Below are 72,089 nucleotides of genomic sequence, written 5' to 3' on the forward strand. Positions count from 1 at the left end.
TTTACGAACTTACGGTTTTCTCACTTTTCTTAAGGATATGCATTTTTAGTTCCACTCAAGTTTTCATCCCAAATCCCAAAACCTTGGTATTTATAGGGAAATGAACCTTGAATTCCCACTCTTGATCAATGTGGGATATTTGCAATTTTCCCATTTTATTTTAATTAAAACAAAATTAAAATTGCAAAGCAATCAATAAGTTACAAGTGGCACAAGGAAGAAGAGAGAATAGCTGAGGACCATTTCCGGGGGAGGGGGGGACCATAGCCTTGGTGCCCAGGGTAATGCCCACAACCCTTTGGTCCCCACTTGGCCAAAACCGACATCCTCCATGTAGCTGGCTGGCAGCCTGCCTTGGCTGCCAAGGCTGCCAGTTGGCGCCTAGCACCATATTATTGATCGGAAGTGGCCTCCACCTAGGCATTACGATCACTTGACCTTATTGAAGAATTAGCTATCCGATAATTCTGAACCCTCTATCGGAATAATACACTTGTTGGAAGGACACCATTCCTTATATATATATATATATATATATATATATATATATATATATATATATATATATATATGTGTGTGTGTGTGTGTGTGTGTGTGTGTGTGTGTGTGTGTGTGTGTGTGTGGAACCAAGTTATAATATGAACCAAGCCTAAAATGAGAGCTAGGAACTAATCTAGGCCCTTAGATCATGTTTATCGGACGGTCCACATGCTTCCCGTGTCACTAATGGCATTTTCGTAATATTTCAACTTTACAAAGTAGTTTCCAGTTTCATTTCTATAAAGTAAATGAAAACTTAGTAAAAGTAAATGAAATCAGTGAATGAATGAAATTTCAGTAAAAGTTTAAAAAGCAGGAAAAAAAAAATTAATAAACTGCAAAATTACAAAAATGTCATTAATGAGGGCGGGTGAAACGTGAGCCATCTGATGGAGTGCGATTAAAAGTTATATATATATATATATGTATATATATATGTATATATATATATATGTATATATATGTATATATAGGAATTATATTTTATGGTATATATAATTTAAGATTGTTTGACTTTAGAGTACTAAAATCATGGACTAATATATCGATCATTGTATTGTCCCTATAATGTTAACTCCATTCAAACACTCTTATTGCTTTGCCGCACCACTCTTTACTTCTGTAGTATCTCAATCTATCTTTCTTATAAATTAAATTTTTCTTATACCATTTTTATTACTTATTACCATTCCATTTTTTCACCCTTCTTTGTTCTCTCTACAATTCACAACTTGGATCATGAGTTATTATTGGTCTGCCCTATTACCAATTACCTTAGTCATGTCGGGTTAGGGTCATGGTAAATTTTAGTTAGGTTAATAATAGGTAGGGTTTAATTGGATCATGAGTAATTTTGGGACGGTTATTTTAATTGGGTAATGGGAAGTTTCAAATCGGGTAATTAAAGGTCGGGTAAATTAAAAAGAGGTGTTTTTTCGAGTCTAAATGGTTTCGGATAGATTTTGTTTCGGGCTGGATTGAATTCGGATTTTATATTATCGGTTTTTATTGGTTTCGAATTACATATGAGTCGATTCGAAGTTGGGTTTGGATCATAAATTACCGGATGGAGTCGGTTTTGATTAACGTCAGGTCGACTCCAGATCGAATTTGGATAAAAAAATACCTATATCCAACTAGTTTAAAAACAGTTCGATTTCAAATAAAGCTTTCGGATCGGATTAGTTTTTGACACCTCTATAACCATGTGGTCATGTGCGTTGTTATTGGTACTTCACCAATTGGCATAAAATTATTCCTGTATTATCAATTTGGTACTGGTGTGTGCCCAAATTTCTTGTAATCTTAAACCTTCCGACCCGCACTCCACATTCCTAATTAGTATTAACTTCCCATTATATTGGTCCCAAAAAAATATCCACTTATCCCTTTCTATATAAACACACCACCTTTCTTGCCCATTTTCTTCCTTCTAAAATCACCTCTCCTTTACACATACACAACTAAAAGTTCTCTTCATTCCAACTCCCCCTTTTCTATTACTCTACATTACACATAAAAAAAAAATTTAAAAAAAAAAAAAACCAACAATGTGTCCTCATGAGACCAAGATGATCTCCTCCACCTCAGATGGGCGGGCGGCCCTTCAACGTCGAAACACTCTTAAAAAAATCGCCCTAAAGACACCACCTCCTGCTCCTCCATCACCGCCCCCACGAAGTGCTAAATCGAGGCCATTATCCTCAGCCTCGCCGACCTCCCCTAAGCTGAGGTCGCCAAGGCCTCCCGCCGTGAAACGTGGGAATGAGAATAACAGCCTTAGCTCTAGCTCAGATAAGATCATACTCCCCAGAGCTCCACTCATGCGTTCCGTTAGTAGTTTGGAAAGAAAGAAGTCTAAGAAATGGGGTGTTAATAACAACAACGGTGTCACCCGTTACGGCATTGATCATATTGTCAGCGATATTGATCCATCTTTGATGCTACGATATTCGTCGTCTTTGATCACAGAGGCTCCTGGAAGTATAGCTGCTGTAAGAAGAGATCAGATTGCGCTACAACATGCTGAAAGAAAGATGAAAACTGCTCATTATGGAAGGTCTAAATCTGCTAAGTATGAGGCTAAAGTTTCACCATTAGTTGAATCTTTGAGGAAAATCAAGACTTCCGAAACACCTGTTCATGAGAGAAGATGCACTTCTGTTACTCCTAATTCTGGTAACAATTCCTCTCTTGTTTTCATATTTTTGTTTTTGAAAAATAGCTTGATGAAAATTATATTTAAGGAAAATGATCGCTACTATTTTCTACAGTTTGGTATTTATAAATGGTGTAAAACAGTAAAACAATTATTTCTCCATAAGTGGACAAGACTTTTCTAAACAATTAATTAATGTGCTACATTTTACTCCAAACCCCCGTGTTTGAGAAACTAGATATAATTATTTTCCATATTGATATTTTGTAAATATTATCATTATAATTAATTATAATAGAATATGATATTGATTATATCTCATTTCCCTAACACCTGACACCTTGATTTTCCTCTACTTTCATCCGATCCATCTTCTTCCAATTCCCTTCTTTTATCATCTTCCTCTAATTCTACGAATATAGAATTTGCGTGTAAGGTAAAATTATATTTACAACTGTGTTGTGCCTTAACAATTTTAATAATGATATATATTTTCCATTAAAATAAATGGTGTTTAATATATTGGTGGGTTTCATTTGGATTTTCCTCTTTCTTTTTTTTTGTTTTGAAACTAACAAATGAAAGTTGAAGACAACAAATGTTCTGCTTTTATTAGAAAAATTGGTTTTGGTTTGTATGGAAAACATATGATAAAACTTGTAGTAATGTTTACGTCAAAGGAACCAAACAAACTATCCTTATTTTACATCAATTTTAACAAGCAAGTAGTAATCTTCCTTGAGGAAATTGTCACGTTGTCCCAAAATACTATGTTATAATTTTCATACTACCTTTGTTAATTTTTAGGAAAAATGTAAACCCCCATCTTCCATTATAACATAGTATTAATTTCAAAAGGTGGGATTGTTTATGGAAGACCGACTAAAGGTGGGATTATTAGATTACAATTTTCTTAATTTTTAATTGCAACAAATAAATTTTTTATGTCTCACAAATAATACTCCTTTATTGGAATTAAAAATTAACGAAAGTAGTATTACATTTCTGGAAATAAATAAGTCATAATTTTTTATATAAAATGTCAAAACTATACAAGTATTTGGTAAGTTTAATTAAGCTACACACCAAAATAGTCCTTTAAGGGAGTCAAGAGTGGGGTAATAATTGCAAGAGGATAGATTGGTAAAGATGATTATGTAAAACAATTTGTGAATATTGACATATTGTACAAAATGAACAGAGGACAAGGTAATGAAGTACGAAGTAAACCTTTTCCTTTAATCCTTTTCAGTATTAGCCAATTTTCAAAGTTGTAATTAAATTGAAGGACACCAAGGCGTTTGTTATGATAAGTTCAAACCTAGAAATCTAATTTTTAAGCAATCCCTCCGAAGTATTAAGTTTTTTTTTTTTGTTTAGTTTTCATATATGGAAATTAAAAAATTTAGAACATTGCATAATTTGCCTTTAATATGATGCATGTGTAGTTGTAGTTTTATTTGCAAAGTGCACAACTTAATTTCTATGGATATAAATTAATAAGTGCTATTTTATACTCCGGTATAATAATGCGTGTATTATACTCCCTCTATTTCCCAATAATTGTAATATTAAGTGTTGTAAACAAATTTAGAAAACTTATAAGGTGGGGACCAAATGAAGAATTTTATAATATAAAGTATAGTAAGTAGAGATATATTTAATTGTCAATAGGAGAGAAAAATAATAAAAAAAAGTAGTGTAAGTGGGGTTGGTAGGAGTAATAAATAATATAAGTAAGTCCTTACCGAAAAAGGAAGTGTTGCAATTATTATGAAATGGATGTAAAAAAAAAAGTGTAGTGATTATTACAAAAAGGGTGGAGTAATAATTAAAACAAAACAAAACAAAACAAAAACAACAACAACAACACAAAATAAAAAAATAAAAAAATAAAAAAAAATAAACTCCTTTATAGACCAACATTGTGGGACATTCGAAAAGATTAAAGAAAAAAATATAATGAGAAGAATAAGTATGAATATGTCAATATCTAAGGTCGAAGTATTAATGAGGTTTGTTATGCATTTGTAGATGTATGATAAATACTAAAATATTGAAAAACACATGAAAGAGAGAGAAAGGAGGAGAGAAATGGGTAATTAGGACCACTTTTAAATGTATCACTGAAACCTTATATAATACTACTTTTGTTTTTTTAGTTGACACGTTTTGACTTTAACATTATTCACACTCCCCTTTGACCGTGTTTTGTGCTTTATACGTAATGAAAAATATAGCCATGTGGGATCTTATTTTCAAAAATATCAAATCTTCATAATTTTTTCTGATCGGTAATTAAAGATATGAATGGTTGAAGTTGTGCATTGGCAAACGTGACTAAAAAAACGTGTTAACTAAAAAGAAACGGAGGAAGTACCATTGACTATGTAGTGATACTATTTCTACACGTAATTATTATCAATGAATGAATATATAGTACCACTATATACATACATAGTACCACCGAATGCTCAATGGTACTATTTGATCATCTAATCGTACTATTGATCACCCAATGGTACTACTCTAAATTCAGAATATGCATTTACGTGTAATTACAGTATTGACCCTCGTTATGCATTTACTCATACCTCACTAACCTCTCTTTGGAAGGCCTCAAATATCTAGATTATTGGTTCCCTAAAAAAATAATAAAAAAAATCTAGATTATTTGTTTGTTTGTTTTTTTTTTAGCTTGAGCTTAACTAACAATTTTTTTTTCCATTTTTCTCTAAAACAGATGCTCTTTTTGTTGCTTATCATGACAAGGAATGGGGAGTACCAGTTCATGATGACAAGTAAGTGTCTGCCTCAATATTAATTATCTCTGTTTTTGTGTTTCTTCTAAAATTGTACATTAATTAATGATGATTGTAACAAAATTTATTGTGTCCTAATTTTTGGGTGACTTGCATTTAGGATGTTGTTTGAATTGTTAGTACTGAGCGGTGCACAAGTTGGCTCCGATTGGACATCCATCTTAAGGAGACGTCAAGATTTTAGGTGAGAGTTTCTTTCCTATCCCCTCCTTTTGTAAGTGTTATAATTTGCTTGATATATATGAACAAGTATATAGTTTTAGAAAGTTTACTTTATTACTCGTATAGTCGTATTATACAAAATAATAAAATGTAAATATACGAAATAATAAAATGTAAGTGCGAAAGTTGAGGTATTAAAAATATTATAAAATTAATAAAGAGTTGATTCGCTTAGTAAAATTTTTACCTTAGATCCCATAAGTTTGGGGTTCAAATCCTACCAAGTGAGGGTAGTTGGGGTAGGGATTCCCTTACCTTCCCTCTACTCCGAAATGTCTAGCCTATAAATGCTTGACCAAAATAACCGTGAAAATTGAGGTCTGGTCAGTCATCCTTACCTTAAAAAAATATTGTAAAATGATATATTGAGTTATATATATTTTATTGAAAAATAATTATGAGTTGATAAATCAACTATTCAAAAGTCGATACATATCTCATATTTGTAGTAGAATACTGGATAAAAGCCCGTGCGATGCACGTATTTTTAATACAAAAAAAAAAAAAAAAAAAAAAAAACTCCATATATTTCTTTGTTAGAATGTCATTAAGATTTTTTTTTATTATTATTATTTGATTTGTCTCGGGGTTTTCTATGTCCCTCGGGAGAGTTACAACACCAAGACTGGATTCCGGGCGCCTGTACCTGCAAAACAACGGAGACTCAGGTTGGGTGGAGTTTCGACTCCGATGATCAAGTTAGAACGTGTTCGGAATATGTAAAAAGTGCGGAAAGTAAAGTAGTATCTTCTCGGATTCCGAAATCGGGAAAATTCTCTAAGGTGAGAATTAATTACCTGCAATCACTGACTACTCTGATTTTTTCGTGTTCAATGAATCTGTGTTCCCTAGGTGGGAGCATCTCCCTTTTATAGGGTCTTGGGATTCGTGCCACTATCCTAGGTTACGGAAACCTAGGAATGATGGGCTGTCATGGGAATTGGACCTTGAAGGTTGTTGTTTTCCCTTGCTGACTTCGAGTGCCACTGTCAACTGGTGAGTGGCCCTTATTGGACCTGTCATGAGGTGACACGTGTCCCATTCTGATTGGGCCACGTGACATGGGTATTTTTACCCAAATCATTTGTCCGTCACAAGAGTGACGTGGCGTGCCACGTGACTCCTGTGACAAGTATCACATGTAGACGAGTGAACGGTGTTGAACGGTTCACCTTCTAGGGAAGTTAGGGTGATGCCCCTATTTCCAACCCCTTTATAAGTAAGGTTCCCCCTCCTTCCCTTCTCATTTTGGAACCTGTCTGAAAAAATCTCAGAGAGAGAAAGAGAAGATTTTTAGTGATGGAAACTCTAAATCCGCCTACATTTGACTTCACAAACTTTCCTATTATTTCGCTTGACACAGCCGGTCTACCGTCTGTGTAGCTCACAAACAAGAAAACATCTGAACCACTTGGTATTTTCCAGAACTGCCTCCCTTTTTCAAATAGATACAGCCGTTCTACCGTCTGTGCATCTCACAAACGGGAGAACATCTGAACCGCCAGGGTACCTTCCAGACAATTCTCTTGATTTCCAAGTTGTTACAACAGGTCATCCGTCTGTGCACCTAAGCTAGCAAACAGAACTTCCCAGAACCGTCTGGGTACTTTTCCAAACAATTCTCTTCTTCTCCAAGTGGGTACATCCGGTCAGCGCTTGACTCTTTCAGAAGCATCTTAGAGGTACCGTCTCTCCCCTTCACAACTCTTTCAAGCTTTTTCCATTTTTATCTATATTGCATTAAATAATGGATTCACCCACCACACACACGACACAGTGTAGGATAGTGGTCAGCCGGTCTCCTGGTACAACTGAGTCTAGGATTGGGGGTGTCGCCTGGGGTTGTTTGGACCACCCTTGCTCTTCCTCGAATTCGACCGTCTCTGTGCATGTGCAGGATAATATGGTTCGGATGAAGCGAACGACAATTGACCCATATTATAGATCAGACTGCTCAGCTGAGGCACCGGTTGACATAGAATATGACTATCCTTCGGGTGCACCTACACTCCGAGGGACGATATTTCAAAGGACTCTGATCAAGGAGACGGCGCTGAGGTCGTCCAATGATCCGACTCAGAAGAGTCGACCTCACAGCAGGCAGATGTCGAAACTGAGGAGGATGAGGCGTATAAGTGGCCGTCTATAACCAACCCCACTGAGGCGCATATGACTGCAAGGGATATAGTCACCCTAAGAGCAAGCTTCCCCGCCTTTGTAGAGAAATGCCCAGTGGGGGATAGGTGGGAAATAATTGTGCCGCCTGCAGAGGCGACAGTCGTCTGGGATGACGATATTAAACATGCCGACAATTATTTCGGCTGTTATGGGACAGCATTCAAAGCCGGCCTCCGGTTCCCCCTTCGTGATGCAATCAAAGCAATCTTAAAGGGTTATGATCTTGGCGTATGGCAACTCACCCCCAACTCCCGGGTGAACATCATTAGTTATATCGCCGCCTGCGAGATGCAGGACATAACACCCAGCTGGGAGGCATTTGCACATATGCACTACTTAAGTCGTGCCCTAGGTGGCTTGAAGGCGTGGTAAACTTTAACCACGCATCCGAAGTACATGATGACACTAAATAAACCGTCTAAGTGGAGCAACTGGAAAAGCAAGTTCTACATGGTTTCCTCTCCATCTAGACGTCTAAACCGTCTGCTCCGCCAGTACTATAAGGAGCCGGCTCTCTTGGGAAAAAAGTGTACCCTTCCGCGTGTCCCTGAGGAAGCTTAGGCAGAAATAATAGAGCCGGGATTTTTCAAGAGGACCACCATGCCTCTGGATGATGGCACTGAAATAATTGTACCCAAGAACTAGGTACACCATCCGGATTGGCTCAAGGATGAGGCTTTCCTGTCCGCCTATAGTCTTAGTACCTTTTTTTATAGACGTACGTTGACCACTTAATTGACACTTTAGTGCCGCCTCTATGGTTCTGTGATTTGTTTGGTATTTAACCAACCGGTTTTCCTTTTGCAAAAAAAGTTCTAGAAATGGTTAACTCTGCAAAGACGCCTGCCAGGTCAGCAACCCTGATCCGGAAGGATCAACTTGAAAAGAAAAGGGCCCAACTGGCGTCCAAGGATGATGGGGTAAGCTCTGGTTGTGTGCTTTAACTTGCAAACTTTTATTGTCATCAGACGACTTTTATCCGGCTGTGACCCTTGTGTTTGACTTTCAGGGTGGAAGTAAGAACGTTCCATGTTCTATCTCCAAGATGCTGCTCAAACGGAAGGCTGATGAACCTTCCAAAACTCCTTCCAAGGCAAGGAAAGCCCCGCCTGCCCAGACAGCTTCATCAAGGCCGCCTTTACAAGGCAGACTAACCTCTGCTTGCTGAATTTTGCAGGTAATCCTGAGAGTAGACGGGCTCAAAGCCCCATTTCAAAAGAAGCAAGAGGAGGTAAGAAATGCCAATAAACGGGCGGTTGATGCCCTTGACCTTGCTCAATACTGATGTACTATGAATGATGTTAAGACTAAAGCTCAAGAGATGAAACAGGAGGAGCTGGTTAAGGAGCTCACGGCTGCTGTGGAGACGGCCAACAAGGTGGTGTCTGACCTTGAGCTTGAGCTAAAAAATGCCTAATTAGATCTCAAGGCATTGGAAGCGGATGACCAAGAGAATACCAAGCTTAGGGCAGACGTTTCCCGGCTGAAGGATGAGTTGGCCCAGGTGTAGACTAATCGTAAGGCTAAGCTGGCGGCTGAGCAAGACTTGCTGGTGGATGAGAATGAGCGAGATTGTGAAGCTCCCATGAAAATAGCATGGAATCTCATCCATCCGGACTACGACTGGGAGTTCTTCAACTTAAGGTACAAGTATGCCACTGAGGTATACGATGCCCAGTCCCTCGGTCTTGAGGCGCTGGCTCCGTTTGAGAAATGGGCCGATATTCAGCCGTCTAATGAGGAGCATGAGGATGAGGAGCTCAATGAGCAAGAGGAAGAACAAGTGTCGGTTGACCTTGACCAAGCTCAACTAAGGCAACCTGAAGACGAGCTCCCATCCGGCCGGGACCAGCCGGTGCCTTCACCTCAGCAACAACAAACTAAAGCTTCTCTGTCTTTGTTTTCGGCCTGCGTGCCGAGTATTACAATGTAATTCCAACAACAATCTTTTTATTTTTCCAGACGTCGATCTGGTATGACAGTCTTCTTCTCCCGGTCTTTTTATGCCGGGTGCATTTGATGAAATTGCCGACTAGGTCGGTTTTTAGCAAAAAAAATTATTCTTGCTTTATGTATATGCTTGCAATCTTAGCAAACTTGTTGATGGCACTCGACACTTAACGAAACGGCTGCCTTTTGCCCCTGGACAGATGTGTGGTTGGGTTTAAGGTAGATTGATTGACCGGGGGAGCCTAGATACTTTAGAGAGTATGAAGGGTTCCTTGGTCAATCAATCACTTTCGTGATTGCCCCAAATCAAGCACACAGCCGTTCATCATACAGGCGGATTTTAATTGAACACCAAGACATTTCTCTTTTGTTGTTTGAGACTTTTCATAAATATACTCGAGCGTCTTTTTGCCCCTTTGGGAGGACTTCTTGAGTTTCGAGTTTAGTGTGGGGGTAATAATCTATGTGGGATTGACGGTCGGTTACTAGCTGGTGTCAATGAGACATGCGTTTTTGTTTATGCCGTTTTAAGTTCCCTTTTAGATTACTCAGGTCAAACGTTTATGAATTCACCCGGATGGGCTTCGCCGAATGACTAATCATGTTGGAACAGATAGATAATCATTCAATATTATCTGGCCATTTGCCTCATCATCCGGCCATTGGCCTCATCAGTTTATTTTAAACAAATCATGCTTAGCTGCTAAGTTTTCGGACTTAGCTTTTATTTATTTGTATTTTTCCGCCTGTATTGCCCCAGAGCAATATCAGGCGTTTAACAGTGTACCATTATAAGGTTCTATCCAACTTAGATAGTAACTGGATACCAGTTGTCTTATAACAAGCGGTGGTTTTTGGTTATCTAGGTTTCACCGGATCAAATCAAATGGTTGTGAGCGTATCTTAATTTAGACAGTCAGTAGGGCAGTTTGTTTCATAGTTTATAAAGCAATATACCACCCGGATGGGAGATGCTCTCTGCGACGAATTCACCCGCATGGGCGTCGTCGGATGTCTACTCATGTTGAAGCAGACGGGTAGATGTTTAATAGTATCCGGCCATTGGCCTCATTAGATCTTTCTCAACGAATGATGCTCAGCCGCTATGTTTTTGTACTTAGCTTATTTTTTTATTTTTTTTCAAAAAAAAAAATTAGCCATCTAAATTTCCCCTACCGGATCTTTCTCAACGAATGATGCTCGGCCGCTAAGTTTTTGTACTTCTCAGCTAGCCAGAAGTTAGAATGCGTCTTACTGGTAAGAAAATAAATGAGTTATTTTATCTAAATGAGATAATAGCCGGCTACCGGTTGTTATAGAACAGCTGGTAGTCGCTAACTATTTAGTTCTCATTAGATTAATTCAAACGACAGCGAGCTTATCTTAATCCAGACAGTCGGTAGGGTCGTTTGTCTACTCATGTTGGAGTAGATGTTACGTTTCAATAAGGTCGTCTGCACATTGCATAGACAATATATATACAGAACAATGAATATCGTTGGAAATAAAGAACAACTTTTCATTGATAAGACTTTATTTACAAAAATTTTGAAGTCTTAGAAGTAGTAATTTTTTAAGTTGTCTACATTCTAACTTCTGGCTAGCTGCCTACCGTCTGGTGTTTCCTGGCAGTAGGGGTCGCCTCTCACTTCTTTATAGATCCGGTAGGGGCCTTCCCAATTAGGAGTCAACTTTCCTTTCTCATTGGCTCTACTTGTTGCCTCCATTTTCCGTAACACAAAGTCCCCTACTTTCAAGGGCCGCTTGTGTACTCTTTGGTTGTAGGCTCTTGTCATTCTTAGACTATAAATCTCATGACGCAAGGCGGCATTGCCCCTGCGTTCCGGGAGTGAGTCTAATGCTAGCCGCATGGCCTCCCAGTTAGCCTCTTCGTCATACAACATGACTCGAAGAGTCGGCTCATAGTGTTCAATGGGCAAGACAGCTTCAGCACCATAAACCATGAGAAATGGGGTTTCACCGGTTGCCCCTTTTTTAGTTACTGTGATGGCCCATTGGACATGAGGCAATTCATCTGCCTAAAGACCGCCAGCTCTTTCAATTTTCTTCTTAATGTCGTCTGAGATAAGCTTGTTGAAGGCTTCAACCTGGCCGTTTGCTTGGGGACGGCTAACTGATGCAAAGCAATGAGAGATTCCTTGGTCTTCCAACAAATTCTTGAGAGCAGGCGTCTCAAATTGAGGGCCATTGTCAAAGACCATAGACATAGGTACCCCAAACCGGGTGATAATAAATTTCCAGATGAAGGAGATGACATCCTTTGTCTTAATGCTTTTGACCGCCTCTGCTTCTACCCATTTGGTGAAGTAGTCAACAGCAACTAGAACATATCGTCGTCTGCCTGTAGCAGGCGTATACAGACCTAGAATGTCCATGCCCCATTTGGTGAATGGTGCTGGGTTGTGAATGGCCGTCATATCAGTAGCTGAATGATGTATGAGTTTGCCGAATCTTTGACACTTATCACATTTTTTCACCAGTTCCATGGCGTCTGCCTCAAGAGTGGGCCAAAAGAAGCCTTGTCGCCTGACCCTTTTTGCTAGAGACCTGCTGCCTATTTGTGATGCACAAAAACCCGAGTGCAGGTCCTCTAGAACCTCTTGCCCCCTTTCTGGGGTGATGCATTTCAAAAGAGGTTGAAGATAACCCTACTTGAAGAGTTCTCCATTATGAATCTCGAAATTGGCAGCACGTTTTTTCATTGCAGCCGCTTCTAGGTATGCATCCGGTAAAGTGTCGTCTAGCAGATTGGCCAGGATGCCATCCATCCAAGTTGAACTCCGGTCTAGTATTCTAATGGTATCTTCTTCAGTACTTCGATTTTCCATTACTTACCAAGAGCGACCGAGGTATATCATAGGAGGCAGATGAAGCCAATTTGGAGAGAGCTTCCGGCTAGTTGTTCTTAGATCTGGGCACCTGACTTAAATGAAGATCATTAAGTGTCCCAGCCTCTTCTTTGACGGCCTACAAATACTTGATCATGGCCGGATCGGTGGCTTCATAGTCAGCATGGTACTGGCTAATGATCAATTGTGAATCAGAGCAAGCGTCAATCTTTCTTGCCCCTGCCGCCTTGCACATGCTGATGCCGGCTAGCAGGGCTTTATATTCCGCCTCATTATTTGAGGTTTGGAAGTTGAACCGTAGTGCATATTCATACTTGTCCCCTTCAGGAGACTGACATATAACGCCTGCACTACGGCCGTTCATTGGAGAGCTCCCGTCTACATATACTTTCCAAACTTGGTAATGATTCTCCGGCTCAGCCGGCCTTGTCATTTCGACAATGAAGTCGGCACGCCAGTCCCTTCACTACCTTCCTTGGTTCGAAAGAGATTTCAAGGCTTTGAATTTCAATAGCCTATTTGATCATTCGACTGGATGACTCCATAGTTGTCATTGGCCGTTTGAGGGGTTGGTCTATGTAGACCACAACCGGATGTGCCCGGAAGTAAGGTTTCAACTTCTTGACTTCCATGAAAAAAGCAAGGCCAAAATTTTCATTGATGAAATATACCGGAAGCTGGATGTCGTCCCTCTCAGCAAGGAGAACAACACTAAGAGCATGATCTAAGACGGCTAGGTACATATAGAACTCCTCCTTTGTTAGAGGGCTAACAAGCCTTTGCAAAGTGTGCAAGTGTTCTTTCAATTTCTAAAAGGCCGCCTCAGCATCATCCTCCCATTCAAACATAGTCTTCATTTTTATGGCATGAAAAAAAAGAGGCACTTGTCACCTGACCGGCTGAGCAATCTTCCCAATGCCACCAGATAACCGGTTAGTTATTGAACTTCTTTGACAGTGCGGGGTGACTTCATGTCAATGACCGCCTGTATCTTCTCTAGGTTGGCCTCTATTCCCCTTTGATCAATCAAAAATCCGAGAAACTTCCCAGACTCAACACTAAAGACACACTTCTTGGGATTGAGCATGACCTTGTGCCGCCTGAGTGTTGTGAAGGTTTCTCGGAGGTCAGGTGACACATTTCTTAGAAGGTAGCAGGCGCATTTTTCAAGCCAAACGGCATCACGGTATAGCAGAATAACCCCTAATCAGTAATGAATGTCACCTTCTCTTGATATATTTTCCACAAAGTAATGAAAGCCTGAATAGGCGTCCATAAAGCTCAACAAAGCATGGCCGTCTGTAGAGTCGACCAAACTTTTGATCTTGGGAAGTGGATAATCCTTCGAGCATGCCTTGTTCAAGTCTGTGTAATCAAATCTGGGAACAACATTTGCAACCAAATCTGGGAAGTAACATTGTCGAATGAACCCAACATCTAACAGTTTTTTTCACTTAAGCGGATGCCACCTGACTTCTCTCCTCGCCATGGTTTCTTTTCTTTTGCCTAACCGGCTTCTTTTTGGGATCCACGGCAAGTTTGTGAACAGCTAGATCCGGGCTGATGCCTGACATCTCTTCTACTTCAAAGGCAAAGATGCCTTTGAATTCATTCAATGATTGTGCAAGTTTGTACCCAAGTTTGCAAAGGAAGCCGTCCCAACCTTAATAGTATGCTCCGAACGTGTGTCGTCCAGAGCAATATCAATGTGTTCACCAGCCGACTGGGTACGGAGCTCATCTGATCGTTCCCCTGTCAGTGATTGCTATTGCTTCTCTTTTTTCACGGCCTCTAATTGGTCGGCCTTTCTCTTTTTGCCGGCTACTGTTGGAGCACGCGCGGCTTCCTTGACTTCATCAAGGTCTATTGGCTTCTCACTTTGGCCGGATGCGGCCACTGTGGGTTTGACGTCTGAGAGGTAGCACTCTCTAGCTGTCTTCTGGTCCCCATTCAGGGAGCCGACAGACTCGTCATCTTTCTCAAATTTCAGAAGCATAAGGGATTGAATGATGACAGCCTTGGATTCGTTCAAAGTAGGATGGCCTAATATCAGATTATAGGCAGTCAACTCTTCAACGACCAGGAACCGGACTACCATGTGGCGTCCTTCTCCCTTCTCCCCAAGTCGGATGGGTAGGTCGATTTGTCCTACCGGGTGCACAACTCCACCCCTAAAACCAACTAAGGGTTGAGATAACTTTTGTATATCTAGGCTTGTACTTCAGCTTTGCCAAGAACTTATGGCTGATGAGGTCAGACGAGCTTCCGGTGTCAATGAGGATCCGGCCTACCTTTTAGTTGGCCACCTTGCATTCAATGATAGTGGGGTCATCATGTGGTTTCCTGACGTTTCCCTTGTCTTTTTCAGTGATGCTAACATTAAGGAAGGTGTCCATAGACGCCTGGCCTTCATCCATTGAACTGACGTCCAGCCGCTTGACATGGTCCTTAGTGCCCCGGATGGTTGAGCCCCCTCCTGCAAAGCCGCCTGTTATTATATAGATTGGCTCTTCATCAGTGTCCGAACTATTAGCAGGTTGGGCATTCTTTTTGGACGGATGCCTATGGTTATTCCTTAGGGTTACCTTGGACTTCAATTTCAAATGTAGGATTTCAGCACCCCTTTATCAGCCAGACGGTCTAACTACCGCTTGAGACTATAGCAGTCGTCGGTGTCGTGGCCAATATCCTCATGGAAATTGCAATACTTGTTTTTGTTCCGATTTTTTACGGAACCTTTCATAGCAGCCGGTTTCTCAATGGTTACCCGGTCATTGATCTCCATGAAGATGGAGTAACAGTCCTTGTTAAACTCGTACTTTGGGACGTACGGTTTAAACTTTGTTTTCTTTTTCTAGGACGGTTGTTCAGAGTCGTCTGCCGCCCATATTCTCTTTTCACTCTCTTCTTTTTTAGCCGGCTGTGATTGCCGAATCTCTTTTTTGTCAGACTTTTTGAAGTCCGACTGTTTGTTGATGGAGTAGAGTTCGGTCGCCTGTATATAGGCTTCCGCCTCTATCAGAGCTTCTTGGAGGGTAGCAACCCTCTTTCTGACGAGGTCGAACTTAAAGGTCGACCTGTCTTTTAGACCCTTGAAGAAGTCTGTATAGGCCACTTCATCAAAAAGCCCTTGAATCTGGATTCTCACCAGATTGAACCACCTGGCATATGACCTTAGCCCTTCGTTATCCCCCTGTTGTACAACACCCAAGTCAAAACTTGTTTTCTTAGAAGGTATATTCATAGAGAAGTTAGAAGAAAACAAGTACGCAAGCGTCTGGAAGCTATTGATGCATCCGGCCGGCAAGTTGCCAAACCATCGTTGAGCGATGCCCTTCAATTTAGCCGGGAAGCATCGGCACCATGTGGCATCATCCAACCCTATTAAGTACGTACATGAGGTTGGTGTAGGCCATGAGGTGATCTTCTGAGTTGGTGGTACCATCATAAGTACCCACCATAACATTGTTAACCTTGGCCGGCTATGCCGCCTCGGTTATTTCCCTAGAGAACGCACAAGGTTGTTCCCTAAATTTTAGCAGACGGAGCTGCTAGTCCAAAGGTTGGACGTTTTGTGCCGCCTGACCCCCAATGAGGGCCGGTTGCATGTAAGGTTGTTCATACGGCATGTATGGCTGCTGAGGCACATACGGGACCGAATGGATCATTTGAGGGCCTATGTGGACGGACAGGCCGCCTGAATAAATCTCTCTTTGAGGTATTCTGGAAGCTTTCTAGGGAGGTCGATGATGAAGCCGACTCAGACTGTTGTTGGTTTCTCTAATGATCGATTAGGAACCGAGCATAAGAGTGTGACTTCTTTGAGCCATCCGGATAGGCATGCCGGATGGCCTTTCTCTTTTCACAGGGAGAAGGTTTCTTGGCCGACTGACCCTTGTTGGAGCCATCCTTCCTTTTGTTGATGAGGTCCTTTATTTCCCCTTCGAAACTTATCATGAATTTCATGAGTTCGTCCCATGTAACCGGGGTTGTGTATTCTGCCGACTTGGGTTGTCTAGACGGCTGTCCGGATGACTTACTAGGGCCAGCCTGATCATTGCCCCGTTCCATTTTTTCCTTGGGATGGGTAAGCCTGGTTCTGAGTGACCTATCAGCAGCCACATACGTTTTGACTTCAAAGTCGTCATCAGTGTCATGGTCCGAATAGACCTCAAATTCGGCCGTAGACCGTTTCTCATTAGGGGGCGGTACAAGTACTTGTGAAGCCATCTTAGAGGTACTCTCCCAACAGACAGCGCCAAATGTTTCCGGGTTTTATGTGTTCCTCGGGAGAGTTACAACACCAAGACTTGATTTTGGGCGCTTGTACCTGCAAAACAACGGATATTCCGGTTGGGTGGAGTTCCGCCTCTGACGATGAAGTTAGAACGTGTTCGAAAGACTTAAAAAGTGCGGAAAGTAAAGTAGTATCTTCTCGGATTCCGAGATCGAGAATATTCTCTGTAGTGAGAATTAATTATCTGCAATTACTGACTACTCTGGTTTTTTCGTGTTCAATGAATCTGTGTTCCCTAGGTGGGAGCATCTCCCTTTTATAGGGTGTTGGGATTCGTGCCACTATCTTAGGTTACGGAAACCTAGGAATGATGGGTTGTCACGGAAAATGGGCCTTAAAGGCCGTTGCTTTCCCTTGCTGACTTCTAGTGCCACGTGTCAACTGGTGAGTGACCCTTATTGGACCTGTCATGAGGTGACACGTGTCCAATTCTGATTGGGCCATGTGACATGGGTATTTTTACCCAAATCACGATTCATTTTACTATTAAATAGTTTCAGACAAAAAAAAAATAAAAGAAACTAAATTGCTATTGCATTCAAAATGTCTAAGTTTTAAGTTTATTTTAATGTAATTTATGATTCCTTATTGTTAGTTATGTGTTATTTTTTATTAAAAATAAATTTTTTTAATATGTTACGTCATTTGCAGGATTATCTTTTAAAAAGATAATATTTTTGTTTATAAATAATTTAAATCTTTAATCACTACTTATTGTCTTTTACATTTAAAATTAAATTTTCTATACTCATTGGTTAATTTTACTTATGTTGCGGTTATATTTTTTTATTCTAAAATAAAATACAAATATGTTTTTTAAATTGTTTAAAATAAGCCCTTGCTTATAGTGTTTAGTGTTTAAGAAAATATAATAATGATATCAATTATTAAGGATAAGGATTAGTTTTTTAAATATGATTTTTTTTTAGGATTATTTTTATTCATGCTCTAAATTATTTTTTTATATAAAAATAAAAATCCTACATAGTGCTCTAAAATATTAGGAAAAAAAACTCTCCTTTATGTATCTACTAGTTTTATGCTCGGGCGATGTCCAGATGATTGATTAAATTTTAGTATAAAATTTTTGCCTTGAATGTTAAATATGGTCATATAGATCTTTTTTACAATGCAAAATATTTAGACATACGATATCATATTGCTTACTTATATATAATAGTGTACTTTTAAAAAAATATATTAAATTTATCAAAAAGGATTATTCTAATAGTATAAAATATATAAGATTATGTTACTATTGACTTGAAATTATTTTTGTTGAACTTAAATTATATTACTGAACTGAAAGTATTTTTACCAAACTAAAATTATTTTTATTGATTAAAACTTACTTTTACTAATTCTCTATTAAATTTTTAAATAAATTAATTATATTATTAAGGAATCTTATTTTACAGAACATTTTTAAATGAATTTTAGATTGAAATATAAGTGAGTTATAGGATATTTATTAAAAGTTCTGATTAATTTTATCTTGAAAAGTTATCCAAAAAATGCTTACTTAGCATCATATGTGTCGCAATAATACCTGTTTGTCGCCTTCGTGGCGCGACACTTAGCGAAAAATTGGAATGTCAAGTGTCGTTGTCTCATGTCCTGATTGCGAAACCGGCTTTATTAATTAGTGATATAATACCACTTAGTTATAGGATATTTATTAGCGAAAAATTTCTTATCTATATGCCAAATCTTCAAACATATCATTAATACAAACAATATTATGTAAGAGGTGCATATCCTTTTGATTTAAGATATATTAACGTAGGATACTGTTGATTTTTGTAAGAGCGCAATATGTATTTTACAAATATAGAGAATTGCTAAAATGAGAATGAGAAAATGAGAAAACCACTTAAAAGTTGACACATGTCCCACTTCCTAATTTTTTTTAAAAACAAATATTCTTTTCTTATGCACTTTGTAATTTATATGGGACACGTGGTAGTTTTTAACTGGCTTTCTCATATTTTCATTTCTCATTCTAGCAAATCGCTATATATGTATGCACCATAAATGAAAGTGACTCAAGTAGCATGGTTAGAGTTTTTGGAAGAAATCAATTTAGAGCTAAACCTATTTTCATGTTATTGGATGATATATGTAGGATAAGTTGTAATTTTAATGCCTTTAATTGTGCTCATGTTTAACAGACAGGTAATACAGCTGCCTATGTGCCACTACGAATTTGCCCCGAAATCTTCAAACTTTGGCGGATCTTGACTTAATTTAATAATATCTACAACGTCATTAAAAAAACTTATAAAAATATAACAACTATAGTTGTGTATTTTATTATGCGACACTTTTGCTAAAACTGTGAGAGATTTTTGGGAAAAGTATTGCAATAATTTAAAAAATAAGAAAGTATTTTTTATAAATACTTTAGTAAAACTAATAAATTTATAAGATATTAAGTTATAATTAATTTTATACATATTAAATATATATTGAAACTTAATCGAAAATGAAATTTTAAATAATTTATTATCAATTTGAATTTCATTGATTTAGCATTATACGTGTCAATGTCTCATATTAATGCTTATTTGTCGTGTGTGACACTTGGTGAAAAGTTAACGAATTTATAAGATATTTATTGAAATTTATAATTTAATCTATAAATATTGGAATATTATTGAAAATAAAACCCTAAACTAAATATTTTATTCTAAAAATGTATCCAAATTTTATTGAAAATAAAACTCTTTACTAATTTTGTATGCTACAAAATCTATCCTATTTTTTATCCTCATAAAAAAATATATTCAAATAAATCCTATGTGTCATATTAATAATTAAATCTCGCCTACGTGGCGCTATACTTAATGATCTATGAAAAGTTAAAATACCAAGTGTCAGCTATCTCATAGCCTGCCTAAATGTTTAGCTTAATATATTAGTTATATATAATTAGATTGTTTAAAAAAAACAATTACCTTTACTTTCCAGGGATGCGTTTTCAGGATTTGATGCAAAAATAGTGGCCAACTTTACAGAAAAGCACATCATATCAATAACTACGCAATATAGCTTTGAGATAAGCAGAGTTCGAGCAGTTGTTGACAATGCCCAAGGAATCATCGAGGTAAATATATATTCCATCCATTCTATATACTGAGAAGTATTGTGACAATTATATTGAGATGGAGTAATTTACAAGGTATGGAATATGTATGAAATTAAGAATGAATCAATATGCATATAATAATCACATATACTAGGGTGTCAATTCGGGTAAACAGTTTGGGTTTGGGTTGGGTTAAATAGTTTTGGGTTATTACGGGTCGGTTTATAACGGGTTAAAATGATTAGCGGGTCGGTTTGAGTCGGTTTTGAAAATCATCGGGTCAGTTCGGTTTTTTATTCGTGTCGGGTTGTAGTTGGTTTGGGTCGTAATTTGTTTGGGTTGAACTGGGTCAGTTAGAAAACGAGTTTAGCCGGTTTAAAGTGGGTTTCGGTTCAAAACAGTTCGGGCTCTAATCGGGTCGAGTTGTAATTGGTTCAGATCATAATTAATTTGGGTTAAATCGGGTCAGTTTGAAAATGGGTCTCGGTTCAAAACAAATCTGGTGAAATCGGGGGTCTGGTCATTATCGGTTTAGGTCATAATCAGTTTGGATTGAACTTGGTAGGTTTGAAAACGGGTTTACTCAATTTGAACCGGGTTTCAGTCCAAATCTTATTGGGTTAAAATCGAAACTGATCATTATCGAGTCAAGTTAGTCGGATAATGGGTAGGAACGGGTTATGTTTTAATCAAGTTAAGTCATAAATAAGTTGGGTTTATCGAGTAGTGGGTTGAAACAGATCAGATCATAAATATATTGGGTTACGGTTTATGAACGACTCAGTCATAACGGGTTACCGGTCGTAAATGGTTCGGTCTGAATGGGTTACGGGTCGTAAACTGTTTGGTCTCAACGGGTTACAGTTTGAAACCGTTCGGTCATAACGGGTTACGAGTTATAAATGGTTCGGTCACAACGGGTTACGGGTTGGACCAGTTCAGGTTTATCGGATTTTTGTTTGGTTTAAACGGTTTTGGGTTTAAAATTGTGTCAGGTTACTATCGGGTTTAGACGTAATAGGTTCGGGTTGTTTTCAGTTTCGAGTTGTAACGATTTGGCTTGATAACGGGTCGGGTTAGTAACGGTTCACACAAATTCGGTTCAGTTCAGTTTCGGGTTAGAAAAAAATTGGGTCGGGTCGGTTTTCAAAAAACGAGTTTTTACGGTTCAATTCCTTCTCGGATCGATTCGAAATAATAGGGTTTAACGGTTCGGATGTACAGCTCTACATGTACAATGTGTCTAACAATACAGTCAACTGCGGGAGACCAGATTCAAAGGGATTTTTTTCCAAACTAATCTTTCTTAACAAAATATTTTGCAAAGTAGCACTGCAACCACCATGAGCCACCACATTAACCACCACGGGCCATCGCTTCTACCCCGTTTCTCATTATGGAGCCCAAATGTCTTGTACTTGATATATATCGGCCTAGAACGATCTATTTTGACTAACATAAGTCCGATTTGGACAAATAAGGAAATCAAACTTCAAACCACACACAGATTCATTCAAAAAACATTTATTATATTAATAATGTAAGTGTTATATACATCATTCTAGCAAATCCGGCTACAGCAAATAAATCAGATAATACTATCCCGACACATTTAATCGAGGTAATGGTTCTCTATTCTGTCTGTCGGCCCTCCGTCTGACATGACGCCGCCTGTAATGAGTAATGGTGGTGAATGGGTGTCAGGGTGGTGGGGGAGTCTGCTGGCTGGACGAAGGGTCGTCCTGGGTAGGCAGAACTGTGGATGATGTTATCCTCTGCGCCTCTGGGTGATGTAGGATCACCTCAAACGCTACTCTAGCCGAGCTCAAACTGTGAATGTACGGAGTGGCCATCATGACCGTCCCGCTGGTGAACGAGATAGCCGTGACCATTTCTCTGTAAGTTAGCCACGCCCTATCTCGCACCCGCTCGACCTAGGCTCTGGTGGGTCTGTCTGCAAGGGCGACTGATAGTGTATCAACCATCGCCACCATATCCGCTGCCTGCAGTAATCATCGATCAGTCAGTTGTATGATATAGAAATTTACAAATTGATGAAAATAAATAGAATAAAAGAAACTCACATATCCACTAATGATGTCATATGCTGGATGGTAATGTGTGGATGGTGGTGTGTAGCTGGGGTTGATGAAACGCCGTGTAATACGCCTGTACCAAACCATGTACGAATCGTGAGGATCCATAATGCCCTGCATCAGATCACCTCCAATTACGAACTCCAACCGTCGCTGCCATAGGTCAATGTAAAGTCTATGCTCCACTGACCAGTTTGTCTCCCCCTTTCCCCGACGGTCAACGACATGCAGGCGGATACTAGTGTCACACTGCTGGGGACAGGCTGGCGTAGTCCAAACTGTCGCATGACTCGGTCGGGTAGGTGACTCTCCACAACTTCGAAACATATCATGGGGGTCTTGGCACGCCACTCTGCCTGATGATCAAACAGATGAGCAAGCATGGAATCAACCAAGTCAGCTACATACGGATCCCATGTCACCTGCAACAACACATCAAAAGTAATACCATAAATAGGTTAGTGCACTGACAAGAATCATATTAAATAAATGTTTACAAATTCCTTTTAAGTTACCACCTGATCCTCGGTGAGTCAGTCAAGGGCGTCTCGGTAGTACGGAAGACCCCTCGCCGCATGCGCATGTGTCAATCTGGGGACCACCCACCTAATACCAAAAAATGTTTTAGTTCGTCAACTAGCATAATAAAACCTTCTAAAGTCTAAAGTAATAACAACTGAAATAAACCAGCAACCGTACGTCTCGCCAGGTGTAGGGAGCGGTGGAGCATCGTACGCCTGGTACTGCTTGTCCCAGTCCTGCTGCCCCTGACGATGTACAACAGGCCTACCTAGTCTGCCTACATGGATATGCTCCCAAGCCCATAACTGTAACACAAAAATACAAAATTAGGTTAAGTATAAACTAGGTAAGTAATAGACAAAATAGATTGTTGATAATTACGTGAGTTACTTGAAGCACAATCAAGGGACCTCCGATCTCGCCAGAACCACAGAGGGATGCTCTACACAGGTGGCGATACAACGTCGCCAAACAGGCACTACCTGTCAGGAATTTAAAGTGTGGTAGAAGAGAACCCTCTCCTTTGAAGGAGAGGCCGCGGCTTGAAAGCCACGGAAAGCCGCGCCAGCGGCATGGTGGCCGCGCCCGCGGCATGGGTGCGGCCAGGCATCTCCAGAAAGTTGGGTGAAATTTGTGATTTCCCTGTCCGCGCCCGCAAGCCATGAGGAGTTCCCGCTCCTAAAAGAGGAGCGCCCGCTCTTACTGGATGCCGCGTCGGCGACCCTGTATGCCGCGCCCGCGGGCCTAGCAGTTGTTGTTTCGTTTGTTCTTTTAATTGCGAAATTAAAAGAATAGACTCTGGTTTTTGCTTTCTCTGTTTTTTTTCCTCTCCAAGAATTCTTCTTCTTCACACTTTTCTCTAAGAAACTTGCAATCTCTTATAGAAAACTCTATCAATTAAGTTAAATCTTTGAGAATTTGATCATCTTGCTACAAATCTTAGTGCAAAGATTGTAGTGTTGTCTATTGTATCTCAAAGTGAATTTCCAGTTTCAACCCAAGCACCGTGGTGGGGGAAATAATCACTTTAGGAAAGTGTTTACACGCCTTAGGAAAGTATCCGGTATTGAACTCACGTGGTCCTTGGTATTCTCATGTTCTTGGTGGTTTCATAGGCTTGGAGTAGAGGCAAGTTTTTAATATCTTTCATATTAGTGTTTTCTTTGTAATTTCTGAATTACTTTGACATTGGTGTTTGGTTTGCAATACTTTGATTAGTATTGATTGTTGTATAATTAAACATTATTTATACAATGCTTAGGTTTTGTTCCACCATCTTTAAGTAATTCTTGTTGTGTAGAATTGCTGAAAACCTAACACTACCCCAGCTGTAGCCACGGATATGATCCCAGTCGTGGTCTAGCAGTTGTAGGTTAATAAGCTGCAGATGGCTCCTGCTCTTGTTGCCGAACAACACGCCCGAGAAAAGCAGGAACAAGTATGCCCGAGCATGTCTCTGAACCGTGGCGTCAGCAGCGTCCGCAGGCAGCACACAGAAAGTCACACGTATCCAGCTGGTCCTCAACCTGGACTCCTTGATCTCGTTCGGGACCTGGCTGGACCCCGAGAACCCGAGCTACCAAACCAACGGGATCGACTAACACATGTCCTGTCACCGCAGTCCCATGTATAGGAAGGCGCGTGAGTATCGCGACGTCCCGCAACATAACGGTCGCCTCCCCAACAGGTAGGTGGAAGAACTGCGTCTCCTGTCTCCACCTCTCCGCGAGCGCAGTGACAAGCGCTCGATCGATCTCCCTGAACGCCATCTAATGATTACCACCCAAGCCAGCCAACTCGACGTACGCAATAACGCGTTGATCGATAACCCAGTCCGCCATAACCCTGGTAGTGTAGTGCCTGCAAACCAGCAGCCTCGCTGGATCAACCTTATAAAAAATCGTACGAACGTAATTAATATCTAATAGTATATCATTTTAACATACATAAGTACATGAACTAACGGATGAAATATTACCGACTGGTCCCATATCTCAACGCTCCGATGTTTGTCCTGTCGTGTCAGGACAGAAGGGTCAACAGGTCCGGGTGTCCTATCTTGTTTGTCCATGAAATATGTTCATTAACAACGTTATACACCAATTATCAACACAATTACTAGATCATCAATTAAACATGAGCTGGACGAGTTAAAGGCATCGACGAAAAATTTCAAATGACAACATTCAAAATAGAAATGATCCAAATGTTACAAATGTTACAAACGTTACAAAATCAGATACAAAATAAATCTACTATTCTACTACATCAAATTACAGATACAAACTTAGGTCTTGGTCGGTGTAGATTGACACGTTGTTCGGTTGTGACCTTGCTGGTGACAGCGGCTGCATTTACTCGGGGGCCGGTGAGTCTTATCCATTTCATTGCGTATACGCTTTGACTTTGGCTGACCTTTTCCTCGTACCATGCTGCCGTTCGGAATGAGTTTAGGGCCGATGTACTGTGTCCAGGTCATCTCACAGGGGATAGGCCAGAGCTGTGGCGCATAGGTGTTCGTATAGGCCTCTGATTGCAGCACAGGTTCCACCCATGGCCGCTCTGATAGTGAATACGTCGCACAGACTGCTAGAACATGAGAACATGGGAGATAGAATATCCGGGGTTTGTTGCATGTACAAGTTCTCAACTCAAAGTTAACAGTATGTTTATGGCCTCCTATTCTACCAAGTCGCTCTCCCTTTTCTGTTGTTACTTGGTAAATATGCAATCGGCGGTTATACGCATCCACTCTGTGATATCTGGCTTTTGCGGTGTTCTTCTCCAGAATGGCGGTGACCTTGGGGGGTATGCAAGTCCCTGTTCAGACCTAGCCTTAGAAGACTCCCTTCTTAAAGTGAAATACCTATTAACTCTGTGGAAAGTTAACTCGACAAGGGACATGATCGGTAGAAACCGAGCTCCCTTCAACACATTGTTAAATGTTTTAGAGAAGTTTGTAGTACATATCCCATATCTGCGACCAGCGTCGTGAAACAGAGACCACATAGGAAACGTGACTTGAACAATATACTCCATGGCCTTGGTACATGCCTCAACAATGAAACACAGATCAGCTTGAAGTTTTCTTTTTTGCCTTTGGTACGCAGCAGCCTTGAACATATCTCTCATGTCATTGCTTCGCACGTGAGTCTTCAAGTTAGAAGCTATGTGGCGAACATAAAACCTGTGATAGGCTCGCGGCAAGATCCCAGGATGTCGATCAGATATAACACAGAGGTCATCTCGTTGCGTGACATGAACCCGAATGCAACCTAGAAACCAATACCAGCTGGAAGTGTTTTCCCCTTCTACCAACGTAAATGCTAGCGGAAATACTTGGAAGCTTGCATCCCCACTTGTAGCAACCGATAGTGTTCCTTTATTCTTCCCGTACAAGTGCTTCCCATCGATACAGATAACAAGCATATAATGTTTAAAACCGTCGATACAAGGACCGAAGGCTTAAAACACTCGTTCAAACACTTCCATGTTGCTAGAGTAAATACCATCCACCAGAGCTTTGTGTTTCCATACAACAACGGTTCCCGGGTTTGACTGTTGGAGTGCTTGCATGAAGTGCGGAAGTCTGCCGTAAGAACTCTCCCAATCCCCAAATATATCAGCTATAGCTTTGTCCTTGACATACCATGATCTTCGATACGGAACTTGGAAATGAAATTGCTTGGAGATGAGTTCCTGGATGAATTCAACTTCAAAGGACGGATCTTTCTGCACAAAGGACTTCACATACTCTGATATTATGGACAAATTCAAGTGTGGGTGATCAGTAGATAGTACTTTAGTGACATAGTTCTCCCGGTGCGGGCCTTTGTATTTGACTAGGGAAAAGCCACGCGAGTGCTCACTTGATTTGGTACCCCGTAGCGACCAACCACATTTCTTCTTGCACCGCAGATGAAGGACACTATCATTCGAGGTCACTGTGGTGTAGAATTGGTTCCTCTGTATAGAATACATCTTCACCATTTCTTGATGCATTTTCTTACTTTCAAAATACATGCCCTTCTAAAATTCTCCTCCGGGAACAAACGGTGTATGGCTACTTGATTCGGCCCAATACTGATCAAGTTCATAATTCTCGTTTATCTGACTAAACCAAGGTACGGGAGTTCTAACCATGGGCTCGCTAACTTCCATGTGTGCAGGTTCAACATCCATGTTCTGAAGTCCATCTTCCTCCTCTCCGCTCTCGGCCTCATCATTTGTTTCCGCATACACATCATACACAGACAATTCGTTATTCAAAATAGTTTCAAGATGATTTGGCATAGGTTGAGACGCTGATGCTTGAACATCATCTTGCATAGGCGAATAACTACGCAATTGCATTGGTGAAGGTGTGACGGTGTTTGATGTTGAAGGACAAGGTTGGCCGTACATTGTCACATATGCCCCCCCATGTACAGGTGAAGCTATATGAGAACTAAACGGCATGTTAAATTGATCGTCGTGCAGCATTCTACTGAAAGATCCCATCCCATATTCATTCGATGGAATGTCGTTTGAGGGCACTTGGAAGGACTCTGTATTGTAACTGGAAATATATGTAGATTGTTGTTTTGGCCGAGTACTTTGTTGGGTACATATAGGCACCATTTCTACATATATTTCAGTGGGAACACCCTTCATTGCAACAACGCTCCTCAAAGCTTTCAAATGTTTATTCGTAGAAACAGATAACACTTGAACCCCATTGCCAGTCTCAAACCTCATTTTAATGTTTAGTTCAACATTCCTTGGGTTTGAACCAATACTACTATGAACCTCGTTCATCAAATCATTGAAAGTCATATTCGGTTCAAGTGTTAGTGGTTCCATATTTCCTCCACTATACTCGACACGGGGTTCACCAAACAGAATTTCACCTCCTCACCGGCATAACAACACAGCATTTTGTGTAGCCATATTCTACATTACAACCAAAACACATTATACTTAAACGCACTAACTCATCCCTAAATCGCTATATATAAACAACAATGTACATACTTTTCAAATTACAACAACTTAGAAGCCCTAAATCACCATTATTAAACAACAATGTAGGTTATCACAATTACTCAAAAATTAACAATTATCAGCCATTAACAACAATTATCAACATTATCAACAATTATCTAAATTAACAATTCAACATTTTCAACAATTATCTACACTAACAATTCAACATTACCAACAATTATCAACACTAACAATTTAAAATTATCAACACTAATAATTCAATATTATCAATTCAATATTATCAACACTAACATTCACAAAAAAAAGCAACAATTATAAAAAAACCTAGATTATAAAAACCTAAGAGAAAGGGGGCAAGTACCTAATTCGACAAGGAAGTGAAGAAAGAGGGCGTCGGAGCAGTCGGCGGCCGGTGGTCGAAGGGAGACGCCGGTGGGAGGGGGATTTGGGTTGCGTGAGAGAGAGATTGAGTGAGGGAGAGATTGGGTGAGAGGAATGAAATGGGGGAGTTTGAGTTAGAGAGGAAGCTGCCTCTGTTTTACAGCAGCGATAGAAACGCTGACTAAGACAGCGTTTCATAAAACGCATAAAACGCTGCCTCAGTCAGCGTTTTACTACATATGAATTCTTTATTTTAAAACATTTTAAATATAACAAATTACGAAATTTTCTTAAAAAAAAGGGTCAACAGGGTAAAACGCTGTCCCAGACAGCGTTTTATGTTTTAATTTTTTTTTTAAAAAAAAACCAGGGTATAAAACGCTGTTTGAGACAGCGTTTTACCCTATAAGCTTAATTTGGTAAATAGTTTTGCCACGCATCCATTTTACAAATTTGTTTTTGTATAAAGCTTACTTTGGAAAAATATCGAATTTAAAGACTAGTTCGTCTATATGTGTTAAATATGTGTTCACTTTTTGCATTATTATCTAATTTTCTGATTCTATGATTCTATCTTTAATGTCTTGGATAACTCCTGACTTCCTGAGTATAGAGGCTAGCCTGCCAGGCTTCATAAGACAAACTACGTTGACTTTAAGTGTAGAACTACAATATAGCGTTTTACTAATATCTACTCACTTTTACGTTATTTATTTACCATTAATTTTATATCAAAATGTTGTGTAAGACGGTTGTACCTTAATTTTATTGCAAAACGTTAGTTTGAGGGTAAGTTTAATTATTTTTATGATAACTTTAACCTCTTAAATGGTAACTTTTAATTTGTCGTTGGTCTGAATTTAATTCTAATGTATAATTTCTTATAGATTCATGATTATATACTATAAAAGCTAATATGATCAATTTAATACATTATAAATTTTTTGTAAGATTAAATTTAGGAAAATTTGTCAGAAAGGTCCATTTAAGTAGGTCTTTTTATTGTAAAGATCTTTTTATAAAAAAAAGGTGGCACAAAAGGTCCTTTTATCACACTTAGGTTATGGAGAGGGTTCTTTGACTGGTTTCTGACCATTGACTTTTTTTTTCCGGCCAAAAAAAAAGTCACATGTGTTGTACATGACTACTTAGAATTCTTTTTTTCCCTTTTCCCCACTTTTCCCCCTTACCTGGTTTGATTTGTCATCAATTGCCTTCAATTTTAATTTGAGGGACTAGAATTGGAGTTTGATGAATTTTTTTTTTTTTTTCACAAAATAGTGTTCGCGTTGAGGTTGATGATGAAAAAATTAGGGTTTATTAAAGGGAAATGGGGGAAAAGGGGAAAGATGGATTTTTGGGTAAGGCACGTGAATTTTTTTGGCCGAAAAAAATTCAACTGTTGGAATTCGGTCAAAGGACCCTCGTCACAACCTAAGTGCGATAAAAGGACTTTTTGTGCCACCTTTTTTTATAAAAAGAACTTTACGACAAAAAAAACCTACTTAAAAGGACCTTTCTGACAAATTTTTCTAATATTTATTATTCAAAAATAATAACTTTTGTAGAATAAAGGGTAACTTTAAATAATTTTACAATAAATTAACGTACACTTATCTTTTTGAAAAATTTGTTATTTTTTTATTATTTTTTATTAACTACAAATGACTGTGCAGTCTTATTGTATTAAATAAATCTTTTATGTTCTATTTCTTTTTTCTGTATAACAAAAGCAGTCACATGATCTTCATAGTGCTTTTTCTTAATTTCGATTGATACAATAAAGCCTCATTATTGTATATGGAGAATTAAATGTCTAGAAAGTTACAATATATGGGAATTTTTATTGCGTAGTTTATTCCTGTCATGAAATGATAATATTATGAATATGAGGATTTGTTAGAACATGACAACTAATTTATGTAAGAGATACGTGGGCCTCGGGGTAGTACAAAGGAAAGAGGAAGTATGGCCTAATCAACATGGTGGCATGATATTCCTATATTTTTAATGCTTTATGCCTGAACAAGATATTTGATTTCTGCATGTTATCATTAAAGTTATGTTGCATGTGCAACTAAAACTAAACCTTTTTCCTTTGCCATTGTAAAATAAATAAATAAATAAATAAAACTAAACCTTAACATTCCATAATTAAATATTGAGAATATAAATATTCAGTTTTATAACAACTTACTCCTTCTATCCCATATTATGAAAATTTGTATTAATACTTGTCTAACAATATATTTTATGATAAAAAACAATTTTATTATATTAGTAAAACACAATAGTAAATTTAATGAGTAAATTGTGAAAAAAGTCCATCATATTAATTATTTATGAACGAAAGGAGTATTACGTAAACAAATCTGATTTTTCTACCAAATTGATTTGTTGAATTATAACATAGAATTTAAAATTTCCTAGAAAGTTGTCACTCTAAAATAATTTAAGCAAAATAATTTATGAACTACGTCTAGTCGTCTAGGATAACAAATCTTGGCATTTTAAGCAAAAATAATTTATGAATTACCAACCATGGTTTTTTGGTGAAAATAAATCACTAGTTGAATATAGATCTTGCTTGATCATCAGTTGATAGTATTAATTGATAGGTAAATTGTTAAGATATCAACATCATATTTAGTATTTCATCTCTTTTCTTAGCAAAATACTGTTACATACTTACATTATGCCATGTATTGTTTGATGTTCACAAATCATGAAGGAATCACGAGACTAGAGTCTTTATTTTGGCCCACTATATTTTAGCCTTTTAGGATAAGATATTGATAAAAGCGTATTTGGTAAGCTAATGCCATATAACATAGGTTCCCTGTCTACATTACAACGGTACAGCAGTTAGAATAACAGAATTTAATTATTCCGTTATGTATTCAATTATTACTCAACTTATATTATTGTATATATGTATTTTGATCTTGCAGATTAAAAAGGAATTCGGATCATTTGACAAGTATATTTGGGGATTTGTAAACAATAAACCAATTTCTCCTCAATACAAGTTTGCCTACAAAATTCCAGTCAAGACATCTAAATCCGAAAGTATAAGCAAAAACATGGTGAGACGAGGGTTTCGAACCGTCGGTCCATCAGCCGTTCAGTCCTTCATGCAAGTGGCCGGACTTACCAACGATCACTTGATCACTTGTTACAGACACCTCCAATGTACTGCACTGGCTTCTGTCATCTGTCATCCTGACCAATTATAATCCGTGAATGATCATTTTCTGCAGAGTATATGTAAAACTCTATACATGTAAGACGCTTGACGTAACGGACCTTGTAACTCCAAATGCTTGTGTGATATACATGTAATCAACTAACCCCAATTGTAGTGACAAATTAGTGCTTGTTAAATTAATTGTGACTTGTAATATGCTTAGTTTATTTTTATTTTTCCTGTTGTTGTGGGTTGGATGCATGATTTAATATTTGACAGCAAAATGTATGAGTGATTATGTTAGAGAATATATATGAGATTAATTAGAAGTGGAAATTGGGAGTAAAACAGGCCATGTGAAGGAAGGAGGCAGAGCATGTGTGAAGATGACAAATCTCTTTTGATAATACAAGAAGGCCATGTGACTAATCCACAATTTTGCATTATTTGAGTGCAGACTTCAACAGCCTGTGAATGAATAAAGAAAAGGTCGTAAGTGAGTGGAGAGGAGCGTTTATTTTGTGTATGTGGGACCATCTTGTTATTTGATCTTCACTTTTTTAAATTACTACTATTAATCACATTACAATTTCCTTATTACGTTATATATACTTTTTAGGAAAAAATACTTTATATAATCCAACATTTGATCCATTTTTCCAAAATAATCATACCCTTTTATTATTCTAAAATAATTCAAGCTTTTACCCCCATCTTTCTATATCAATCCCAACACGTCACTTTGCTTACGTATGAGGTGACCTTGCTTACATGTCATGTTTTTATTGGTTTGGTTTAGATTTTAATTTACATTTTTTCTAAAGAAAAAACCCACCTTTCTCTCTCCTCTCTAATCCTCCATGACCACCTCTAGCTCACCACTAACAGTAGCTGCCCCTTCCTTAAAACCACCTCCTTCACCCCAGAAACCCCGAAACAACCCATAACTAAGAACCTAGCCCTCGAAACCACCTCCTCCACCCCCGAAACCGCCTATCATAACCCGAAACAACCCATAACCAAAACCCTAGCCCCTGAAACCACCTCCTACACCCCTAAAACCACCACCCATAACCCCGTAACAACCCATAACTAAAACCCTAGCCCCCGAAATCACCTCCTCCATCCCCGAAACCATCTAAAACCCAACCCCCTCACTTTCTCTCGCGTCGAAAAACGCAAATTAAAGAGGTTTAATTTTTTTTTAAATTTTTTTTTTGGTGGGAGTAAGCCGATTTGGAAGTGGAGGAGGGAGGGGGTGGGACGGTTTTTGAAGGCGACAGGTTTGCTCGGGGAAGGGGGGCGAGAATTTTGTCGGCGGGAAGGGGCTAGAGTGATTGGGGGAGGAGGAAGAAAGGAGGGGGTGGAACTTTGGGTGGTGGGAATGAAGGAAGATGGTAGGAGGGAGGAGAGAGAAACGGATAACCGATTTTTTAGTTAATCGGTCATCTAGGTTCATTATGGGAAGATGGGTGTGAAAGATTGGATTATTTTGGAACAATCCAAAGGTGGAATTATTTTAGGAGAACGGAGCAAAGGTTGAATAATTTAAAAGTAATTTTTCCTACTTCTTATATACTTTTAGTTCTTTAATGATCTTTTGTAGGACCTTAGTAAATTTCTAACTTATTAAGCATAGCATATTTGGTGTGCTTTTCACTTTTTGTGTTTCCTTTCTTTGATTCTTGGTTGATTTTTTGGGCCTATCAGTGCAAAATTGCAAACAAGTGAAACAACTAACATTATTGTTAAGTCTTTCTTTAGTTTTACAAGACAACAATACCCTCATTATTGCATCTCTTTTTTATTTTAAGAAGGAAATGATTATCAAATATTAACAAACAAAAGGGTTCCTCATTGTAATTTTTTTAAAGTAGTGAATGATTAACAAAGCAAGCAATAAATGAAAATGTTGCAGTTGACTATTTTAGACTTTAAACAAAAATTATGGCTCGGGAAAAGTTAGAATGGGAATTTTAGCTTATTTTGAGACATAAAGTTAATAGAAAATTAACTGTGTTAGTCATTAATGGTGTTTAGTACAAATTTATCATTTGTAAGGTGTATATTGCTCATTCAAAACCTTTTAGGGGTACACGATGTATCTTGTGAATCCTTAGGGGTATATTGAAAGACTTCTCTTTTATTGTTAGTGTTTTCATTCTTTGATTACATTTCTAGTTCTAATACCAGCTTCTTTCATTGTTTACTTTAATTTTATGTGTTTTATTAAAAATGCATCACTTCTATATTTGGTAATTTTGTACTATATTTCTTTGTTTCTCTCTTTCTTAAAACTCACACAAAATATTTTATCATTCCTCTCTCTTACATGGTCCTCACTCTCTCTCACATGATATCTTTTTTATTGTCCACATTGTACTTTTTATGTGCTCCTTTTCCTCTTCACTATGTGCGCCCTCTCATAGGGTTGTGTGCCCGCGCAGTACACCTTTGTGCGCCCTCTCTGTGGTCGCTCAGCGCATCATGAGTCAACCTCTTCTCCTTAGCTTAGCATCAAGGTTTCCTACAAAACACAAACAAAAGAAACCAAGGTAGAATATAGACAAAAAGAGGGATAAAACTAAGAAAGAAAAGAAATTAAAGAAAGGAAACTAAATATAGAAAAGAGGGTACAAAAAAGCTACAAGCATGGGGAAAAACCATCAAAACGAACTCTTAATCGTGGCATAAATGCCACTCATCAACTTCCCCCATACTTGCTTCGTGCTTGTCCTCAAGCAAAGAAAGCTACAAGAAACAAAAACTAGCAAAGAAAGCCGAATTTTCTTTTAGCGCAAGCAACAAGCCATTTAAACCTCAAGATTTCCGACGAGGACGAGTTGTGATCTCGTGAGGGTTTCCAAAGAGCTTACCCCACAACTCTTGCAAAATTGTGTTTAAGACAAACCAAAGATGAGAGATAGCGAGAGATAAGGGAGAAGCAACAATCACACACAAATTATAATCGAATCAAGCTTTTAAAGCCAATAAGCATAAGTGAATGACAAGCTTTCTAAGTAGTAGAAGTGAGCACGCAAGGGGATACCAAGGGTTGATTGAAGGATAAATCATGCTAAGCGTAGAGAACTCTAACATGCACCAGTCCCCCCGCATTCCATACAATCTTACCACGTTCCCTCATCTAGTTTCAAATCCACCATTGGAAGTAGCATCTCATGACTCCTCGAAGGAGCCGGAACAAAGATAAAACAATACAAAACAAGGGAAACCCAACATCTTACCAAGTCATACTCTCTCCATAATCTAGCCCCCTCCTCCGACTAGTGACTCAACTAACCTAGGTAAAAACAACATTAAGAGGGTTGTAACCGTTTGCTAGGGGGTAAAGGTGTGGAAAAATTTAGAAATTGGTGCTAAGCCTAATTGTGATGCAAACGGTGATTAAGCCTCTATTCCAAAATCAAGCATTTCCCAATTTTCAAACAAGATATCTACAATCTTACATCAAATTGCCAAACACTTTGAGCTTTCATTTTCGTCTCTCATCTTTATTCATCAATTTTTTCTCTTTTCTTTTGAGCTTTTGGAAAATTTTGTTCTTTTTTTTTTTCTTCTTTTCTTTCTCAAATTTTATTCCATTGTCCTTGCTTTTTGTAACTATGGAAGACTTTTTCTAGGAATTACACTAGATTTTATTGAACAAACATTCACGAAATCAGAGCTTCACTTTCCATCTTAAACCGTTACCTTCCAATTTTTCAAATCAAAACCACAACAAACTTTCATGGCTCGAGCTTCACAATCCTATGGGTGAAAAATGAAACAAAAAGGCCATGGGCTTGTAATATGCTATAATTTAGGAGGAATAGGCTCAACATGGTTAGAAAAAGGGGAAAATGCAAATAAAATTACAAAATACAATAAAAATAAAAGTTAGTCCTAGAAAACAAAATAGTCACCGAATGAAGAACGCCTTTGTCATCCCTAGATTTAGTTCGGTTGCAATCTCGGGAAGCTAGACGACAAGTTCTCAATCTAAGCATGCCTTGGTAAGGATCATATGGCGCTCAAACAAGTAATGTTGGAGGCTTGAACAATGAAACTCACATCGGGTTACAAAAACTGTAGGACAATAGATACTCTAAGCGGAATTTCATGGATCATATTCATAAGCATCTAATAACCAAGATATATGCACAACACATAAAGAAAATTTAATATACCTTTGAAGCGTGATTCCACGTGTGATCGAGCAAGAACAATAGGAAAACAAGAACCCCAAGTGTGATTCCTCTACTTAGTCCATGAGCACAGATTGAACCTCCACTAATGCTAGTTAGTTGTGATTGAACCCTTTCAATCAACCCTCTATGGAGAGGAGAGGAAGGAACTAACCACGAACCACCACGACGAGCACCACGAGCCACCAGAGGGGGCCGGTCGTTCTGATTGGTGAAGAAGGGGAAGGACGTGCGTGAGTGAGTGAGAGAGAGAGATTAGGGTTTTGGGAATTTGGTTGCCCTACTTCACAATTCATTGACTGTTAATTATGGCTACTGTCAACCCTAGGCATGGACTATATTTATAGATCATATCTAAAAATAAGAGTCCATGTTAAGCTCAAATTCCTAACTCTATTCTAACTACTCTAGCCCAACACCTTACATGGTTTGTCATAGTTTCATGAGGCCCATTAATGGGCCTCACACTTGTTCAATCCAATACCCTTGTGTGTGATCTCATAGGATCCATTCTATTGGGCTTTGGACTATTTGACTAGCCCTAAGATCATTTATCATATCTAGCAACAAACAATGACGACCGAAAAGAATGAACTAATTATCTCCATAATAGTGATCCTTGATATATCTAGCAATTGCACTTGACGAAGACATAATTCCTTCAATCTCCCACTTGTTTGAGACAAGTGCGCAATGTTCAAATCCCTTAAGTCAATGTGTGTTGATCTGATAATATGATTTCATCTCATGTCGTGATCATATTAATCTACAAATCTTTTCTTGAATCTGAGTTAGAATTACAAAACAAATGATTACTATGTAATCCATTTGAACACGACCATGCGTTTTCTGAATTCTCCCTCTTCAAGGGGCCATGATACATTCCTAATTAAATAGGTAATCCAATCTCGTGGCAACAAAAGCTCCCACTCAACTTTTGAAGTAAATCAATCATTGAATGAAATCAATGTTCCACTCATGTCAAAGGAATCCACTAATATATCCGGAAGCTCTATACTTGAACTTCAAAGTAGGTCTATAACTCGATCATGCATCATTCATGCATATCCATGTGATTTATCGAGCATCTCTATACCCCTATAGCTCATGAAACTACGTTATCCAATCAATCTTACATGCTTATCCATTTGTTGAAATCATTTATGTCCAATTTATTGATTTCGAACTAGGAACTTTAAATAATGTATGAATTTAGTTCTCCTGTGGGGTTTCATTCACCTAGTCATCAACTTGATGAGCCCATCAATTCATAATTATTTTGGACATTTTATTTAATATCAAAAACCATAATTAAATACCAGAAATGATAAATTTCTGATTAAACATAATTCTGCAAATGAATGTATTACATATGAAATAAGTTTTCTCAAAATAAACAAAAATTATATACAAATTTGGATATTAGGAGTTTGGATTGAAGGGATTTGGATTCTCCTGCATGGGAGCATCTCCATCTATTAAGAAACTCAAAACTCATCAAATTATCATAAAAAATTATCATTAAAAATCTCAAATTACTATAAAAACCATCATCAAACATCATGAACTCATCACCAAAGACATCATCAATCTCATGGAAACAACAACCAACAAACATCATCATAGGCAGAAAATGTGAAAATAACTAACGAAAGCCAAGCATTCTCTACCACTCAAAGAAAAACAATCCCCCACACTAGCATGACACTATACCCCCCACACCATAGAAAACATCTTTATGTCTCTTATACCCCCCCCCCCACACTAGACAAAAGCAACGTCCTCGATGCGACACGAGAAAAACAAGGGAAAGGGAGTGACAAAGGGGAAAGAAAGCAAACAATAGGGGAGACTAGTGGCCACTAGGGCCAACTCCATCGCCATCCTCATCCTCTTCCGCATCATATGAAAAATCGGCTAGAGGGATGCCATGAGGATCCCAACCCCTAGTGTAACCGGGTGGCCAACCACAGTGACCTCTATAGAGGTCTTGTTGCCATTGAGGCAACTGGTCATAAGGAGGAGGCATCTCTTGAGGGGAGGGGTGAGTGAGATCCACATAGGGGTAATTAGGATCACCCCTATAATCGCACCCACCCGGGGCACTGTAATCATAGCCGGCCTCCGAGGGTAGTCCACTCGAGGGCCACCTTGGGAGGATGGCCCTTGCTAATAGGGCCAAGTCGGTCGATCTCCCGACCATTATCCTCAATAATCATCAAATAAGGCACTTGGGGGACTAAAAGTTCTTGAAAATGGGATGTAAGATGAAGGAATAGAAATTTATCGCTCACTTACACCACCAACCATTGAATCACAAGCTCTCTCATCCAATAAACTCTCATCTAAAGGGCTCTCTTATAACTCATCATCATTCAAATCAAGCTCATTATCAATCTCATCCTCATCATAAACTTCAAAACCTAAATGAGCTCTCATAAACTTCAAATCATCATTAAGGTTTAAAGGAAGCTCATCAAAGGGTTGAAGGTTAAACTTGGGAGGGAGCTCAAGATAAACATAATAATTAAACTCTACCTCTAAAAAGGCCTCACCATCCTTCATGGTGGAAAATGTAGAAGAAAATGGGTCATCAAAGGTGAAAGAGGAAGGCAATGGTTAAAGATTTGAGATAGGAGTAGGAGACTCAACCTCACTAAAAACTTCACTCTCATCTTCATAATCATCAGAAGTAAGCTCTACCTCCCCAAACTTCTCATATTAAACCTCATTTTCATCAAAATTATCTAAGCTCAAGGCCTCACCTCAAATAAACCATGGCTAGGACTCAAAGGAGACACGGTGGAATAAGATTGGTTTCCATAATTAAAAGATGGGGAAATGAAATCATAATCAGAGGAGATAAGCGGGGGAATCGACTCTTTAATTGGTTATAACTAAAAAAAATTTAATCCTACATGGCGTGTTAAGAAATTTTTATCCTACGTGGCTTTCTAAAAACTTGGGAAAAAAACTCCCCTTTATATATCCTCCGTTTTTTTTAGTTGACACGTTTTGATTTTAGCACTATTCACTCACTCTCCTTTGACCGTGTTTTGTGCTTTATACCTAATGAAAAATATAGTCATATGAAATCTTGTTAGATTCATCATGATATATATTTTCAAAATATCAACTTTTAAAAATTTTTGTTTATCAGTAATTAAAGATGTTAATGGTTGAAGTTGTGCATTGGCAAACGTGGCTTAAAAAACGTGCCAACTAAAAAGAAATGGAGGAAGTATTAGATATATATACTAGATGAAGCTTGTGCGATGCACGGTTTGTTTTTATTTTTTTAAAATATATATTTTTTATGTATGTGATAAAATTTGTAATTTTACTCGTTATACATAAACTATCATTTAATTAATTTATTTTAAAATATATGGTGAATTTCCTCTCATTCATAATATATATAAATAAAATTCCTAATATCAAAAGATAATTTTTTATATGATAAATTCAAATTTCAAAATCTCATTCGCTAATTTTGCTTATGTGGCATTTGAATTTTTTAATTCTAAAAGAAATTACAAATCTCTTATTTAATTAGCTATAACTAAAATTTATAATCTTACATGACTCGTTAAGAAATGATATTCGTATGTAGCTCTCTAAAAACTTGGGACAAAAATTCCTTTATATATATATATATATATATATATATATATATATATATATATATATATATAGGACCAGGTTATATTGAGAACCAATCCTATAATAAGAGCTAGGAACTAATCTGGACCGTCAGTTTTAAGAGAAGAGGCGCGCGATCTAACGGCCCAAATTAATTCAAGCACGAAAATTTCATGCGCCATTTTTTCTCTCTTTTCTCTCTCTCTCCTCCGCCATTTTCATCTGCTTAAAATCTTTGAAAAGCCACCATAACCGCAATTTTCAACTGCTTAATTACTCTATATAAGCACAATTCAAGTTCTACAATCTACATTTCTTCAGTTTCGAAACAAAAATCGCGAAAATTAGCGAAAATTAGGTATTATTTTGAAACTTTGAAGTTCATACACTTTTGTCTAATTTTGTTGCAATTTCTTACTTATTTATGTGTTTTTTGCTTGAATTTGTTTAATTTGAAGAAGCAGAAGTTGAATCGGAGTAGTTCGAAGTTCAATTTTGGTGTTTTGAAGTTCGATATCAGGTATTTTCGGAATTTTGTTTGTTTTTGTTCCAATTTCGTTTGATTTACTTTTAATTTCTGGTTAAATTTGTTGCAATTTATTTTAAAATTGATTAGAAGATAATTCAAAGTTGAATCAAAGGTTTTATTTATTTATTTATTTTTTTTTGCGAATTTTTCCATAAATTTAGATCGGTTTTTTTTTTTTTTTATAAATTTCGGTATAAATTTATATCAGATTTTTTTTTTAAAGAATATAGGTAAATATTTGAGTAAATTTGGTTCTATTGCTACTATTTTCGAGTAATTTTAATTAATTTTTGAGTAATTGTTGCTAATAGTTAAAAGAAATCAAATAAAAGCTGATATAAAATAATTAAAAGTCAACAAAATAAAATCATGAATTTAGAGTAGTTTCCTTTAAGTAATTTTGAGTGGTTTATTTTTAGAAGTAGATAGAAATTGGCTAAAAGTAACTTTAAACTGATTAAAAGTTAATGAATTATTGTATGATCTGTAGCTATTATGGCTTGTGTAAAAATCAGCAAATTGATGTGGTTGAAATGAGGATTGGTGCTTTTATTTTGAAATGTTGCATGTATAGAAATCATTTGTTATTGATGTTTTTATAATAACAAGAGTTGATTTGAAAGTATATATATCAGGCAGTGTAAAACCATTAAGTATAAATTGAGAAAGCATGATTCATTTTTGTTTTGAATTGCATGCAGATTAAAATGACAAAAACTACAAAGAAAAATGTTGCAAAAAAACCTCAAAAGAAATCTCCTGTGGCAAAGAAAGCTCCTACAGGGAAAAAAGCTGCTCCTGCTTCCAAGAAAGCTCCAAAGAAACCTGCAAATTCAAAGCAATCTCTAATTAAAGGTATATTATCTTGAAGTAAAAGATTCATTTTATAAAGTAAATTGAAACAGTTATAAAGTAAACCATTTGCCTTTATAAGTCTATGATATCAATATAAATATTATGATGCATACTACTACATGATTGGTCATAAAAGAAAATGATAAGTTTAATAAAGTAAATAAAAACTCTTATAAAGTAAATTTATATGTTTTTAAAGTTATTAACACATTTTATATGTATATACTCCTTGTATTAACATAAAACTCATTGTTAAACTTAACTGTATTAGGTGCTACACTTGAAAGGATTTCAAAAAAGCAAATACTGATAAAGACAAGGCTTAAGGAACTAGAACCTTCAGAAGGTTTATAAAAGTTTATTGTATTAGGATATAAAGTTAGATTGATATGTTGTGAATAAGGTTGTTTGTTCTTGAATATTTTAATTTTAAAAGTAAATGTTTTAATATCTTCTAGTTTAACAAATTATAAGAACCAAAAAAAGAACAAAAGCTGAAGTTAAAGATAGCAATTATGAACCAGAAGAAGATAAGAATGAAGAATTTGATGGATCATCAGAAGAAGACAAAAAAATTACAAAAGCTCATTTAAAGAAAAAAATGAAGCTTGACAGTTCAGATACAGAGGTACAAGAAGTTATAGAGGTTAAAGAAGGAAGTGACGATGATGATGGTAATCTGGACATCAAGAAAACACACTGCAGACCAAATGCACTATTTGATATGATCATGGATTTCAGTGAGAGACAGAGATTAGATGTCATAAGTGTTGGATTTGGAGGCTTGCTTGAACTAAAACTGACAAAAGTTTCAACAAAGATGCTTCCATGGCTTTGTCATCATTTCAATGAAAACAGCTGTATGCTCAAGATTGACATGATGAAGGAGTTCTCTATAAGTTCCTATGATGTTCAAGATATTTTCATGCTTTCAAATGTAACAGAGAACAAGCTGACTTATCAGTTAAGGAAGCAACCTATAGCAAACATGGTGATTCAAAAGGATGGAACAAGAAGCTAGGAATTCCAGATAGTGAGGACATCTTTGTGAATAATTTGGAGAACAAAATAAAGAGTCTAAAGGAAGGAGGGGATGATTTTAAAAGGTTCTTTGTGATATATGTTTACAGCACATTCTTGGCTCCTGTTGCAAACAGAGTGATAGATTACAAGATAATTAACTATGCAGACAATGTAAAAGAAATATGTAACCTAGATTGGTGTGGTTATGTACTCAATATCTTGTGCAAAGCAGTGGGGAGCTTCAAGAAAAACAAGCATAAAGAATCAAGAACAGGAATCATTAGATGTGTCCTGATTCTTCAGATTGTATACTTTCATTTAGAGGGCAGCCTAAACCAACAACATTGCCCTTGATCAAACATTGGACAGATGAGAAAGTAAGAAAAAGAATAGCAAGTGAAGCAAAAGCATCATTTGGTCAAGGAGAAATCTAGAAAAATGTGTATCCAGTTTGTAGAAAAGGAGGTCAACAATCATACTTAGGTGATGTTATTGAGATTGCATATAGTAATTTTGCTGACAGAGAGAGAAGATTAGTCTCTTTCAACCTTCCAAATGGTGTTATGACAGACAATGAGATACATGAGGCTGCACATGATGTGAGTATTTTTTCTAGCTCCAACTTGTATTATTCTATCTTGCCAAGATTTCTTGTATATTGACTTGTTCGGTTTTTTTATATTTACTTTGGTATGCGTTTTTCTTTTCTTCAGCTGCTTCTGCTCTCCCTCCTGCTGCTGCTATTCTATTTTGCTAGAACATTACTGCTTGCTATTGTTGAGTTTCGTAGTGTCCAACAATACGCGGAAGAGAAACCTTCCCAAGACCCGCCCACTAATTAAAGCAACTAATGCAATCAATAATTAAAAAACAAAAGAGAGAAAAGGAGAAAATACATTCTTACCCTTGACACGTGCTTCGCTCGCTGCACGAGCTCTTACTTGAAAGCTCGAGCCAAGCAAGTGCGAAGGCCTCCGACGGCTCGCAACCTCGACCCGACTCTAGCGGTCTTAATCCCGAAGGTTAGTCGGGACTTGACCAAATAAAACAAGAGTATTACGAACTTAAAGGTTTTCTCACTAATGATGAGATGCCTTATTGAGTTCAACTCAAGTGATTTTTCCCAAACCCAAAACTTGGGTATTTATTGGGAAAGGAGACTTGATCTCCCTTCTCCCATCAATGTGGGAGATTTGCATTTTTTCTCAATTTTATTTTAATCAAAAAGAAAATAAAATGCAAGGCAATAAACAAGCTCCAAGTGTCACATGGAGGGAGAAGGTTGGTGAGGACCACAAAAGGGGGGGACCAAAACACCTTGCTCCCCAAGCCAAACACCAATCAAATGGTCCCCTCCCTTTACCAGGCTGACCACGCCACATGGCTGGCTGGCAGCCTGCCTTGGCTGCCAAGGCTGCCAGCTGGCGCCTAGCACCAACGCTGGGCAGCCCAGTGACAAGCGCACTTTAGGGCACGCTTTAGAGCATATTTTAGGATGATTTTGGATGTATTTGGGGCCGCTTTGGCTGATTATTACCTTGTTATGCTTACGTTCCCCATATTACGTGCTTCACGGGTTTTCGGTTTGTTTTTGATGTGTTTTCAGGTAATATCAACCGAGTTTAATCGGATCCCGAGCCCTTGATGCGTAACCGAGCTAGCCTTGACCGGAGTCCGAGGAGTTAAGGAAGTTCAAGTGCCGTGCATTGATTACATAGCACAGGCAGCACGACCGTGTTACCATAGGCACACCCGTGCTGGCCTATAAGCAAGCAACCCCAGGCAAGGCAGCACGGCCGTGCAAGCCAATAGCACGGCCGTGTCAGTATCCACGCACCCGCACGGCCGTGAAGGCCATTAGCACGGCCGTGCCAGATGTTGCCCGTGCCCGTGTCAGCTTCAGTATGAGCCCCGTGCTAGAGCATATTCAGCACGACCGTGTCATTTTTAGCACGGCCGTGCCAGGAAGCTGCACGGCCGTGCCATATATAGCACGGCTGTGCCAATTTGAAGAAGAAACCCGATTTACTTACAGACAAGCTAGCACGGCCGTGCCAAATACAGCACGGCCGTGCTGATCCAGGGTTAACTGCGCGCTTGACTTCTCCGAATTAGAAGACGTATATAAGGCCCGACTTTAAGAGGATTCAGAGACAGTTTTAGAAATAGTTTTGAGAGCCTTTGTAGAGAGTTATTGGAGAACGTTCTTAGTATTAGAGATTCATTAGTTTTCTTAGAGAATTTCCTAGAGATTTTAGTTTTCTTGGATTGATTTGAAGCAAGATTTGCGAAGATTCTTTGTATTATTCATTGACGACGGATATCAAAGTTCTGAACTTTTCCATTGATTCGCATCAATACAATTGGTATTATTCATTCTTGTTTATTATTCCTTAATCAGAATTCATGTTTATATCTATTATGCTTTTGGAATTCATTATTGCTTTGATTATGAATATGTGTGAGTAGTCTCCTAGCTAGGGTTTCGGATGAAACCCGGCCTAGGTAATCTATGTAATTGAGGATTGATTTTGATAAACGGATTGTGATTAAATTGATTATATGCGATTGCATGTTAATTCATTATAATAGGAGTAGCTAACCTAGAATCTTGAATTTGATTGCATGATATCCTTGATTTGAACAAGAGATTGTGAATTGAGTATTTCATTATTGAATGTGGTTTGATTATGTATCGAGTAATGTTAAGTGCATGAGAAATCCAAGCTTAGTATTGCCCGTTGTCTTCCTATCACATGATATTGATCAGACATATAGTCTTTGCATATCCCGTTTGTCTCTGTGATTCCTTGTTGCGTAGTTACCGATGGTTTGGTGAATTCCCGTTCTCCCTAGTGTCTTAGTTTATTGATTTATTCCATCTTATTAGTAGTATTTTAGAACACCATTTTCCATTGATTTCGAACTACCTTAGGTTTAAGATTGATTTGCAATTACTCTCGTTCCTCGTGGACCGAACCTTTATTTGCCATTGTACTTGGTTATAGGGTGTTCGTATAAGTATTGTTTGATTGAGAGTTAGATTGTAGCGACCGATTTAACCCTTGTCACCCAGCCAGCCAGCACACGCATGCGTGCAGCAAGCAGGCCATGCATGCTTTGCTGCGATGATGTTGCTTGGTGCGTGCTGCTGTGCGAGAGGCGTGGCCAGGCGCTGCTACTTGGTGCTGCTACGCCTAGCAAGAACGCATAGCATACGCAAATACAGCACGCTGCTACGATGCGATGCAGGGTGTGCTTGTGCGAGGGCCAGCTACGCGTGGCTGGTGCTGTTGTGCTAGCTAGCACGCACAGCCACAACGCATGCATGCTAGGCATGCTGCCTGCGATGCTTGCGGTAGCAAGGTCTAGCAAGCGCTTGCGTGCTGCTGGCGTTGCGATGCATGCATGCTGGGATGCTATGTGCGAGGCACTAGCATGCTAGCACGCCTAACGCGCCAGCGATGCTGGCCATGCCTTACCAGCTAGCTAGCCAGCACTACTAGCATGCATGCACTGCTAGCAAGCCCAACATTGTGCGTGGTCTAACTTAGCCTAGCACTCGCATGGCTAGGCCAATGCAAGGCTACGACTTATGTCGTACTTGTCGCTTGTTTGATTTCTTGTCTCGTCGAACGACTCGACTTACGACGCACGATTTTGACCCTTTAAGCTCAATATCCGACGTCTTTGTTCGTAATACTCTAATGACTCATCTAGTCCTTCGGATTGATTCATCGTCTCGGATCGGTTATTCGATTAGGGTGCGACCCCAAAGGGTTCAGTCAAGATTAAGCCGTAATATTAATTATGCATTAATATTACTGATCGGAAGCGACCTCCACCTAGGCATTCCAATCACTTGACCTTACTGAAGAATTAGCTTGCTAATAATTCCAAACCTCTATCAGAATAATACACTTGCTGGAAGGACAACATTCCTTTCAATCTCCCACTTGTCCTTCCGGACAAGTGTGCTTTTAGTGTATAGCCCATTTCCTATGTCACTTAATGTCTCTTCATGAACTATAAGGTAAGATTTTTCGTCATCCTTATTACGTTCAGAAGTGTTTCTCGATTCCCGAGTCCGAATGTCAATAAGCAGATGATTTCTAAAATCCATCTGAGCACAACCATGCATTTTCACAGTCTTGCTCTTCGAGAGGCCTTGTAAACAACAAAGACATATTCCCTATTGTTAATAGGGGGGCATTCCCAGTCTTGCATTGTTAGCTTCCCTCACTAAGAGGACCTAGTCGCCCGAGTGTTGCCGTTATAATCCCCATTTACGGCAGATGTTTGACAACATCAAAAAAGACTAGTACTCAAACATGATAACTTACAATACTAATGGTCAAGGAAAAAGGTTCTTATAGCTATAATAAGAAATAAACTTATGACGATTTTATATCTCTTAAAGTATTCTCATAGGTCGATCCGGTACAATTCTAAACCAATACCTGTGCAAATGATTTATGAAAATCATTTTCTCGTTGCACAAGAAACGGTGCTATAAATCATACTACACACTAATCTCAAGTGGTCATTAATCATCCATCGTTTAAATGACCTTGATTAGGAATAATTTTCGATTGAAATATTCAATGTTCACTTAACAAGTGTTTCTTTATCCATGACATGGTCTTGATACCCTGTTTTGAATATTCTCATAAATCGAATGGATTAATTATTTAATTCTAAACCACAATTAAATAGAAATGGAGTAATAATAAATTTGCAAAAATGGAGTAATAATAAATTAAAACACATATACAGGGAAATCAAAGCCAATCTCCAACATGCTTGATTCCCATTGCATCAACGTTATTGTTGTGCTTCATTTGAGACAAAGGTTTAGTCAATGGATCAGCTACATTGTCGTCCGTTCCAATCTTACAAATTCTGATTTCACCCTCGGACTTCCATTCGCTTATCTTGTGAAATCGCCGCTTGACATGTTTGACCTTCTGATGGTCCCTTGGCTCCCTGGCCTGAGCAATACCTCCATTGTTATCACACTAGAGGTCTATTAGACCCTTGATGGGGGGTACAACATCAAGTTCATCAATGAACTTACGAATCCAAACTGTCTCCTTAGCTGCTTTCGAAGCTGCCAAGTATTTGGCTTTAGTTGTAAAATCTGCAGTGGTGCTTTGCTTAGCACTCTTCCAACTAAACGCTCCTCCATTTTGGCAGAATATGTACCCTGACTGCGACTTGGAGTCGTCTCTGTCAGTTTGGAAGCTTGTGTCAATATAACCAAAAACAACCAAATCATTACTACCACCATAGACCAGGAACTTATCCTTGTTCCTTTTCAGGTACTTTAGGATATTCTTGGCCGCAGTCCAATGCGCCTCTCCTGGGTCTGATTGGTATCGGTTCGTAGCACTTAAGGCATATAGTACATCCGGCCTAGTACATATCATGGCATATATGATCGATCCAATAAGCGAAGCATATGGAATCTAACTCATCCTCTCTTGCTCATCAGGTGTCTGTGGACAATACTTCTTGCTGAGAGTTATGCCATGTGACATGGGTAGGTGCCCTCTCTTGGCCCCTTCCATGTTGAATCGTGCTAGTACCTTATCAGTATAAGTACTTTGGCTCCATCCAATAATCCTTTTAGATCTATCCTTATAGATCTTGATGCCCAATATGTACTATGCCTCTCCCAAGTCCTTCATTGAAAAGCATTTTAGCTATCCCTTTACGGACTCTAATAGTTTAATGTTATTTCCAATGAGTATTATGTCATTGACATATAAAAGTAGGAATGCGATGTCACTCCCACTGCCCTTCTTGTAAACACAAGACTCATCTGGATTCTTAATAAAACCAAACTTGCTAATGGCTTCATCAAATCGCAGATTCCAACTTCTGCTTGCTTGCTTTAGTCCATAAATGGACTTCTTAAGCTTGCATACTTTCCCAGCATTGCTTGAATCGACAAAACCTTCCGGCTGTGTCATGTAAACAGTTTCTTCAAAAATCCCATTAAGGAAGGCAGTTTTGACATCCATTTGCCATATTTCATAATCATAATATGCGGTAATTGCTAGGATAATCCGGACGGACTTAAGAATGGCGACTGGCGAAAAAGTTTCATCATAATCAATCCCGTGAATTTGCTTGTAACCTTTTGCCACCAATCTATCTTTGTATATAGATACATTTCAATCTTTGTCTGTTTTCAACTTGAAAATCCATTTGCAACCGATAGGTATGTAACAATCAAGACATGGAGTCCATCTCGGATTTCATGGCCTCTTGCCATTTTGTAGAGTCTGGGCTCGTCATAGCTTTTTTTAAGTCGCTGGCTCATCTCCATCCATAACTAGGATGTCTTGATCTTCGGTTAAGACAATACCGAGGTATCTGTCTTGTTGAGATCTTGGTCGTTGCGACCTACGAAGGGTAATAGGTTGAGCATTTGCATTGTCGGTTTGACTCTGACCAATGTCATCAGCTGCTTCTAAAGCACTTTAATTGTCAGGTTGACTTTGTTGCTCGTCCTCTCGAACTTCATCGAGTTCGATTTTCCTCCCACTTGTCATTTTGGAAATGTGTTCCTTCTCCAAAAAGACACCATCACGAGCAACAAACACTTTGTTCTTAGATTTGTTGTAGAAGTAATACCGTTTGGTTTCTTTTGGATATCCCATAAAGAAACACTTGTCTGATTTTGGGTGAAGTTTGTCAGAAATTAATCTCTTGACATATTCTTCGCAACCCCAAATCTTAAGAAAAGACAACCGTGGAGGTTTCTTCATCCACAATTCATATGGAGTCTTTTCGACAGCTTTTGACGGAGCACGGTTCATTGTTAGTGCCGCGGTTAGAAGTGCGTGTTCCCAGAAAAAGATAGGAAGTTGACTAAGACCCATCATTGATCGGACCATGTCTAACAAGGTTCGATTCCTCCTTTCGGACACTCCGTTCCATTGTGGAGTTCCGGGAGGTGTCAATTCTGAAAGAATACCATTTTCTTTCAAGTGATCGACGAATTCGTGGCTTAAATACTCGCCACCTCGATCTGATCGAAGTGCTTTGATTTTCTTGCCAAGCTGATTTTCAACTTCACTCTGAAACTCTTTGAATTTCTCAAAAGATTCAGATTTGTTCGACATAAGGTAGACATAACCATATCTACTATAGTCGTCGGTGAAGGTAATGAAATATCGATAACCTTGCCTTACGAGTGTACTCATTGGTCCACATACGTCCGTATGTATTAGACCCAATAAGTCACTAGCCCTTTCCCCTAACTTGGAGAATGTTTGCTTTATCATCTTGCCTAATAAACATCCTTCGCAATTTTCAAACGACTCTAAGTCAAATGAGTCAAGAATACCTTCATGAAGAAGTTTCTTGATGCGCTTGATGTTAATGTGGCCAAGACGACAATGCCACAAGTAGGTTTGATTTGACTCAATGGTCTTAGCTCTTTTGGAGTTATCGTTAACATTATAAGCTTGTTTGTCTAACCATATGTAAAATATGCAATTTTCATAGAACATATAAGAAAGACATTCGAAACAACCATTGTCATAGTCTTGTGATCAATATAACCCGGAGTCCAACACCATAGATCAAAGTATGTTCAAAAGCGTGATAAACAAAGATTAGTTAATTATAAGCTTTAAACAAAATGTGCCTACAAGCACGGCCAAAAGACCATCTTTATCCTTCGCTCGTAGTGCACATCCACTTGTGAAGCCCTCTCACTTGGTCCTTGAAATGGGAGCATAAAGTGTGTTAAATACGGTATCCAATACCTATGAATAGCTTTCTACACAAGTGTTAATGAAGATACCTAAGGTAGATGAAACATTCCTCTCCTCTTCATCCTTTTGGAAGATCTTGCATTCCCTCTAGTAGTGGCCTTGCCCACCACAATAGAAGCATCGCATCTTCGCCTTGTTCTTGAACTCCCTCTTCCTTGCTCTTAAGGGCCTTTCGGTTGCTCCATAGGAGGTGGCTCGGTGAAGAAGCTGCACCACCTCTCTTAAAGAGCGTGTCTCCTTTCCCGCAGCTAGATGCACTCTAAATACATCATAGCCCGAGAGGAGTGAAGCAAGCAAGATATGACCCGCCATATCATCCTCCAATGAGATTCCGAGAAGCTCCATGTGTTTGAAGAGCCTAGTCATTCCAAGCACATGAGGTCGGAGGGGCATACCGGGTCTCAATTTGGTATTGTAGACCCTTGACCAAAGCCGCCGCCTCTCCTTAGCAAGACAACCTTCTTTCAGATGCTTTATCTTCGTGTTCGAGAGTGACCTAGTCACATCAAACACAAGTCCATCATAGTTGCCATTGAGACTCTTGGTGACTCTCACATTGACAATGTCCTCAAGTGCTTTGAGGAACATGTCCAGAAAGTAGAAGAAGATCTTTTCCTTCCAATCTTCTAGGATGGAATTAGCCATTAGTTGTGAGACTTTCTTGCTATTGGAAGACCACGCATCATGAGCCTCATCAATCATGATTCCCTTAGAGAAGAAGTTTGGAATGGGAGTATCAAGAGTGTACTCCAAGGAACAATTCCGAAGAGTTTTCCTGAGTTCCTCTTCCCATTCCTTGAAGTTCACCAAGTTAAGGCTAAAAGCCAACTTGTCAGGGAGTTCTGGGCACGTTGTTTGAGTTATTTGCAGAAATGTTTCTACAATTGAAAGAATTTAAAATGAAAAACCATTCATAGACCAATAAGTTTAAAATTTAAAGCATACATGCAAATTTTCAATCTTATTGAGCGTTTTATCCACGCATTAACATTATTCCCCTTTAGGCGAGAATAAAACGATTCCAAGATCCCATAAATCAAAAAGTGATTAAGCATGCTTTGGCTTGTCTTAACACTTAATATTTTAGGGTAAGCAATCCAATTGCTAATAGCTCTAAGCTACTCTTGGTTCGATAAAACGTCGTATATGATGCTTCCTTTACATTTTATCTCCATTGCCACGACATCTAAGGACTCCTTACTGATATCGTTGAGCTTAACCAAGACCAACTTGTATACCTAGTATACTTACGTTCCTAGGAAAGTAGTGATGCCTCGCTTTGGCGTAGCCCATCACTTAGCACATTAGTTCTGTAAGTGTTGTTCTTGGAATGGAAAATTTTAGCTCAATTTTATAGGGACCTAGGGTTTCTATGTTGGTTGATTTAAGCGAACTTAATTAATCATTGCAACATTTGAAATCCTTAACATGCACCTATCATATCATTCAATCATATATAAACACAATTATATATAGAAAGCATAAGTAAAAGATGCATTTGGTAACTAGCAATACCCCTTGAGTCTTCAAATCTTCAAGGGTCTTCAATGGATCCTCTTGGCTCTCTTCTTAGAAACGCCGTCTTTGAGACATCTCCACCAAATATGCAATTACTAGTTACTGCGACTAGGATTAATCTAAATATTAAGGTACAAAAATACGCAACGGTATGCAGACCGTATTATTTATACATAACGGATCGCAGTCCATATTTACTATCCTTAACGGGCCCCACTAGTTGCCATTTTCACAAAACCTGTGAAACAATATACATTCCATTCAAATCCATTAACTATTTGTGAATGGCCCATGCATTTTACAACGAAAAATAAGTAACAATGCATAACACGCGCAGACTAGTAACTAACTTAGGTGGTTAGTCCGATTAACGCGCCTAATTAAAACTAGTCAAAGTTGTTTAACATTTTATGTGATTGAGACGCAATTAGTTCAAGTAATTAACGAAGCTCCCACTAAATTCCGCATCCAACTTAATTAATCCAATTGATTAAGTCGGTTAACCCATATTTTGTCAAATTATTTTGCAAGTGCCGGAGGAACCGAGGCCTAGCCTCGTTAAAATAATTAAATAAAATAATTGAAATCGACCTAATTAACGCAAAAATTAGCCCACCAAATGTCGAGTGCCTAGCATCTAAGCCATGGGGCTAGGGTTGCTAGGCACCAACGCCATAGTTGTGTGTGCCGGCATGTCTGCCTAGTAGAGCACACTATGCTTGCTGGCACCAGCAGCATTGTAGCATGCTACGCATGCTTGCGTGCATGCTGGCGCTGGTAGCGTGTGGCTTGGCTTGCTGGGGCTCGCATGCCTTGCTGCCCAGCAGCACTTGTGGGCACCTTCCAACAGCCACGCAGCACACGCATCAAGCACGCAATAGTGTGCACCCAGCCCGCCACACAGCAGCAGCAACTCGAGGCATGAGCACCTCCATGCGCATCTAGGCAGCCACATGTGAGCTACGTGAGCAGCCCGACTAGGCGTGGGTGGCGCTTGGGCGATTTTGCCTCGATTTGCGTGCTTTTATCTCGGGATTTTAATCCCGATATATGTGTGACATAAAATTGATTCTAAATTAATTTTAGAATCAACATTGAGCAAGAATGAAAGTATAACAAATCTAACTTAAATAAATTCAATTTAAGTGAACAAATCAAGATTAATTCACGAACCTTTCTTTAAATTAATTTAGGTTCATCTTGATGCTACAAAATTGAAGGGCTATACTCAAAATTAATTTAACCAAACATAAATTAATAATGAGATTTGACAAAATTAAAGGGGGTTGGAAAAATTAACCCTTTCATCTAATGAAAATTTTCCAACATAACTTGTGTAACATTGAAAAATTACATCTTTCAATATGAAGATTAAATTTCAGTCACAAGTTTTGAAATTTTAGGACTTTAATCAACCAAAATGACTAAATCAAAAAATTAGTTCAACATGGAATTTAGCAAGCAAAGTTCCAACCAAATAAACAATTAAATATTGGATCTTTGATATTTTTAGGGACTTCAAAATTACAAATTCATCATAAACATTCGCACTTGAAGCAATTTATTTGCAAAAATGTGAAAATTTCAAGTTTATGTGAAAAATGAACTCACCAAATTAAGCACCAATTATGATTTCATAAACATGCTTAATAAGGTTTATAATTGCTATAGATTAGTGATGCAACCATACATTTAATCTACCTTTAACATGCCATCATTAATCAGGGTTTAAAGATTTAAAAATTTTCGTCAAAAAACGAAAAACCCCTCGAAAACCATGTTTCTGGGTGGATTTTGGCTTCTGGACAACCCTTAAAAGAATCAAAAACGATTTAGAACATCGATTCCACCCAAAAATCACTATTTTTAGTGGAAATCTGGGTTCGTAGCCAAAATTACTATTAATACGAGATTAAAACTAATTAAAAACGAGCTTCTAAACTAATTAGAAAGCAAAACCAGAATTTTAATCCATTTTAAATCGCCTCAATTTATTAGTTACAATAATTAAAATGAGCGCGGCTCCGATACCGGTGTTGAGTTTCGTAGTGTCTAACACTACACGGAAGAGAAACCCGCCCACTAATTAAAGCAACTAAACATGCAATCAAACAATTAAACAACAAAAGAGAGAGAAGGAGAAAGACATTCTTACCCGCAACGCGTGCTTCGCTCGCTTCACGAGCTCTTACTTGAAAGCTCTAGCCATGCAAGTGTGAAGGCCTCCGACGGCTCGCACCCTCGACCCAATCTGAGCGGTCTTAATCCCAATGGTATGACGGGACTTAACCAAATAAAACTAGAGTATTACGAAGTTAAAGGTTTTGTCACTAATGATGAGATGCCTTATTGAGTTTAACTCAAGTGATTTTTCCCAAATCAAAACTTGGGTATTTATTGGGAAAGGAGACTTGATCTCCCTTCTCCCATCAATGTGGGAGATTTGCATTTTTCCTCAATTTTATTTTAATCAAAAACAAAATAAAATGCAAGGCAATCAACAAGCTCCAAGTGTCACATGGAGGGAGAAGGTTGGTGAGGACCACCAAAATGGGGGCCCAAAACACCTTGCTCCCCAGGCCAAACACCAAGCAAATGGTCCCCTCCCTTGACTAGGCTAACCACACCACATGGCTGGCTGGCAGCCTCCCTTGGCTGCCAACTGGCGCCTAGCACCAGGCTGGGCAGCCCAGCCAGCCAGCACACGCATGCGTGCAGCAAGCAGGCCACACATGCGTTGTTCCGATGCTGCTGCTTGGTATGTGCTGCTGTGCGAGAGGCGTGGCCAGGCGCTGCTGCTTGTTGCTGCTATGCTAGCAAGCACGCATAGCATACGCACATACAACACGCTACTACAATGCGATGCAGGGTGTGCTTGTGCGAGGGCCAACTGCGAATGGCTGGTGCTGTTATGCTAGCAAGCACGCATAGCCACAGCGCATGCATGCTAGGCATGATGCCTGCGATGCTTGCGGTAGCAAGGCCCAACAAGCACTTGCATGCTGCTGGCCTTACGATGCTTGCGATCTGGGATGCTATGTGCGAGGCACTAGCATGCTAGCATTCCTAGCGCGCCAGCGATGTTGGCCATGCCACACCAGCTAGCTAGCCAGCGCTGCTAGCAAGCCCGGCATGGTGCGTGGCCTAGGCTACCCTAGCATTCGCATGGCTAGGCCGAGCGAGGCTACGGCTTAGCTCGTACTTGTCGCTTGTTTGATTTCTCGTCTCGTCGAATTCCAATTCGACTCGACTTACGACGCTTTAAGCTCGATATCCGACGTCTTTGTTCGTAATACTATTATGACTCATCTAATCCTTCGGATTGATTCGTTGTCTCAGATCGGTTATTCGATTGGGGTGCGACCCAAAGGGTTCAGTCAAGATTAAGCCGTAATATTAATTATGCATTAATATTACTGATCGAAAGCGGCCTCCACCTAGGCATTCTGATCACTTAACCTTGCTGAAGAATTAGTTTTCTAATAATTCTGAACCCTCTATCGGAATAGTACACTTGTTGGAAGGACACCATTCCTTTTAGCTAGGTGTGTTTGTAAGGCTTTAAGTAAAATAGCTTATAAGATTTTTAAGTGATAACCTTGAAAACAATAGTATAATTAGTAGCTTGCTTGTAGGAATTAGAATTAGTTACTGATAAACCCAAATTTACCATGGAAATTGGTCACAATTTCATATGTTATATTTATTTGTTCTGCTTCTAGTAATAATAATGTTTAGTAAATGTTAAACAAAAGTAAATAAAATACACTGCAAAGTAAATAAACTAACTTTAAAAGTAAATAGTATTATTTTTTAAGAGTATTGTAATAATAAATTTTTGTTATTTATTTGAAGGAAGTTAAAAAAAATCTACTTTTTTTGGCTAGAGATTCAACACTCTTTTCAATGTTACATGCCGAGCGTACAAACTGCATAATAGACAGGATTAAAAAGCAGAAATTGAATTGTTCTGCATCGGATTCTCAACTAGTTTTTGAAACACAAAAACTGATATAAGACCCTAAAGTGCAAAGGGCTATTGATGAAATAGTGAAGATTTACGATGATTTGACAGATGTATCTAATGTGTTGCTATCAACATGGGAGGAGCAGCATAAAAATCCTGAAACTAATCCAGATTATGATAGAGATAATCAAGATGGTGCAGATGCTACTTCAAATTTTATACATGATGCTATTAATCTGGATGATGAAAATGAAGAATCTGAAAACTAGGAGGAAAAGGAAGAGGACAAAAATGAAGAGGAGAAGGATGAAAATAAAGAAGAGAAGGAAGAAAACAAATAGGGGAAAGAGGAAGATGAGAAGGAGAAATAGAAGGATGAAAAGAAACAAGAGAAGGAAGCTGAAGTTAGTGTAGCAGTTGATGCAAATACTGCAAACCAACCAATTGATGGTGATGATATTGATGAAGAACCAAATGAAAACCTCACTAGTGTAGTTCGGTTGGTCACTAAGAGTATCCTAAAGGATACTGTTGTTCAAGAGAAGAAGCCAAATGTTACAAAGAAAGCAACAGAAAAAAAAATTGAAAGTAAGTTGTTAACAAAAGAAAGTAAATATTGTATAAAAGTAAATACAAATCAATTTATAAATAGATAGTCTTTGAAACTACATATGTTGTTTTATTTCAGGTGATGGGGATAAACAACTTTTTGCAGAAGAAACCATTGTGCTTAAGAACATTCACCAAGAGATATCTTCAAAGATAAACATCAATGTAGATTGTGGAGAAAAAGATGTTAAAGTTCATTTCATTTCAAAGTCGATGAGAAGCAACAAATCAAGAATGAATGAAATGCCAGAGTTGTATCAAGTAGTGGCTGATTACTGCTTTGTGAAGTGCAGTGCATTCAAACAGTAAGTTATGAATTTTTTTTTAATTTTAAAAATATTCTATCTACTTTAGTTAATATTTAATTAACTTTAAATAATATTTTATTTACTTTATAAACACTTAAATGTGCACAGTGAAGAGCTTGTGAAATATGAAGCTCCTCTCATGATAACGAGGGATGACACAATATCTCTAGCTCCACCCCCCCCTCCCCCCCCCCCCCCCCCCCCGTCAAATGATAAAATCCAATGTAGTTCAATGTTGGTCATTTCTTATGAATGATTTACGATTGAAAGAAGATCCATCATGCTTTTTCTTTAGCATTGACCACAATGTAAGCGTTAAATTAAATGTTTAGCTAAATACATAATTAATTGTATATTATCTAATTAAGTAACATGTTTTATGTCCTCATTAATACACAGAGACCTCTAGAGTTGTCTCTCATGTCACAAGATCCTTCCCAGCCAACTCCAAAAACAGATGAAAAAGAAATACCATCTCCTTCAACACACGCGGCAGAATTGAATCAGGCATGGTATGATTGGATGTGCCTTTGTGATGTAAAGGAGAAAATTATGACAGCTCAGTTGGTATGTTTTATTATTCATGTCAATTAAACTACATTGTAAGGCATTATGATTTTGAATTTGTAAACTAATAAGTGTAATTTTGATGACAGATCTTTGTTCCAATCTGTCCGAGTAACCACTATAGTTTGGTAGTGGTTAACTTGTTGAAAGAGACCATTCAATACTTGGATACTAGGAAGTATGATGACAGGAATAGGCCTTTCTACAAAATTCTTGCATCTCTTGTGGTAAGATTTTTTAATTTCTCAAAAGTAATTATTATTAATATAAAGTAAATGACATTACTATTAAAGTAAATAAGTTTGTATTAAAAGTATACATTATTATGCCTGTAAAAAGAATAAGATAAAATATAAAGTAAATGATGTTCTCATTAAAGTAATACATGTGTTATTTAAAGTAAACTATATTGTAAATTTGTTTTACTTATATATTGCTTTACAAATGTTATAGGTGGAGGAAATGTCAAACTTCCTGATGTAATCATGAAAAAGCTGATGAAATACTAGATTATGAGTTTGATGAAGTTAAGTTCAAGTGGAAAACACCAAAATATACTCTTGATTGTGGTGTTTTTATGATAATGCATATGTTGTGTTTTACTGGAGACCCTTTTGATTCTGACCTTGTTTTAGCAAATAGGAGAAAGGAGTATCGTGCTGAAATCTGTGCTGCACTTGCTTAAGCAGAGATAAACACTGAAAGAAAAATTCTTGTGGAAAAAGTTTCAAGGTTCAGAGTAGTTAGAAAACTTGAGCAGGAGAAAGAGGTGAAAGATATGATATATGTTTCTGATTTCTTGAAAACACACAAGTAATGGAAAACATGATCTTGAAATGTAACCAAGTGATTGACTACTTAGCAATCAATGATGATGAAAACTTCCAAACAAGAGGTATGTGTTATACTTGCAAATAAACTAATACTCCTGCTGCATTATATATTAAATTGTTTGGCATAAATATTTAAAATTTAATTTAACATTACAGCGAAGTAGTAGGTTGGTTTGGAGAATCAATTGGAATAATAAGGGAAGATTGTAACACTTTGCTCAATGAATGGAAAGCTTTAACTAATCTGATCACGCTTGGTCAAACCACCTCTATAACAATGAAAGGGAAAAAGAGAGGTCTGGAAATGACATGGTCAGATTCTTCTTTGGACTTGACTTCATGGTAAGTTTTTTACGTTTACTTTTATAATGTAAAACTATGCATTGTATAAATATGTGAAATAAACTTGGGATTTTTTTTGTAGGATGCTTTAATTATGTGTTTGAATGCACATGGGAAAGGGAGTAACAAGTCTGCAAAAACTATGGATTGATTGGACAAAATCACAACCATTGGACTTGGATGCAGTTGAATGTGAAAGATATAGAATAAATATTTAAAGTGGAAAAATATATGTTTAAAGTAATAAAAAACAACATTAAAGTAAATATGTGTAAATATTTGTTATGTGCAGGTATTTATACCTCTAAAGTAGGAAGATCATTATTTTCTTGCTTTCATAAACTTCAAAATGAAACAATTGATCATTTGGACAACACTTTATACGAGAGCACTAATGAATATGAGCCTATACAGAGTTTTATCTTAGAAACGGTAAAGCATAAATAAATTAACAAAATGTCATTAAATTCATTTTTCAATGTATCATATTACATTAATATTCATTCCATTACGGATCATACAAATGCAGAAGTTGTTTAAATAAAGAAAGCATCCAAACGTAAATGATATGTTGTCCTACAAGCTGAGAATAATTGAACTTCCATTCCAAAAAGAAAGACAAGAAAATTACTCAAGAAGCTATCTAATGCTGCTTATGAAGGTGTATGATGGTGTTAATGGATAGGATTGGGAACCATAAAAGAGATAAGTTACCATAGTTAATTCTGAAGTCCTTAAATTCTTTAAGTTATATGGATTACTTAGAGCATAATTTATTAAAACTAAAGTTAATCTTTTGTTTTTTTCAGGATTTTCAAAGATTGAGACACCATCATATAAAAACAGTACTTGACCTACTTCTCAATGATAACAATCAAATGCAAGAGAAACTGCTGACAAATGTTAAGGATTAGGAAGAGAAGAAAGCACAAAAAGCATGTGAAGAATTATAAATGTTTTTAATAGATTTGAATATATCATAGGCATTAGAGTACTTTAAGTTTTATAGTATTAATCCAAAACATTAGTTTGAAGGTTTAAGTAGTATGTTTGTATGAAGAATACATATTATATCTCTGAGTTGAAGTAGTAGAATTATTCTGTGTGAAAAATGGTGCTAGATGTAAAAGTAGAAGAAATCAATCAAAAGGTAAATGAAAATAATGTTAAAGTAACGGAAACTCAGTTAAAAGTAAAAGAAAAAAGTTTAGAAAATGAAGTCTTTCTGAAATATGGTGTTCGATTTTAAAGTAACGAAAAATACTGTTAAAGTAAAAGAAATTACTACAAAAGTAAATGAAATTATCATTAAAGTAAAAGGAACAAATTTAAGAGAAAAAAAGTTCAAAAAATAGTCAAAAATGAGATGTTTGATTTAAAAGTTAAAGGAATTAGTGTTAAAGTAAAAGACATGAAGTTAAAAATAAAAGAAAAAGTTTAACAAGTTTTGTTACCATGGGACCATGGGGGAGTATTAAAAAATAATGTTATAAATGTGGTCCCATGCTATTTTAAGAAATGTGTCAAGTATTTTAGGACGGATGAAAATGGAAATTTTGCCAAGTATTTTGGGACAAAGGGAGTAATATGGGATATTATCTTCAATTTTGTAAATAATAAGGACATTACATGATAATACAATTATATGATATATTATACATTGTGAAAGGCAGGAAAAAACAATATCATAAAGTAAATAAAATATTTCATAAAATTAAAGTATAATAGGTAAAAGTAAATAAACTGAACTTTATTTCTGCAGTACAATTACTTCAAGTAAATGTAAACATGTTACATACAAAAAAAAAAAAAATACCTAAAAAAAAGTAAAGTAAATAAATTTCTACTTCAATTAAATGAGAAAAGTACAAAGGTAAAATACCTAAAAAAAAGTACAAGTATAATACACCTCCACAAAAATAAAAAGTAAATCAAGTTAAATGTTAAAGTAAATAAATAACAAATTAAAGTAAATGGAACACATGTAAAAGTAAAATACCTGAAGAACTACTTGTTTGGACTAATGTCATGTGAAACACCAGATTGCCCACAAGCTCTACAGGTTCTGCCCTTTTTAGATTTTTCTTCAGAAGCTATTTCTTTTGCACTCTTCAACCGCTTTGAACTTTTGGAAAAACCTTTATTAAGACACTGATTTGGAAAACCTTTATTAAGACACTGATTTGGAGGCAAGATGTTTACATCTACTTCATTTGACCCAACCAATGCCAGAATATCAACATCTTTCACCTCTTTTGAACTAGTTGCATTTTCAAGATTATTCTTTGTCAACATCTGCTCCTCAAATGAAGATAAAATGTCCTAAAAAGCTCAAATAAATCATCCTCAGATTGCTCAGATAAACTCACACAACTGAAAATCTTGGACCACACATCACTCACCAATTGCTTCTTCTTATCATACTTAGAAGCATCATCCAGAACAGCATTTATGGCTGAAGCTTTCTTGAAAATGTCTTTTCTCCAACGATTCATGATATAAAGATCAGGAATTTAACGTATAGACTTGCCTTTCATAATAAACAGAATGTGTCTACATAAGATGCCTTGGCTCTCAAACATTTTACAAGTACAACTGCACTCATATGTGGCCAAGTCAAAATTTACATCAAAGTTTTTCCTTTTCTCATGATCAACAATTACTGAAAACTCCACACCATCTCCATACAGAGAACTACAACTTTCAACACCATATGACAAACAAGCTCCCTGGCATTCTTCTTGAAAAAATCATAAAAGATGACACGACTGTAAACAACAGCAGCATGCTTTTCCGAGTGTAAATGAGTAAGCAATTAAGGCTCAGATTTATTAAGCCTGTTGAACTCATCCTGTTCATGCCTTTGAGCATCAAGAGCAGTTTCATAACGGACAAAGAATTCAACACAAGTCACATGGGGGTTTATAAAATTACAAAAGAAACTGTTTTCACCTTCAGACTTAGAAGTAGAACGCAGTAACCCACCCATAAACAAGTCCCTGAAATATGCAGGGATCTAAAGATGCCTAATCTTCAACATGTATGCAAATCACTCATGATCTATAAGGTCAAATTCCTCCATAACACTTTTCCAGCAATCAACAAATACACTGGGATTAATTAATTTCTCTATCCCAAACTACTGCACTTAGCTTTTTCAAGAACTCGGTTTCTTTACAAAACTGAGTTCTAATCTTTTCAGATACCTTCCTCATTATGTGCCACATACATAACCTGTGTTTAGTCTTGGTAAAAACCTTTTGTATGGCAATACCCATTGAGGAGGGTCTTGATCAATGATTATGCAAGAGGGTTCTCTTCCCATACACTTCAAAAAAGTTTGAAATAGCCACACAAAAGATTCTCCATCTTCTTTAGATAATAAAGCAGCAAAAATGTAACACATCTCTTAAGATTATCAACTTCAGTAAAAGGGAAGAAAACCAATGGGTATTTATCCTAGGTAGAATCAAAAGATAAAGAGTCCCCAAACAATTGATAATCTCTTCTACCAATAGCATCAGCCCAAAAAAACATGTGTCAAGTGCCTGCTTTCATCAACACAGTAATCAAAATAATAACCCCCTTTACTGCTTTTCACTTTTTGTTCAAGGTTTTGAACAAACATTTCACCATCAGCATTAGAGATATAAACTTTCAAGTCCCTAGAATAATTTTTGAAGTCATTTTTACTGCCCCTGACATTTATAACCCACCACAAAGTTCTTTCATGATCCTATAAGACATAACAACCCCTATATTTAACTTTGAGTTGTCAAAAATATACTTCTTATGAGCAAAATTTAAACCGACTTCATATTTAGTAATTAACCTGCCTAGTAATAGGTGTGGAAAAAGGGTGAGAATGAGACTCATAAAAAGAGTAAACCATATACTGCCCACCATTACAAAACCTATATTTATTAATTACAGTAACTCCTTTACCATTACTAGAACCAACCTTATTCTTATCTACTTTAGTAGTACTAGAACAGACTTCAAATCCACACTCATTACCATATTTGTAATAAAAGGCAATACCATCTCCAAGACTATCAAATTTCATTCCAAGAATAGGTTTGTTTTCCAAAGAACAACCTGGGATATACTCTTTATCACCTCTAGAATTATAATATATCCTAGGAAGCACAGGCTGATGGGTATTTTAAAAATTCTTACATTCGTATCTTCATCAGTGATAGTAGCAGAACAATGCTCTACACTTTCAGTCATCTTCCTAAAAAGTAAATGAATCAAAGAAATAGGTTTGTTTTCCAAAGAACAACCTGGGATATACTCTTTATCACCTCTAGAATTATAATATATCCTAGGAAGCACAGGCTGATGGGTATTTTAAAAATTCTTACATTCATATCTTCATCAGTGATAGTAGCAGAACAATGCTCTACACTTTCAGTCATCTTCCTGAAAAGTAAATGAATCAAAGAAAAAAGTAAATTAACAATAACAAAAAGTAAACCATTTTAAAAAAGTATACTAATAAAAACTATTAGAGGTATACTAAAAAGTAAATGACTTAAAGCAAAAAGTAAATAAAAAAACTCAAAAAGTTAAACAAACTAAAAAAATGAAGTTATAAGGATTAAGCAAAATTAATAATGAAAAGTAAATGACTCAATGTAAAAAGTAAATTTAAAATCACAAGAAGTTCTACTACTTTATTAAGACCAGCCAGCCATATAGCAACTCTATACATAACCACTACCATGAATTGGGTAAGTAAGTGTAAAAGCTTTAAATCAAATAAAAAAAACCCTAAATCGTAAAAATAAAGCCCTAAATCAAACACTAAATCGTAGAAAAAAAATCAGAGAATAATTAATAAGGAAAAATAAACTAATCGGTAAAATTTACAATAAAAAACCCTAAATCGCAAAAATCGTAATGAAATAAACAAAAAAATCAAAATAAACAACGAAAATAAAAATAAAATCAAAAACACAAGAAAATTACCTCAATGAATGACAAAAATCGAAGAATACGAAGTAATTAAAGATCAAAATCGAAGAATTTGACAAATCAATGAGTGCAAGCGAAGAGTGCAGATCGCGAAAAATCGCCTTTGAGAGAATTCGAAGGTAGAGAGAGAAAATGCGGCGGCGCCTGGAAAAACAAGGGACGTCATTCTACTGCCGAAATTACGAAAATACCCTTAATGAAATTGAAAAAGGCGGGTGAAGCATGAGCCATTTGATTAAGAGCGATCAACAGTCACGATGAGTTCCTAGTTCCTATTATAGGACTTGGTTTTCACATGATCTTGATATATATATATATATATATATATATATATATATATATATATATATATTAGATTTCTCAATGTAGAATTTCGTTCAATAAATTACAAATAAAGGATAAAGTAATTTGTGTGAATAATGTAAAATTCTAAAAATTGTGATTAATAAAAAAACAAAATATTATTTAATAAATGATATAGTTGACACGACATTTTAGTCCATTTATATTTTAACTAGCCTTCTACTCTTGTGAGGCAACATTTTCCGCGCAACTGTTGCATGCTACTGCTTTGATTTTTTCCACGTGATTGCATTTACTTGTTTTTAAAGTTTTAAACCTCTTATTATGTATAATTATACTAAAACAAAGGGTTTTTAACCTAAAACTCGACACATGTCGCTCCCACAATGAAAATTTTTCCGCCTAATTACATAATATTATTTATAATAATTCTAAAATTTATTGCAATATATTAATGGCAATCTAACAAATCTCTTTAGTCTTGCTTATTATCACTAGTTGATCTCATGATAATGTACTTTAGTATGTTTTACAATTATCAAACTTATATTATTTTTTATGACGTAATATCTTATTTAGATATAATGGAATATATCCAAATGAAGCTTTAATGTAATATTTTGTTGAATATAATCAAATATTCATAATTATTTATACACTTATACATACTTACTAACTACATATTTAGAATAAATCATACATATATATTTGGACTAATGTATTCTCCATATATACCTTGAAAATTCTAGAATTACTACTATGAGTATTATTATGAAAGATCATGCATATAAAGTTTTATAATATTACATTTTTATGTATAATTTTATTAACGTTTTTTTTTTATTATTATTTAGGGTTAAACATTAGCAAGTTCACTAAGTTTGACTTTTTCAATATTATGAAATGAAGGCAATATCAAATACCTAAAATATATGCACAATACTTACATACTCACACACAAGCAAATTAAACATATTAAATGTATAATATTACCATCATTTTTTTTATACTACTCACTCATGGAGTATATCATAGTATTTATGGGGTCAAACTAAAAAAAATTGGTCATCGTTTGCTATAATCAGTTTAATGTATACTACGTATTATCCAAAAATCAAAATATCAAATTTACATTATTTACATACATTACATGCTTAAAATATTTAGTGAAATATTGACGTTGGAGACATCATCATTACATGATTAAAATAATATTTAGTGAAAGATTGACGTTGGAGACCTCATCATAAACGTAAGTAAATACAACGAAAAAGTACAGAGGTAGTATAAAACATATACTAAATTTTTTACCCAATTACTGGTTCATAATTTCAAGTAGAAAGGGATGGCAATTAGGTGGTGCAGGTACCCCTCCCCCATATCTGCATCTGCCAAATATTTTTATACCTGTGACCTACCCGTCACCCGCCACCCGCAACGGGTAAAATTTTAACACCCACACCCGCCTATGCTATAGACCCACACCCAATCCACCACCCGTATGGATGTCCACTACCCGACAATCTTCTATCCGCTAACCTAACAATATTTGTATGATAAATTTCCTTTATAACATGTCATTATGCTATCTCTAAATTGTTGTAAATACATAATTTAATAATATATTATACAAGTAAGTAGTCAATTGGTATAAAAGTTTTCTTTCATCATTACAAATACAAAAAGAATTATATGAAAAAAAAATTAGTGGTAGTAATAAGTTGACAGTTAACTGGCGGGTATGACATCAAATGCACCACTTACACGCTACCCAAGGTGGGTATGACTTTTGTACCCATATCCGCCTACTAACTCGTCAAAGTTGGACCCATACCCGCTCCAATTGGGACAAGTGCAGTATGAGACTCGCATCTTTATACCCAATTGTCATCCCTAATTTTAAGTCTATAGATAATTTAATAGGTAAAATAATAATTGAATAATTATGTAAATACTAGCGTTAAATCATGCTATGATATTTGTAGGAGCTATATATGTTAGAGCGTACCTTTTGATTTTCACTTCGTCATTATTATTAAAAAAATTGCTTTGTCAAATAAATTATACATATAAACTTATTATACTGTGCAATTGCACGGGTACTATACTACTTTGTAATCTTATTTTGTTGGTTTTGTCAAATATTCTATATAAGTTCTTGATTGCGTAGAGGTTAATATTTTACATGGGTAATATTTGATTTAATTCTCCTATGTTTTTTTTTGGAATAATGCAAAATACAGTGACTTTAGTTATATTTTAATTTTAATTTTATGAGGTTTCCTTTAACACATTATTGTGTTTTTTAAATTTTTATAAAATTTAGGAAACAAGAATTATTATTTTAGAATATTATTTTTTATTCATTATTTTTAAGCTTTGAGGTGAAAATTTGGGTATTTCAAAACAATCAAAAGTTAGACACCGACTTTTTACTCTGATCCTTCCTTGTCTTATATAGTAAAGATGTGTATCAAATGATCATACTCCCATGTTGTCTATAGTCAAATGTACCCAAAAATCAAGCCTACTGAAATATTATAAAAGTATAATAAATAAATCAAACATGTGGGAGTAGTAGATTAATATTATTGCAATAGACTAACGCACATCAAAAGATAATTAGTTGACAAAAGTAGGCCAAAATCAAATTGAACAAGTTGTAAACTTTTCATGTCCTTGAAAGTACAAAATAAAACTTCCTACACTCATATCCAACTCTTTATCAGGCACTACGTAACACAATCTAGAATCCCAACGCAGTAACTCGTTAAATTTTAATCGCCTTTCCTTTTCTTATATATTCACACAAATTCCAACTAAAATTTATATGAAAAAAAAACTATGTGCTACCTTTCACTTTCTAACAAAAGAGATAACTTCCAACTCTTTTTCTTTCTAATTTAAGCCTATCAACAAGAAAAATAACCTTATTTATATACATTTTTCGTCCATTTCACCTCCATCAATCATTCATTCTTAAAGATTGAAATCCTTATTGGTTTCATTAATTTTCTAGAATATATATATTTATTTCGTAAGATGTCTAGCATTCTTAAGAGAATCAACAAGAAGAACAAGAAGGCAATTAACACGACGATAAGGATGATGACAGCGACAACGACCCCATCATCTCCCGTGGCTTCACTTTCTTCGTGGTCACCATTTACTGATTATTTTGAAGAGAGTGATTCAAGGGATATTGAGAAAGTCTTCAGGTAAGTAGTGTTAATTTCAAATATGTACTACTAGCATTTTCTTAGTATAAAGACATCAATACCCTATCCTCTTGCTCTTTACAATAGCGACTTTTTGTTTTTAATGAAGTCTGAACATTAATTTATACGTATTGTTGTTTCCCTCGTTATCCTTGTGCAATTAACCACTTCTTCATTTCTTCAAGTATCATAGATTTCTATGTGTACATTATAATACTTTTATAAATAAATTTATATGTAGACTTTGCATTAAATTAGCTAAAGAAATAGGACTAAGAAATGCATAGAATCTTGTTTCACTTATTACGTTAGCACTAGTTCCTTATTAAGTGTCAAATTTGCTATTGATATATAAGCAAAAGTACATTCCTTCAACAAAAAATAAATAAAAATAAAAAAATAAAAAAAACTATTTCATAAGTTTCGTATTACTCGTGTTACATACTTCAAAAACTTAATAATTTATGAAAGCTACAACAAAAGCAAACAAAGAGACAAGTACTCCCTTCGTTCTTTGTGTTCTTTCCAATTTTTTTGACAGCTTTACTTATATACAAATTTAATCACTAATATGTAATATCTAAAAGTACATCTGAGTATAAATCATAAAAGTATGATTTTCAAAAAGTATTCAACAAGACGAATAAAAAAAAAATCCTATTTAACTACGTTTTCTCTATTCTTGTGTTATGAATAGTAGTGTTAAGATTTAAAATAAAAAGAATAATTAAGAGCCGTGAAAGTAGTTATTTACAATGAGATTAAACATTAGTTTTTATAGATTATAAAAAAAATCATTAATATAATACCCTTCAAAAACACTGCTAAACTTAGGCAACTTTTGTAGGATTTTAGGTACTCTAAGCGGAATTTCATGAATCATATTCATAGGCACCAAAACAGGATCTCATGCACATACAATTAAAGGATCACATAATAGTTTAGAATTAACCTTTGGAACGTGAATCCTCTTAGCAATCTTCTTCTCTACAGGAGATAAAGAGCCTCAAGTGTGACTCCTCTATTCGGTCCACCGGCTTGAATCAATGCTCCATCAATGCTAGTTGGACGGGAAAATCTTTCACCGTTCTTAGTGTAGAGAACCAGTTTATAGAGTGAGAATTTTGAGAGGAAAAAATATTATGTTGTTTTAGAAAACTGAATAATGCATTACGTTCTTTTTTTTAAACTGAATACTGTATATTTTATTTTCTAAAACCTCTAATTAATATAATCCCATAAAATTAATTAGGTTAGGTTTTCCTTTCCCCTTTTCCCTTGGCCGGCTAACCTAAGGCGCACTTTGGACTTCGGGTTTTTTATTGATCCAAACCTAATGTGTGACCTTGTAGGATCCATTTAGGTGTGCTTCAAGTTTATTTCTCACTAACCCAAAGTTCTATAGCATTCTCTAGCAAGACGTATAGACGACCCAAATAAAAAAATTATTATCTCCATAATACGATCCAAATTATACTTAGTGATTGCACTAGAGACGAGGACATATTTCCTTCAATCTCCCACTTGTCCGAGACAAGTGTGCAATATTCAAATTCTTTAAGTCTCTTAGTCTCTAATTTGATAGTATGATTACATCTCTATGTTATCCATACTAGCCTTCAAATTATTTCTTGAAAACCGAGTTTGAACTGCTAAACAAATGATCATCTTATGATCCATTTAAGTACGACCATGCATTTTCAATTCTTACTCTTCAAGAGGCTAAGATACCCATCATATCTAACATAGTAGGACCTATTCAATCTTTTGGCAACCAAAACTCCCACTAAACTTTTATCACAACTCGAGTGCTGCTTGTATAGTCCCCTTTTACGGCATGACGTTTGACAGCATCAAAGTCACACTAATCATTGAGCTAAGTAGTGTTCCACTCATGTGTTAAGAATCCACTAATATAATTGCGAAGTTTTAGAACTTCTAAGTTGGTATGTTCGATCATGTATCAACTATACATATCCATATGATTGACTAAACATTTCCATGTTCCCATAGCTTATGAAACAGCGTTGTCAATCAATCTTATATGCTAATCCTTTTATTAGGTCGTTTATGTCCAATTTAATGACTCAGATCAGGTACTTAAATATTCTATGAATTCAGTTCACTTATGAGGATTCATTCATCAAATCACGTATTTGACAAACCCATTAAATTCAATAAATATATTGGACATTTTATTTAATACTAAACTAAAATTAAATAAGAGAAAATTTCATTTCATATAAACATAAATTAGGAAAAACATGTCTTTACATTGTAAAAGGTTTCTCTAAACACAAAACAATTTAAAGCCATTCTAACACTTGCTTCAACCCTATAGCCTTAGCATGACTTTCATGCTTGGGTTAAGTTAGAGGTTTAGTAAGTGGATCAGGAACATTCTCATCCGTGTGAACTTTGCAGATCTTGACATCCTTCTTGTCAACTATCTCGCGAATCAGGTAATATTTCCTCATTACATGCTTGGATTTGTCATGCGATCTTGGTTCTTTTGCTTGTGCAATAGCGTCATTATTATCACAGAACAACTCAATCCCTTCTAGAGCACTAGGTACGATGCGTAGCTCTGTTATGAACTTCTTTATCCAAACAGCTTCCTTCTACTTCAACCGTCGCTAAATATTCTGATTCTGTCGTAGAGTCTGCTACAGTGCCTTGCTTTGAAACTTTTCCAACTCACTGCTCCTCCATTCAGACAAAAGATGTACCCTAATTGTGAGCAATAATCATCTCTGTCGGTTTGGAAGCTTGCATCAATATAGCCTTTAACAACCAACTTATCTACTCCTCCATAGACCAAGAACATTCCTTTAGTCCTTCTTAAGTACTTCAGGATACTCTTAGCCGCAGTCTAGTGTACTTCACCTGGATTTGCTTGGAACCTGCTACATACGCTCAGAGCATATGCAACATCTAGTCGAGTGCATATCATGGCATACATGATAGAACCTATGGCCGAGGCGTAAGGTATGCTACTGATCCGCTTCAACTCATTAGGCTCCGATGGGCACTAACTCTTGCTAAGCAAAATGTCATGCGATATGGGAATGAATTCTCTCTTAGAGTTTTCCATTCTAAACCTTGCAAGAACCTTATCTATATAAGTCTCTTGGCTTAGTCCAATCATCCTTTGAGACCAATCTATTTGGATTTTTATTCCCAATATGTACTCAGCTTCTCCAAGTTATTTCATGGAAAATCAACTTTTCTACCATTCCTTGACCGACTCAAGCATTGGTATGTCGTTTCCCATGAGTAGTATATATGTCATCTTCATACAAAACCAAGAAGACTAAACTTCTCCCACTAAATTTCTTGTAGACACAAGATTCTTCTTCACTTTTAAAGAAACCAAATTGTTTGATTGCCTCATCGAATCAAAGATTCTAGCTCCGAGAAGCTTGCTTTAATCCATAAATGGAGTTCTGAAGCTTGCACACTCTTTTAGGATTTTGTGGATCCTAAAAACCTTCAGGTTGTGTCATGTACACATCCTCCGTCAAGAACCCATTCAAGAAGGCGATTTTGACATCCATCTGCCAAATTTCATAATCGTAATATGCAGAAATCGCCAAAAGTATCAAAATCGATTTAAGCATTGCCACTGGAGAAAAGTTTTCATCGTAGTCTATACCATGAATTTGGTTGAATCCTTTTGCAACCAGTCTTGCTTTATAGATATAGACGTTTCCATCTTTGTCTATTTTTATTTTGAACACCCACTTGCATCCAATAGGTTTGACCCCATTAGGCAACTCGACTAAGGTCCAAACTTTATTCTCAAACATGGAGTCTATTTCGGATTTCATAGCCTCAAGCCATTTCTCATAGTCTGGGCTCGTCAAAGCTTGTCTGTAGGTAGTAGGTTCTAAATCCTCCAAAATCAATATTTCAGAGTCTTCAGTTAACAAGAAATCAACTAGATTCTTATTTGGAATCCTCGTTCTACTCAACCTACGTGGGGCTTGAGCATCAATAGAAATATTCACTTCAACATCTTGAAGATTTTCGCATGAATTAGATTCAATTGGGACGATAGGAGTTTTGCTTAGTGAATTAGCTTGCTCGGACACTTGACTTGTCATAGTAGAGTCATGCGCCCTCGCCTCTAACGCGGTTTGATACACATCCATTTGTTTCGTATCTCGAATTTCTTCGAGAACTATTTTACCCCCACTTATCTTTTTGGAAATAAACTCCTTTTTGAGAAAGACAATATCACGAGCAACAAACACTTTGTTCTCTTGACGATTATAAAAGTAGTAACCCCTTGTCTCCTTTGGGTATCCCACAAAGAGACATTTATCTGATTTGGGTGCATGTTTGTCGACAGTAACGTTTTACATAGACCTCATAACCCAGATTGTAAGAAAATATAAGTTTAGAACTTTTGCATTCCCCGTCTCATATTGAGTCTTTTCTACAACCTTTGACGGACCTCTATTTAGTGTGTGCGCAGCTGTTTCTAGAGCATATCCCCAAAAAGAAATTGGAAGATCAGTAAGACTCATCATTGATCGAACCATATCTAGTAAAGTTCGATTCCTCCCTTTAGACACACCATTTAATTATGGCGTCCCTGGCGGAGTCAATTGTGAAACTATTCCACAACCCTTTAGATGATTATCGAATTCTTGGGTCAAATATTCGCCACCAAGATCGGATCGTAATGCTTTTATTGTCTTACCAAGTTGATTTTGTACCTCATTATGGAACTCTTTGAACTTTTTCAAATGATTCCGACTTACGCTTCATTAAGTAGATATACCCATATCGACTTAAATAATTAGTGAAAGTAATGAAGTAACTAAACCCACCTCTTGCCTTTAAACTCATAGGCCCACAAACATCCGTATGTATGAGTGCCAAGAGGTCATTGGCTCTTTCACCTTTTCCAATAAATGGTGATTTTGTCATTTTCTCCATTAAGCATGATTCACATACATCAAAAAATTCATAATCGAATTATGTAAGGATTCCATCCTTTTGTAATTATTGGATGTGCATTTGGTTTATATGACCCATCCGGCAATGTCATAAATATGTTGGGTTTGAATCATTCGACTTTTGTTTCTTGATATCTATGTTATAGACTTGTATTGTCCTATCAAGCACATATAAACCATTAATCAATTTCGCACTAGCATAGAACATGTTATTATATGAAATTGAACAACATTTACTCTTAATCTCAAAACAAAAACCTTCATTATTCATAACTGAAACTGAAATAATGTTTTTAGTAATTGACGGAACGAAATAACAACTATTAAGTTCTAAAATTAATACAAACAGTAAATGTAGACTATAACTTCTGACGGCAAGTGCAGCAAATCTTGCTCCATTTCCGACGCGATGCTCCACCTCGCCCTTTGCTAGTTTTCAACTTATTTTTAGTCCCTGAACATCATTAACTATGTGAGAACCACAGCCGGTATCGAATACCCACAAAGAAGTAGAAGTCAAATTGATTTCTATAACATAAATACCGTGAAGTGGAAGCACTTGACTTCTTGTCCTCCAAGTATTTGGAGCAGTTTCTCTTCTAGTGACCTATCTTCTCACAATAGAAACATTTTCTTTCTACAGCAACTTTTGGCTTAGCAGTCAGCTTAGGCTTTTCAAAAGCAGTGACAACTTGCTTGCCTTTCTTCTTCTTGCCTGCCCCCGTCTTTTTGATACCCTTTCCCTTTTGAACCATCAAAACATCTTTCTTTGGTTCTTTAGGAATGTTCCATTCAGCATTGACTAGCACCCCATGTAATTCAGTCAAAGTCTTTTCAGACTCATTTATGTTAAAAGTCATCCTAAACTAATTAAAGCTATTAGGCAATGAGTGGAGAATGATATCAATAGCCAACTTTTGGCTATAAGGGAATCCTAGACGTTCCATGTTTTAAAAAAGACCCATCATTTTGAAAGCATGCTGGCGAACTGATTCACCAATTTCCATCTTACATTCCAAAATTTCCTTATTAGTCTCATATCTCTCAATCCTAGCCTATTTTCTTAAACATGGCCTTGATCTCTTGCATAATGGTGTAGGCATCCTTGGTCTCAAACACCTTTTGGAGGTCCGGTT

At 36.9% G+C, this 72,089-nt stretch overlaps 2 protein-coding genes across 2 annotated transcripts in view; both read left to right on the forward strand.

Moving 5' to 3' along the window:
* Positions 1–1,650: 1,650 nt before the first annotated feature.
* LOC110722413 lies at positions 1,651–31,530 on the forward strand. Its single transcript, XM_021901678.1, has 5 exons — positions 1,651–2,718; positions 5,442–5,499; positions 5,621–5,704; positions 20,008–20,143; positions 31,062–31,530. The coding sequence occupies exons 1-5, from the start codon at positions 2,091–2,093 to the stop codon at positions 31,344–31,346; spliced, it is 1,191 nt and encodes a 396-aa protein (XP_021757370.1). The 5' UTR covers positions 1,651–2,090; the 3' UTR covers positions 31,347–31,530.
* Positions 31,531–65,379: 33,849 nt separating this feature from the next.
* Positions 65,380–72,089, forward strand: part of LOC110722365 (calcium-binding protein CML39-like) — a 10,506-nt gene continuing 3,796 nt past the window's right edge. The window contains exon 1 of the mRNA XM_021901639.1: positions 65,380–65,986. Coding sequence (XP_021757331.1) covers positions 65,811–65,986 — 176 coding nt within the window. The 5' untranslated portion in view covers positions 65,380–65,810. The remainder of the gene's footprint in view (positions 65,987–72,089) is intronic.

This window comes from Chenopodium quinoa, unplaced genomic scaffold, assembly GCF_001683475.1.
Source record: "Chenopodium quinoa cultivar QQ74 unplaced genomic scaffold, ASM168347v1, whole genome shotgun sequence".
Taxonomy (NCBI): Eukaryota; Viridiplantae; Streptophyta; class Magnoliopsida; order Caryophyllales; family Amaranthaceae; genus Chenopodium; species Chenopodium quinoa.

What these genes read in the sequence shown, in the direction of transcription:
- LOC110722413 (XM_021901678.1), top strand. Translation starts at nt 2,091, where the DNA reads ATGTGTCCTCATGAGACCAAGATGATCTCCTCCACCTCAGATGGGCGG. An exon ending in GTACCAGTTCATGATGACAA is followed by an intron (nt 5,500 to 5,620) that starts GTAAGTGTCTGC and finishes ACTTGCATTTAG; the next exon opens with GATGTTGTTTGAATTGTTAG. An exon ending in ATGCCCAAGGAATCATCGAG is followed by an intron (nt 20,144 to 31,061) that starts GTAAATATATAT and finishes TTGATCTTGCAG; the next exon opens with ATTAAAAAGGAATTCGGATC.